The 71,791-nt window shown below is 46.7% G+C and overlaps 2 protein-coding genes across 2 annotated transcripts; one reads left to right on the forward strand and one right to left on the reverse strand.

Moving 5' to 3' along the window:
* Positions 1–5,102: 5,102 nt before the first annotated feature.
* Positions 5,103–47,612, reverse strand: LOC144138847 (cytochrome b-c1 complex subunit 2, mitochondrial-like). Its single transcript, XM_077671341.1, has 13 exons — positions 47,467–47,612; positions 44,978–45,055; positions 44,009–44,158; positions 41,710–41,774; positions 37,281–37,337; positions 35,220–35,344; positions 28,629–28,726; positions 26,099–26,249; positions 21,964–22,166; positions 14,090–14,170; positions 9,164–9,237; positions 6,437–6,590; positions 5,103–5,327 (listed from the first exon to the last, which is right to left on the reverse strand). The coding sequence occupies exons 1-13, from the start codon at positions 47,509–47,511 to the stop codon at positions 5,241–5,243; spliced, it is 1,368 nt and encodes a 455-aa protein (XP_077527467.1). The 5' UTR covers positions 47,512–47,612; the 3' UTR covers positions 5,103–5,240.
* Positions 47,613–65,277: 17,665 nt separating this feature from the next.
* Positions 65,278–65,793, forward strand: LOC144140026 (cytoglobin-1-like). Its single transcript, XM_077672238.1, has one exon. The coding sequence runs from the start codon at positions 65,278–65,280 to the stop codon at positions 65,791–65,793; it is 516 nt and encodes a 171-aa protein (XP_077528364.1).
* Positions 65,794–71,791: the final 5,998 nt, after the last annotated feature.

Raw genomic sequence — 71,791 nt, forward strand, 5'->3', positions numbered from 1 at the left:
CGGTTTCAGTCCCTGTAGGGATGCCTTAAGCTCTTCTATGGCTAATAATTGGTGCACTTTTGCTTTGAGAACGCCTTTATAGTCTCCATGCTACTCGCAGGGGTGTTCGGCCAGGAGAGTTTTTCACTGCTTCAGAATCATCACCGTGCCCTGATCCCACCGACTACGTGACCAAACTTCGAGATTCGTCTGGTTGTGCAGAAAGCGCCTCCTCAATGAAGGCTGGCTTGAGGCGATCAACAGAAATAGTGTCGTGTACTGCCACCAAAATCCACGGTGAAATGCTTATCAGCCGATGAATGACGCGGTAGGGTCCGTCATAAGGTCGCTGAAGTGATTTCCGCACCATCACGGCGAACGAAAACGTAGGGGGACGTCGCCAGCTCGATGGGCAAATGTATGGGATACGCACGTTGCTGGTAGCATGGTGCGGGTGCACTAACTCAGCGAAAAAAAATCTCGAAGTTTGGTCACGTAGTCGGTGGGATCGATCAGGGCACGGTGATGATTGAAAAACTCTCCTGGCAGGCATAGCGGCGCACCAAAGACCATCTCAGCGGTCTCAACAGAACCAACGGAAGGGAGGTGGACCAATGGGTAGCATCCGGCTGTGCCCTGAGTGCGGTGGAGCAGTGAAAACGCTCAACGAGCCCATTGGCGATATGTATACTACGCTGTGGTGCGGATGCGGGAAGTGCAGAAGGGTCAGCAGGTTATTGAAGAGTGCCGACTCAAACTGGCGACCTCGGTTGGTGGTGACAGTTGATGGGAAGAAAAAGCTATGAGCAGTGGGTTAGGCACGTGCTGCGGCTTCCATCCTAGCCAGAGAGATCAGAGCATCTTGCTCTTCGAGCTGGAAACTGCAACGCACACTCCCACAGCTCAAGAATGGGGGATCTGGATGATGGAGACTTAATAGGGCAGGCCTAGACGAGATGAGTGTAGTGTTATGTTCACACTTGCGATGAAAGCGAGCGAAAGCAACGGGAATTCAGTCGCGCAATGAAAATTGGTCCCAACCATTCGACAAAAACGATCGTCGCGCGACAAAGCGACGGAATTTCCGTCGCTTTCGCTCGCTTTCGTCGCAAGTGTGAACGGGCCTTTAGGGTTGGTAATTTTCATTAGTATGGAGACATGTAGTAAAGCGAAACCAACTTCAATGTACAAGCATCAGCTGTAAACGATGCGACAGTATAACTATAGTGCCTAGAATATACAGTATATTCTAGGCACTATAGTATAACTCATTTGTGCCTGATGTCGATGGTAACAGTGGTGACTTGCTGCGGCTGTCACCGACGCTCGTAAGGGCCGCCAGGAAGCTTGCACAACCGCGTCCCTGGATAGCTTTTCTTAGTGTTCGGCATCCTGGCAACACACAGAGCTTTTGCAGCAAAGCAGAATTCATGGCTAGGTAAAATCCAGGAGGTTGTCTGTGGCGACACACCCAGCGTCGCTTAACAACTGTCAGTGTAAGCGAGAAAGTTTAAAGAGATGAAGGTCCCGAGGCCTCGATATTTTGATATAACTGACATAAAGAAAGGTATTCCCACCAACGCATTTGCGTTCAGAGGTGAAGCCAACTTTAGGCAGCGTTTTAGCCGCCGGCTTCAGTCAGGGTGTTAAGCGCTTGTCCCATTGTTCTTCCTTGTGTTTTTCCACACTATGAACGACTCTATGGGAATCGGCAGTGCCGATTCCCATAGAGTCGGCATAGAGTCAGCAAAGCCCAAGCTCGTGCCGATTCGGCACGAGCTTGGGCTTTGTAAGCTGGCTTTCCCACATTGTGAGTTCTGCAGTGAAGTATGGCCATCTACGAAGGGAGTGTTGTTGCATCCGCAAGTTGTTTCCCTCCACCGCCAACGCACCTCCCCCTGCTTTTGTGCAATACCACACGCTTTTCGGCAGCCTCCTGAGCAGCGCACTAGAGTGCGTGGTGCGATTGGCGTAGCCGCGCTATAATAAATCGGCATTGTCTTCACCCACCAATCGAGTGTGTCCCTATAGGTGAGCATGACATGAATTGCACCACTGTCCTCACAATTTAGAGGTGTGCACGGGCTCGGGCTGACCCGAAAGCCCGGGCCCGGCCCGGCCCACGGGCCGGGCTCGGGCCACGCGGCTTACTTATCACCCGGGCCCGGGCCGGACTCGGGCCGAAATGTAAATACTTCGGACGGGCCGGGCCGTCCTGACGGCTCGGCCGGTCTGGCTCGGCACAGTGAAGCAATACTTAGGTTTTCTATGATATCACCGAAACTACATGTTGCTGACGCGGTAAAAGCACCGGTTTCTTTTTACATTCCACGGGACTTATCTTTAGGCCCTGAGGCACATGTGGGCGTATGGCAAGCCGGAAAGTGTGAGAGATCTGCAACTGCATGTCTTGGGATGAACTGAGCAGCGGCTCAGCGACACACCGCCTCGGGGTGTACAACGAATGACAATTCAGCGTGACTAGTTTCCATCTCTAAGTTCGGGCGAAAACAAATTTTCAAGATGGAACACTTTGAACTGCAAACACTGCCAGAGAAACCTGCGTCTCCATCTGTTTTCTGTAGAAGTGCCCTATTCAGAGTTGCGTTTCCTTCTCTGAGCCAACAAAAGGGAAGCTGTCAAAGACTGAGGTGACAATTGAACATTAGTTTTGCTCTTTGTTTCGGCAGGAAAACATCGTGGCGAGCGTAGCTGGTGGTAGGAGGTGGCCTGTGCCCTCGGGCGTCGTGGCGGGCAGACGAAGACGAAAGGAAAAGCGCAACAGGGGAGTAGGGTGGTTTATATGCGCCAACAGCCGCCTAAACAGTAACACCTAATATAATTGAAACTTTATAGATAAGCGATACGAGTCGGTATAGAACGTAGTGAAGCGGCAACGATAAAATGTGCATAAATGCAGGCGTGTACTTTGCGTCTCGATAAAAAGAAGGGACCGAGTCCGACAGCCCTATATATGCTTGAGAAAAGGAAACGTATACTGACAAAACAACAAAGCAAGTACACACCCTGTTTAAACAAACACGAACCAGCTGGTCCACTGGAATACAGGTTCCATTTCTGGATAGCAATGGCAAGAATCAGGTTCAAATGCCCAAGGTGCCATTCTATTTTTAATTGCTTGTTTTAATTCATTTATGAAATATTATGAAATTCTACACAAAATTCCGGGTGGTTTTGTTCCCGTCAGGTGAGCTCCAGCTCTTTTTTTTTTTTACTTTTCAGTGGTTTGGGCCATTTCGGTTTCGGCTACTTTTCTTGAATATTTTTCAATATTACCATGAATTTCGGGGGTTTCTGGTTCATCTTTTTTTAGGTTGGGCGGTTCGGTCATTTTTATGTCAGTTTCAATTCTTTCGTATGTAGCTGAGCGAAGGACAGCTGCGGTAGGGATATGTGCATGATTGTTATGTTTAATTGGGGTTGTTTTGCCCGTTTAATGTTGCTTTTGCCTGTTATCATTTCCCTTACAATGCATTTTACTGCCTTTAGGTAGTTTTTGCTTCCAAACGTGCCCCAATCAGGCGGGGGCCCCTACAATATTTGGGTTGGAAACACGCAGCCGGGCCGGCCCATCGGCCTTCTTCGTTGGGTCGGGCCGGGCCTACTGCGATAAGCACCGGGCCCGGGCCCAAATTTTCGGCCCATGCACAGCTCTATCACAATTGAACACAGGAAGCCCACAATATATCAAAACCCCACATTGCAAATCCCACAAGAGCTCCAGCTTGCGTCTTTCTATAGCTTCATGTAGGTCGGGTTACCACATGCAGACAGTAACTAGACACAAACTCAGAAATATGTGCAATAATCTTTATAAACCGAATTTTGAGCATGTGAACAGCATCACTGTTTTGATTTGAATAAAGGGTACGACTGTTGGCACCGCTTGCAGCCTGAGAAAAACTCTACTCTAGATTTTGTATCACCCTAGCGGACGACATTCTGCCTCCAGCAACAATGTGGTTTCAGAAATTTGACATTTCACAGATTTAAAAAGGATTGTGCTGATTCCGATAGTACGCAAAGTATACTAAGCAAAACTTTATGTGGATAAAACTGTTCTGAATGTTACAGTGAATGTTACCTTCAGGGCAATGACAAAAGACAAATAGAGTTAGGAATCACACTGGACAAGTGGTGGACCTGAAATGCAAGGATGCCTTTGCACTACTAAAACACTAACATGCAAATACCCTGAAAAAAATCCAACATACAGGAAATATATAACATCTTTCACAAAGCTTATTCTTCCCACACATACGTACCTAGTCCTAGTGTACTTTCAGTTCCATGCGATGGTTCATCTTATACCCCTGTCACATGACAAATCTAATGCCATTCAAAATGAATGCCATTAGCTGTTAATGATATTTGGCTTGGCCGTACGGGTCTACACGGCGAAACAAATGTCATTTGATAGTGATAGCAGGGACTATTAGCGCGATCACAAAACCGCAAAATTATATTTCAAGTGCATCTACAATGTTTTGATACACATTTTTAAAAAATATAACAAAGGATTATTTTTTAATTAAAAAAAACGTTTTAAGTGACATTAGTAAGCATCACAAGCCGAGACAAGTCCGAAAAAAATCCGTATTAGGGTAGCGCGCGCACTGGGGACGAGATTTTCTTTGTAGTAAGTACGTGTTTGTCTTTCTTTATTATGAAGATGAAAATATAAGTTCACTAACAGTTTTTAGAAACAGCACTCTTTGGTTTATTACTGAACTTTTTTCTCTAGTGATGCTCCACTGCTACCGAGGCTACTCATTTGGCTGTTGAATGAGCTCCTGAGCCTCAGTTAGTCGCTAAATGTCATTCACCTCTAATGTCATCCGGTATTCTTGTGTAGGGCCGAATTATTGACATTTAGAGCGAATGACATTTGCTCTAAATGTCATTAGACCTGGCATGTGACAGCGGTATTACCTTGATTACCAGTGGACCTATTGGTCCTAAAAATGGAGGCCACATCTCGGAACTTTGATCAGAAATAAGAGCTCGGTTTGAAGTAAGCTCGTGTCTCATATTATTATCTCCTTTGTTGCCCTGTTTCCCCATAGTCCGAAATGAATGATGAACACAACACATTGCCAAAATTTCCGTTTCAGCGGAAGCGAACTGTGGGCCACAAGATGGTTTATTCACACATCCTCGCTACAAGCACTCTCTTGGCTTGGCTTGGATAGCACAGGGACGCAGCCACTAACAATCCGAGACTACCAAAAGCCAGTGCTCTAGAGGAGTTCATCCAAGTGCGGGGTCTTGTGCAGGCGTCCAATGGCGGCCATCGCTGGCTTGGCCTTGGACACACGAGCAGCCACCTGGTGGGCGAAACGAAAGAACAGACGATAAGTCGGTAGTTACTGCCAAAAGTATCCAAGCAGATGATGTGCACATATACAGGACTTATATTCCGTGCCTGTACTTTGTGCACTTCTTTCATACAATGAAATAAAAGTAGAGTAGTCTTTCGTACAGTATAGACTCGTTAACTCGAACTACAAGGGGAAGTCACCTCAATTCAAATTAAAGTTTGCACAAATGAACACGAAGAATAACAACTTTACCCCGTGATGGAAGAAGCAGTAAGCTATTCCAACAATCTGATGCTCAAAAAAGTCTGTGATTGCAGTCTGCCCTATGTTCTTGAGTGCGACAGCCAGCGCTTTCTGCTCCAAGGAGCGAATGCAGTGGAAGCCCTTCTCTTTGCCTTCCTCAAAAGTAAACAAAAGAGAATCTGCACTCCATCCGGCCTTTGTGGACAACCACAGTGGCACTACGTCCTCTGCCTTCTCATCGTCACCAGCAGCAACAGGCTCTGTGCTTCCAACTTGAGAACTCTGCCAGCGCACCACACACACCAGGGCATTCCCGTTCATTGATGCAGTCCACAAAAAAACAAGTCGTCCATAAAGTATGCATGGGCCTTTAAGATCACATTTACCCGATTTTATCTCCTTTCTCCGTGTTCTAAGTGACACAGCCTCACGTGCAGGCGGCAGGTGGGTTTCCCTGGCCGTTTGTCAGGCGGCAAGCGGCCAGTGTGGTGGCATGTAGTACCAATTATCCGAGGTGGAATGTACACTCATTCGAACTAATGAACTTTTTTTATACATAGGTTTCTATGGAGGCTTGGTGGAATCATATTGTTTTTTCCGAATTATCCATAATTTCGAATTATTCAAGTTTGAATCACCAAGCTTTCACTGTAGTCTTTTTCTGGGCCTGTTTAAAAAAACTGGGCTTCATCCTATTCATTTTCTGCTCTTTCTTGTCATCTTCTTCCATGCTTTTTCTTTTTGCTACAAATTGAAACCAACTGCCTACACTTTCCATCGTGCAACTGCCTACACTTTCCATCGTGCAAAACTTTCCATTCTGCCACATTAATGGAGACGACGTGTGGCATGGGCATTCTTTTGGCACTGACCGTGGCGACATCTTGGGTGGTGACGGCGTCGATGGCTTGCACGAGGTCATCGTGGCGCCAGGGCTGGCCCGAGCGAGACTGGTGCACGCCCATCTCCACTGCCACGTCTGTCTGGTTCTCCCGACCGTACAGCAACGCCGCCTTCAGCCTCTGCCTGCAGGGACAATGAAGAAACGCGAGCGCAATGACACACTGACCCTGACATTCCCCTGCCTGGCTAGCTTTCTCACCCACTGAGTGAGAGCTTAGAGTACCTCGCAATACCAGCCAATCCAGGGCTATGCAGAAAGGTACTTCTTGTGACTGGAAAAACTATTCCAAGTACATGGGAATGGCTTTGGCCTGGCTACGTGGAGCCGTTGGTTTTGGTTCGCTGGTTCGCAAGAAACTTCTAACCCCACCAGCCAGCATTGATATGCAATGGGACGTGTTTTCTGTGATGTCTTCCCTTCATGAAGATCTGTGATTTTCACGTGCTAGCCAATTTGAAACCGGCGTTCCATGTTTTCTGGTCCGAGCCCGTAATTTTTATGAATGGTGTCCTAGATTTTGATATTTCTGCACATCTACAGCTTTTGGGTTCATGCATCGGTTGACTTTTATTGTTTTCGATAGAACTTTAGGTTTGAGGATTGTCAAATAAAGGTTTCCTACGTGCTGAATGTATCTGCCCTTCATTATTCAATGTTCAATTAGATATACAAACTCAAATATTCTCATTCAGTTCGTATTAAAAAAAGTGGACATTCACACACCTCAACTTCTAACAAATCAATAGGCCAGAGCTTCCAGTTGCAACCTACATTGGTAATTTAGCATAGGAAAAATTACCAATGTAGGTTGCAACTGGAAGCTACGCTACCTTGCCTACGCTAAATTACCGATGGTTCAAGCTCTGGAGCGCACCCAACGATATTTCCATGTCAATGGAAAAACAGCATTTTGAAGGGAAAAGTATCCCTGGGCATCTAAGTCAGCTTACGTGTTTTAAAGGTGAAAACCCAAAAATACTTATCAAAGACTTCTTATAGCTACACTGTATTTGAGTCTCTCTCCCTTCGCTTTTGCATCATAATGTTATGGTAAATAATTACTTCTGCAAGCATAGTAGCGACACGTTCTTTGTGGCTGGTGTGCACCTGTTATACTATGCATCGCTACATTCCCTTGCCACCAACATGGCGTCGGTGCTGCCATACCGATTCATTCTTGTTCCGCTAGCGCTAATGCTTGTTCCTAAGGCGAATTCCTGGTAAGGCTAACTAATGGCAAATTCCATTGGGCGAACAGGAGCAAGTGCAGCGAGCAGCCAGAGCAGCACACGGGAGTAACGGGGACGTGTGCTTTCGTTCCGCGAATGAAACATTCGCGCTGCTCCGGGAGCAGTGAAAAGAGGGGGAGGGCAGGATGTCAAGAGTCATGTGACCAAACGTTTCCCGCGCATGCTTCCCAGAGCATTTCGCGCGCTCGTGTTGTCTGCATGCAGTTATTCTGCGCCAGTTTTGCCAGATACGTGCCGGTGGTTTTGTGTCTGCCTTCCGCATGGCGATGAATGAAGAAGCCGAGCGGATGTTCATGTTCATAATAAAGGGGTCACCATCGTGTCTCCCAAAAATTAGCTGCGAACGATAACAGTGTCCACCGTCTTTTCCAGATACGACTCTACCTTCGGTCGCTGCTCCGGCGGGGTGAACAGGTGCTCGAACATAAACTCATGCAATGTCAAATCGTCGTCGTCGTTGCTGCTGCTGCTGCTGTCCGATGATGAGTTTGCGCTTGAATCTGTGGTGCTTTCATCATCTAAAAGTAGCAGCATCGTCCAGACGGCCGCGCTTAGCTTGGATTCCGCCATTTTTCCTCCGCCACCCGGGGATAAAACGAGAAATGACGTAAAAGAGGTCATGTGACTTCCTCGGTGTTCCCTGTTACTCCGCCACTGGCGACGGAGCACCAAGAACTGCTCTCGGCTGTTCTCGGCGCCAAAAAAGTGCTCCTCCTTAACCAATGAAACACGACGCCCCGGCTCCTGCTCGACCACTGGAAGACGCCAGACCTCGTAAGAGCACTTTGAGCGCAGTTAGAAGTGCTCCTGTTTGCCCAATGGAAAGCTATATAAGGCTAATTCCGAAAGGCTAATTCGTGTTCCTAAGGCTAATGCTTACTAAGGCTAACTAAGGCTAATTCCGAAAGGCTAAATCCTTGTTCCTAAGGCTAATGCTTGCTAAGACTAACTTAGGCTAATGCCGATAGGTTAATTCTCGTTCCGCGGCTGGAACAATCACTCGTTCAAAGTTCACTGCTACCAATATGCTGATGTAGCATGGTGGTAACACAGTCAGCTCCCGCTCTTGCAGAACCAGGTTAAATTACCATACCAACTAAAATGTCTGTCTGTACTCTGAACGGTGGCAGCCATTTTTTTCATGGCGGTGGAAAATGCAAACTAACGATGGGAACAAGACAAGAAAACGAAGACGACACAAAGCGTTTTCTTCTCTTGTTTCTGTGGTTAGTTCCCATTTTTTACCACCATGACGAATTACCAACTCGCCCAAGCTTACGCTCGTGCAAGCCATTTTCAGTACCGGACAAAAATAATAACAATGCCCGTTTTTTTCAGAATGAGGTGCTTTAGGTTTTCAACTTTAAAAAAAAAAAAAAAACACCGCTTGCGAGGGAAAAAAAAACCCAGAATTAAAAAGGGGAGGGGTTCCCAAGGAAACTCACTTGGCCTCCTGTACGTCCTTGTCAGCCACCTTCTGCGCCACCGACCGAACCTGGCCCATCACTGCCTTCGTCAGCTGCAAGAACGGACACAAGGACGGGTCAGAGTGTGACACAGTGTTGCCAAGTCGTGTGGGAAATGTCTCACACTGCGGGAGGCACGAAAATTTGTTTCTGCTCAATGTACAACACGGGGGGAAATTTTTCTTGCCAGGTGAAAAATTTCTTAGGGGCACTTTTAAGGAGGATCATGGCTCTTAAAACAATTTTTTTAGATGCGACTGCATTTCATTCACTCGCCTTGTCCCTCCATACAGCATTGCTGTCTGTCCACACCCCTCCCCCTACACCATAAAGAAAAAAAAATAATAGTTAGCAGCGTCCCGTTTCGATCCCACGACCCTGTGGGCGGAACGCGAGGTACATGGTGCTCTACCCACTGCACCACAAAACCGAGACAGAATCAAATGCTACGAACGCGCCTTATATCCTTGACTCATTCAAACTACGTCAAGAAGCTACTGATACAACGCATGATGGGGCAATGATTAACACTTGCAATAAAAGAAAAGAAGCTCCCACTTACAGCAACAATGATGGAGTAAAGGCCGTTGCAACAGCGAAGGCCCAAGCATACCACTTAGAGAGATTGACAAAGATTGGCCAATAAAACATAATAAACATATGCGTTCCCGACATGTTTCATGCGATTTCAGAATCAATCCAACGGAAACACCAAGTGAACCCCACGATGCGTCACATCTACACAGGGTTTCCCTCGCGGGGGAGGTGGGCACAATTTTTAATTTTTAAGTAAACTCTGTGAAACTTGTCAGTCTTGCTGCTTTTTTCACCACTGATTTCAAATGTGGCACCATTTTGTCAGTCAGTCAATTAGTTACCAAGATAGTTAGAGATAATTAGACAGTTCTGGGGGAACAACAGGCAAAACAGTGTTGGTCGCAAAACTCCAATCTTTATATTTTCCAATACTATGAACCCCGGTGAGTGCAGTAATTTAAAGAATCAGTTTTTTTATGAATCGCTTGGAACTTACCTTACAGCTATATAAACTTGAGTGTTTGAAATGGGCACTCAAAATGGTTCCTTGCCACTTGTGCCACCAAAGTTTAATGAACTGTAAAATTAGTTCCAAGCGATGCAAAAAAAAATTGCTTTGATTATTGCATTCACCAGGGTTCATAGTATTGGAAAATATAAAGATTACAGTTTAATAAACAAGACAGAATTTGTCTATTGCTTTACCAAAAATGGCTAATTATCTCTAATTATCTTAGCAACTAATTGACTGACTGACAAAATAATGCCATATTTGAAATCCATGGAAAAAAAGGCAGCAAGACTGACAAGTTACACAGAGTTTACTTCGCAATTAAAGGAAGCTGTTTTAAGAGCACCCCCCCTTAAGTCTGCTTGCGTGCTTTGAAGGTGCAAGCAAGCCTGGTGATATTTATTAACGACCACTATATCGCTACCTCGCACTTGCGTTTGTTTTCATCACTTTTGTCTCTCTTTCTTTTGGCATGAATGAGTTCACCTTCACCTGGCTTCTTTTCTGCTACATCAAGTTGGTGTCTGTCTGTCTGCTTTCATTTCTACGTCTTACTGCACGAAAAACGAAAGAAAGCAGGCTGCCAGAGGCCCAAGCACCGCTAGAATTAGGGTTCTGCCCAAATGGTGTGCCCCCGTCCCACTCATTATCATCGCGCTCGGGTGTCCCATGGCCCACGCTACTGTACAACTATTCCATTTCTGATTCATAGTTAAATTTGTGAAGCGGCCCATTAACCCCTCAAAGCTCTTGATTTCGGGCCAATACCGCAAGTAAGCAAGGTACAACCACAACTTACGTTTTATGAATCACACATGTTGGGATAGCACAGTTGGTAGAGTATTGGGTTGTCATTGTGCAGGGCTGCGTTCAAATCCCACCAGATCCCACATTTGTTTTCCAATTACCCTATTTGCACAATTGCAATGCGCCTCCAATTACAGTGCGCGATGCAAATTTTGTTTAACTAGAATAATAATGCGATGCGATGTTTAACTAGAATAATAAGAAAAAATTACCTTACGCTGATTCTTTTACGCAGATTTAAAATTTGATTTTGGGAGGAGTTAATGTTCATGGAAATACTGCTTGCTGGTTTAAAGCCAATTTCGGCTTTGAGCCCGATTGCAGCGCGCACACAGTTTTGAAAGCTAATTTTAGCAAAAAAAAAAAAAAAGCGCGTATTACGATTGTGCAGTTACAGTACTCTTTACAACGGCGACCATTTTCTTGGCCAGACAAAAACGGCGCCTTTTCGCAGAACGTAAAAAGAACTATTGCCTCAAAAAAAAAGCGCGTATTACGATTGTGCAGTTACAGTACTCTTTACAACGGCGACCATTTTCTTGGCCAGACAACAACGGCGCCTTTTCGCAGAACGTAAAAAGAACTATTGCCTCAAAAAAAAAAAAGCGCGTATTACGATTGTGCAGTTACAGTACTCTTTACAACGGCGACCATTTTCTTGGCCAGACAACGGCGCCTTTTCGCAGAACGTAAAAAGAACTATTGCCTCAAAAAAAAAGCGCGTATTACGATTGTGCAGTTACAGTACTCTTTACAACGGCGACCATTTTCTTGGCCAGACAACAACGGCGCCTTTTCGCAGAACGTAAAAAGAACTATTGCCTCAAAAAAAAAGCGCGTATTACGATTGTGCAGTTACAGTACTCTTTACAACGGCGACCATTTTCTTGGCCAGACAACAACGGCGCCTTTTCGCAGAACGTAAAAAGAACTATTGCCTCAAAAAAAGAAAAGCGCGTATTACGATTGTGCAGTTACAGTACTCTTTACAACGGCGACCATTTTCTTGGCCAGACAACAACGGCGCCTTTTCGCAGAACGTAAAAAGAACTATTGCCTCAAAAAAAAAAAAGCGCGTATTACGATTGTGCAGTTACAGTACTCTTTACAACGGCGACCATTTTCTTGGCCAGACAACAACGGCGCCTTTTCGCAGAACGTAAAAAGAACTATTGCCTCAAAAAAAAAAAAAAGCGCGTATTACGATTGTGCAGTTACAGTACTCTTTACAACGGCGACCATTTTCTTGGCCAGACAACAACGGCGCCTTTTCGCAGAACGTAAAAAGAACTATTGCCTCAAAAAAAAAAAAAAAAAGCGCGTATTACGATTGTGCAGTTACAGTACTCTTTACAACGGCGACCATTTTCTTGGCCAGACAACAACGGCGCCTTTTCGCAGAACGTAAAAAGAACTATTGCCTCAAAAAAAAAAGCGCGTATTACGATTGTGCAGTTACAGTACTCTTTACAACGGCGACCATTTTCTTGGCCAGACAACAACGGCGCCTTTTCGCAGAACGTAAAAAGAACTATTGCCTCAAAAAAAAAAAAAGCGCGTATTACGATTGTGCAGTTACAGTACTCTTTACAACGGCGACCATTTTCTTGGCCAGACAACAACGGCGCCTTTTCGCAGAACGTAAAAAGAACTATTGCCTAAAAAAAAAAGCGCGTATTACGATTGTGCAGTTACAGTACTCTTTACAACGGCGACCATTTTCTTGGCCAGACAACAACGGCGCCTTTTCGCAGAACGTAAAAAGAACTATTGCCTCAAAAAAAAAAAAGCGCGTATTACGATTGTGCAGTTACAGTACTCTTTACAACGGCGACCATTTTCTTGGCCAGACAACAACGGCGCCTTTTCGCAGAACGTAAAAAGAACTATTGCCTCAAAAAAAAAAAAGCGCGTATTACGATTGTGCAGTTACAGTACTCTTTACAACGGCGACCATTTTCTTGGCCAGACAACAACGGCGCCTTTTCGCAGAACGTAAAAAGAACTACTGCCTCAAAAAAAAAAAAAAAAAAGCGCGTATTACGATTGTGCAGTTACAGTACTCTTTACAACGGCGACCATTTTCTTGGCCAGACAACAACGGCGCCTTTTCGCAGAACGTAAAAAGAACTATTGCCTCAAAAAAAAAAAAAAAAAAAAAGCGCGTATTACGATTGTGCAGTTACAGTACTCTTTACAACGGCGACCATTTTCTTGGCCAGACAACAACGGCGCCTTTTCGCAGAACGTAAAAAGAACTATTGCCTCAAAAAAAAAGCGCGTATTACGATTGTGCAGTTACAGTACTCTTTACAACGGCGACCATTTTCTTGGCCAGACAACAACGGCGCCTTTTCGCAGAACGTAAAAAGAACTATTGCCTCAAAAAAAAAAAAAGCGCGTATTACGATTGTGCAGTTACAGTACTCTTTACAACGGCGACCATTTTCTTGGCCAGACAACAACGGCGCCTTTTCGCAGAACGTAAAAAGAACTATTGCCTCAAAAAAAAAAGCGCGTATTACGATTGTGCAGTTACAGTACTCTTTACAACGGCGACCATTTTCTTGGCCAGACAACAACGGCGCCTTTTCGCAGAACGTAAAAAGAACTATTGCCTCAAAAAAAAAAAAGCGCGTATTACGATTGTGCAGTTACAGTACTCTTTACAACGGCGACCATTTTCTTGGCCAGACAACAACGGCGCCTTTTCGCAGAACGTAAAAAGAACTATTGCCTCAAAAAAAAAAAAGCGCGTATTACGATTGTGCAGTTACAGTACTCTTTACAACGGCGACCATTTTCTTGGCCAGACAACAACGGCGCCTTTTCGCAGAACGTAAAAAGAACTACTGCCTCAAAAAAAAAAAAAAAAAAGCGCGTATTACGATTGTGCAGTTACAGTACTCTTTACAACGGCGACCATTTTCTTGGCCAGACAACAACGGCGCCTTTTCGCAGAACGTAAAAAGAACTATTGCCTCAAAAAAAAGAAAAAGCTGCACTGGAGCTGTCCAAAATTCCAAATAAGAGACGGGAAATCCACCCACCTTGTCCATGTCATCAGGGTGTCCAGCCAGGGCAACACCAAACAGGCCGGTGTCGCTGTAGTTGATGTTCAGCGCTGTCGCCTGTGCACAAGAGGGCACTGGATGTTGGTAACGGCATTTCACACTACAGCTACGAGCCAATGTGTTTTTTCGACTGCCCAACATCACAAGCCTTGGCCAGAGTTCTTCAATGCTTCACTGGTCACGAAACTTCGGCGCTAGTTTCATATAGGGACCGCGCGCGCCACTACAGGCGCCACCGCCGCACGAAGGTCATCCAGCCGCCGCTTTCGCGGCGTATTGGTATGTATTGGCCTGCTCTTGGCGTGCAAACGCTCGCTGCTTTTGGTGTCTGTGCGCTGATTAAGTGTTTTTTTCGTAGTAGTTAGCAATGAATTGTCAAGTCATCACCTGCCTTCAATGGGGTTTTATTTTTCGTAGTAAACTACCGTAGACTTCGGCCGCGAACGGCAACGGCTTCTGCGTGCTCTGGCACAAGCGCTGCGCCGTCGTGTTTTCGGATTTTTAAATCTCTATTTCTGCTTTTCTTAAAGCAAATGTTGTAAATACCACACATACGGTAGCTGCGTAGTCACGGACTGCTGCGGGCCTATCGATAATACAATAAAAAAAACTGAAAGAAACCAAGTACGCGTCGTTCAGACTACGCTTAATGAATCCGTTGATTGCTCTGGAATGCACAGAACACTAAAAGAGATAGCCCAATAGTATTGTCGTTTCAATGAGTGGGTACATACTTGAGAACATCTAAAACCCTGCAGAAACGCGAAGGATCAAAACACGAAGAGACATATGTTGCACCATGTGTCTTTCCGCTTCCACACTTTGCAATTTGCAAAAACAGGAAGCGAAAAAAGAACAATAAAACTGATTTTATCACGTGCAACAAAAATTCAATGTTACGAATGGAGACAAATGAGCGTGGTCCAGCGTACAAAAATTTACTTTTTCGCGGTGCAATTTGGAGCACACAGAGGAAACAGAATATTGCCACGTAGCCAAGAACGACGCAAGGCTTTTCTGAACGCAGCGAGCTAGCGAGCTCCTGTTCTACAGAAGAATAGAATGAAACACAAACGTCGAAGAAGCAGTCCGCAGTGTGACGTGCACAGATGAACGTCAATAAAATGAGTTGCGAGGCGTTTGCTATGCATGCATTATTCTCGGAACGTTATTAATTTCAGATCCATGGAAATGGGATAGAGAACATTGTCGAAGAAACAAAAAAACAAGTTGGCGACAAGGTGGCACCCTTTTCATATCAAACAATATTGCCCGACGGGACGTACGACAAAAAGAGCAAACGGGTGCTCCGGTTGAAACGCCAGATAAGAAACCGGAATCGGCCACGCGCGGTTACAAAACAAACAAGACGAACCCTATGGGATAATTCGCGGAAATATGAAAAGTAAAAGCACAAGGACGTCCCAAAGCTTTTTTACACGCGAGCTTGAGCGCAAGGTAATACAAGTTTGCAAACAGGTAATGAAGCACCGCTATAACCTGACTGATATGACAAAAATCCGGCTTTAAGTTAGCCTTCTACAATTCTAGGTCCACGATGCTCTCAAAAGGGTGCATTGCTTTTTCCATTCTCACACACAGTGCATTTCCACGCACTGTCACACACTTATAATCGAAGCTGAAATCTCCCGTTTTTTGCCTTGGGATGGCGCGCCTCAATTTCTCTCGCAGCTCCCCGTCGCTCGGTCAACAGAACAAGGAAACATTTTATGTGGTATCGTTATACAAGGAACGACATCCCGGGACGCAACACATGTTAGGCATCGTCGTTGCACTACTTAAGTCGCATCACAAGAGCGCGAGATGCACGTTACATTTGTTTTCCCGCACAAAACAAACTCAACTCGCCGCGGCTCCGCCGTTCGGGCCAGTGCAACGCCGCCCGAGGAGTGACCTCAGTGAGAGGGTGGCGCCACCGCGCGGCGGCCAAACGCAGCATATGAAGCTCTCCCATTGAGTTACGGAGCAGTTTCGTGACCAGTAAAGCATTGAAGGACTCTGCCTTGGCTTAGAGCGGGCGTCCACGACGAAACAGCAGCTGCGGCCGCAACTGGGGGCCACTGACTTCAAAACAAACTGATAGCAATCTCACTGGACAATGAAAAATTTGGAAAGAAAAAAATGTGCGCATGTACTTTGTACAGCAGGTCCGCCCTTACCACCGCCAACCGACCAAGCCCGCCGTTGTCCCTTGAGCTGTGCTTCACACAGTCACTTACAGCAAGCACGCTCTGCTGTGAGAGAGGCTCCTTTTCGCTCCCTTCAATGTGCCGTTCCTTCTATGTGCCGTTCCTACTTACCACTGTCAGTAGATGCGAGAGTGTAGCTATGTCATCTGTAAGTGCAGCCAATATCTCTCCCTGTACTTCTAACTCCTCTCCAACCTGGTTCTTTTACGTACTCGCATGGGGTTGCACCGGAGCAGCACCGGAGCCATTTTCTTTATACATGGGACGGCCCGATTTGCCGACGGATATCTTGGCACCCGTAGCAGGAACGACTAGGTAATTTTTTCGCTTCCGATACCTAAATGTGTGGAGAATACAACGTTGGAAACAAATTTTTCAAGTGGAGGTTTTAAAAACCTTGGGCCATCCAGCAGATCTTCACTGCGCTTGAAAGGCATGGGCTCCGAAAAGGAGCTAGTGCTCAGTAGGGCTGCGAAAGGAGATGCAACGTTAGGCCGCGTTGAGGCGGAGCCGTAAATCGGCCCCCGCCTACTGCAGGATCTTTGTCACTAAAGTCTTTTCCAATCCAATCCAAGGTTTTAAAAACTTATTATTGTGTTCAACTGACACCACCTGTGAGCCATTTCTGGTTGAGTGTGGGCGGAATGAAGTTCAGTGTGTTGTAAAACGACCAAAAAAATAGCTAAATCGACAAAGTTCTTCCAATGTTGTATTCTTTAGTCATTTGTCTGACTAGACACGTGATAATCACCATTCTTTATGGAGTGGTTATTTTGTAATTGTGACCCAAAATAATGACAATTAATCACTAATAATCTCGAGAAATAATCAAGTTACAAAAAATCTAATTGCAGATTTGAAACCAGCACAAAAAACTCCATAATGCTGGGCAGTTTCATTAAAATTGGTAGGTAAATAAAAGAATAGCTCTAAGACCAGTTTGTCCCTTTAAGAAAAAGGGAAGCAAGAGCACTAAGGAATTCTAAGCACATAAAATAACAATTAGTGAGAAAAATTCGAACTGAGAAGCAAGAAAAAGAGATGCAAAGCTTGTCAGAAAAAACTCATATCCTGAACAGCCCTTTTAATGGCAGCAAGACAAAGTGGAAGCAAAGTGACAGCACGAATTATTTAGGTGAATTTTTGTGCCGACAACTTTCGTTTTAAAGATATAAGAATGAAAGTTTCCGCTAAAATCTCAGCACAAAAACAAGAGAAGACGGAAAGACATAACACGAGCGATGACTTATCTCGAGCCAGTCACTCGCCTGGTTTCTACGTTACGATTTCAATAAAGGATCCCCGACAAGGCGAAATTCACTCTCTCAGGTGAAAGTTGCTTTCCCAAGCAGTACTCACCCACCCACCTCTCATTCTGGAGCGCTTTCGAGAAACGAAAACAAAGAAATTTAAAGGGACTGTGAAGACGAAACGCAAGTTTGGTTTATTGAAAAGACCGCTGCGTCCCAATAACAGTGACACCACTTTTTCTTGCAAACTTCAATGCTGTGGCTTGCGTTCCATCCAGACGGAACGATATACAAGTGCTAAAGTTCCGTCCATACAAAACGGAGCGCAGCGGGTTATCCTTCCGTCCAGACAGAATACAATTGAGAACTTCCGTCCAGACAGAGCCGGCGTGAAATTTGTACATGTACAGTTCCCTCCAGACGAAAGCAAAACCAGCTGATTAGACGCCATGCTCAGTTTTCATATTTGGTGTAGGGGTTGCGCCTCGGATAATGGCACTATCATACTGGGTTAGATTCCCCCCGGACATGCTTTAATTTTTTTTTTGCGTGGTTGTGCCAGCGTTTTGTAACAGCTAACTTTGCGCCCCCTTTAGCAGTCGGTCTAAATTTTTTACTCAACAGAGCCAAGGCCGACGTAGCCATCGCTAGTTACGCCCGATGTACTGTAATTATTACCAGTGGTTAATTAACGGCGACTCAGGCTAGTCAGTGAGCGGAAGCGGTTTGGCCGGTTGGGTAAAAATAAAAAAAGACTGCTCTCAACGCGAGTTGTGTTTCCACTGGACGGAACTTTAGTGACAGTTGCCATTCCGTCTGGACGGAACTCGACACTATTCTCTTCGCGTTCCGTCTGGACGGAACTTTACCACTGGATATCGTTCCGTTCGGACAGGACGCTAGACACGGCAAACATGTAAGGGAGATATTACAGAAAGCAGATGGAGCAGAGGCAACTGCCCAACCACTTTTCAACGATTTCTATTCGACGTTACACAACCCTGCTTGAGCGATTGGTGGCTGCCGCCAAGAAAAGAAACATAACTGGGCGATTGCTGTGGGGCTCCTACTTCCATTGTACCATACCACTCGAACACTAGCACGCAGTTAATCCGCTGATAACTGCGCCAGGGGTGAGATGACATAAACAGATTTGGGAGCAGTTCTTGGAGCAGCGAAATCTCGATTTTGGAGCAGAAGAACCTCAATTTGGAGCAGCTATAACAACATTTATTATGTCATCTTAGGAGCCTAAAAAATAAAATTTTTGGCAAGTTGGCGGAAAGTGCACTTTTAATTCGCTTTTGAAAATACATAACCCTGCCACAGCATTCAGAGAAAGTTTTCTTTCTACCAGAGTAACACAAGGCACGAAGTGCACTACCTCTTTACAAAGTTTTTAAATTCTGAGGCTCTAATCATAGATAGCATAGAATGCCTTTGAAAACGTAACTGAAAAACTGAGCAACCGTAAGGCATTTTTATTATCATTTGAATACTGAAATTGTTATTTTTGTAATCCCAAGCTGCGCTGTGCGCGCAAGTATAGAGCCACGGCAAAAGTTGTGAAAAGCGAGGTGACAGTCGTGCCACACAACAGCCCCCTCCCATTTCAATCCCCAAGGGGCACGTTCACCACGATTGTAATTCGAGTACGTCCGGCGGCCGCATTCCTGATAGAGGCGAAAAGCGAAAATGCCCGTGTGTTCGAGATTTCGGCGCACCTCACAGATTCCCGGGTGGTAAAAATTAATCTGGAGCCCTCCACTGCAGCGCGCCTCATAACCCTGGTGTATCTTCGGAGCACTAAACTTCATAATCAATAAATCAATTCGAGTAACGCTTGTATGTTTACCCACCTCGCTTTTGACAATAAATTTCACTTAACCCTTTGAGGGTCACGGCCGTACATGTAAGGCATCGGCAAACACTTTCAAAATGGTCAATGACGTGCATGTATGGCATCGCTTGTATCTTTAAAAAGCGCGCCTTTTTCGCCAACTTCTCTTGCTTGGCATGTGCTGCCACACTTCGGAAATACGTCAAATTTTTTCCTTGCACCCATGGATCTTCTTTGTATCTTTTTATGATTTACTTCAGCGGCGCACCGGCTATCGCTTGCGCATCTGCTAACCAGGAGGCGCGCTGGGTATGGCCCTCCGGGCCATAGAGTTTCATACTAATATATACTAGAGGGAAATGTGTCGCTGCAGTCGCGGGCCGCCGTGGGCGGCGCCATTGCTGCTAGCGACGTTCCTCGACTACCTGGCTTAGCTAGCCATACGGCTTTTTTCTCTCGAAGCCAAAATTAACGAAAAAAAAGTAACATTTTTTTCTTGTTCATCGTACATTAAGCTTCTAAAAAACTACTGAGATTTCGGAGGTTCAATTTTATAATAACAAAACAAATTTCATGAAACATCTACGGTAATATTGTGGCTTTTTTGCAGCCACAGCCAACGTTTCAGCCTGTTCATGAGCCATGCCAAGGACAAGTAGAACGTACCTACCGGGTACATGATGGCACGCTCGCTGAAGCGCGGCTCCCCTAAACAGTGGCGCCAGATTTCCCTCTAGTATATATTAGTATGAAACTCTATACTCCGGGTGCCCGGAGGCCTCTCACTTCTTGCTCCTGCCACAGACTAAAGTCGCATGCGAAACTGATGAGGCTCATTTCTCCTTTTTTTTGTATTTTATGGGCGGTGCGCTGGCTATCGCTCCCGCATTAGGCCGCGCGCGTGCACCGGCTCGTTTCGGTATCGTCCTCCAGGCGCTTCCCGCTTTTTGCGCCCGCGAAACTGATGTCTATCTGATTTTGATTCCCTCAAAAGGCGCCGGCTTGTTACTCTCTTGTTTTTATTCAGAATTTTTCTTGTGTCACTCATGAATAAACCACATGTACGTAACAACACAAACGATTTTTTTGTCACTTTATGGTCACCCTAAAAAAATTACGATAATTTTTTCTCGTAATCGATTCATCAAAAGAATTTCAATCAGCAATAAAAAAAATCAACCGTGGGGGGTCGCATTTGGCAAAAAAATTCGACCCTCAAAGGGCTAAAAAGTCCCGTTATCGGACGCTGCTTGGACATTTCGCGGCGATATAGCCTGTGCCGCAACTTCTGTCGTGTCGGTCGTACCATTCTCACCGCTTGCAAGCTCGCTGTCAAACGCCGCAATAACTCGGTGTTATATAACACCGCAATGAGTCCAGAATTTTACTCCGTGCACCTCAACCAAGGACGAACTACGGCGAAGTCGTGGGTGCCACGTTGTTTTCGTTGCACTCAGTCTTTCTAGCCACGCAACTCTCTGAAACGGATCATCCGACTAAATAAAAACCCACCCACCCGCTTAATCTAAGCCATGGTAGAGATAAGTGAAACGCACCGAGTGCCTGAACTACGAGCAGCCGCTTCACCCGGCGCCATGTTTTACATTCTCCATACCAAGATGGTGGCGCCCATAGGTGCCGCTCCGGTGCACAGTGTAAAGAACTACTTCTTACACCGAATTTCAGAGATGCGTGGCTCAAAAATTGCCGTTTTTTTCGTCAACTTGCATAATTAGTTTGTCGCCTCAGCTGACATAAATGTTTCTACGGCACTTTGCAATAGTTTTCGATTAGAAAACTTCAGTAAAGCACAGAATGTAACGTGCAACTCGCCATTGCGAGTTCAGAGAAAAAGTATCTATCGTTAGGACTTTTTTTTTTAACTAATTGATCAATTAATCAAACCGCTAAAAACAGTGTCATGTTGGGCGCGCTCGAGAATTACGCCATTGGCATCCCCCCCCCCCCCCCCCCCCTCTAACAGATGTGCACGTCAAAATCATTTTTCTGACTGTTTTGGGGCAGTTTGGTCCAATTTTTGCAATTTTCGAGATTCTGGATCAGCTTGGCACAGACATACTGATTTGTATCAGAACTGCGCAATATGTGCAGCTGTCTCGCCCCTGCCACGCTTTCAGCGCTGGCCAAAATTACGTCACTCCTGGTCGTACTACGCCACGACAGTGCTAAATCTAAAATTTTGTCAATACTTCTTGCATTTCTTGGTTTAGAAAAGGTTTTCCGTGGTTGGAATGCAGCTGAGTGAGTTACCGAGGGAAGGCTAGTTCTTTCGAGTAGAGCAAAGCTGTCTTTTGTCCTCACGGCCCATTTAAAGTAGCTTGTCAGCGGTGGATAAACAAGGACAAAAATGATGTGCTCAAAGAATCGACAAAGAATTAATTGCCTACATTCCTCCCCAATACCCCTTCCAATGCCCGCTTCCCTACCACGAGAAAAAAAAAACAGCTTCCAAGACGTTGTGGAAGCAAGCAATCCCCTTGTCGAATCAGCGATTTCTGACATCCCCGGACTTTTCCTCCCGGCACTCACGGCAAAGGGGTTCTGGGTGGCCTTGGAGGCGGCCTCTCCCAGCTTGGTGGCCTGGCTCTCGCTGTAGGGCAGCCGGGGTCCCGTGCCAAGAATGTGCGCAAACACACCCAGGGCCACGCACTCCTTGGTGTTCTGGACACCCGCCCCTTCCACCACCACCGCCGCGTCCACGAACTCACTGGGAGACTCGATGCGCACCTCTCCTACGAGAAGCCCACGATCGTTTCCGTTATAGCTTCAAGAGGATTACGAAGGCAAAATACAGATTTGGTTCATTAGAAACACTCCCCGTCCCAATCACAATGTTACCTATTTTGTTGCACACTTTTAACAAACAGCTCAATGAATGAATGAATTAATGAGTGAATGAATGAATGAATGATTGTGGGGTTTAAAGCACCAAAGCTACATGAGGCGTGTCATAGTGGAGGGCACTTGGTTAATCAAAACAATGGAGACATTAACTCTTTCCCGACCGCGCCGAAGGCCACCGTTCAAGGGTGAACGATAATTTTCAAACCACCCGCAAAAACTAAAAATGGCGCTATTCGGACAATGACGCCATCTGGCGTGTTCATTAAAAACCCTTTTTCACTTTCGTTGCCATTTGTTTACCTTTCACGTCAGTAGACGGCGTCATGAGCGAAAATTTGAACCTAAGGTAGCGGAGAGTTCGGCGAAAATGGCGTCCTGTTTTACTGCGCACTCTGCAAAAGTGGTCAGCAGTTGCAGGGACTTCGACCACTGCTGCTGCTGATTTGTTTTACCTCAGCCGCAGTGATGACTCCAGCAACGATGTGGATTCTTCAGATTTTAGTTCTGATAAAGACTCTCCCATTCAACAGCCTCAGGCTTTGACAGGTGCTGCCAGGGAAGTTCCTTTTTGACTTCGCGCTGTATTTATAAACAAAACGTGCCTAATATCTGACGACTGCGGCAAGGTCTGCACAACGTGCGGCGGGGATATTTTGCCAAATGCACCACGCCATATCGCGTTATCTCCTCCAAGATAGCCTGGCGCTCGCGTAAAATTAGCACTCCAGAGCAGCGTGCGCTGCTTCTCAAGAGGACTAACTTTTTTTCTTGTTTTTTTACCTCTGCAGTGCTAAGGATTTTGTGTGAGAACACAAGCAAGCATGCTCGTATGCATGTTTTAGAGAGACCAACTGACTCTCAAGTGGCTTCTCGCAGTGGCACAGCCGTCAGGCCCGTTACCGTACTTATTCGAATCTAAACCGATAGTTTTTTTGAAATACTGATATATCGAACTCCAGGGTCGGCTTGGATTCGAGGATTTTGAAATACGCGCCAATTTCCAAGTGAAGTGGTGCACAGCTAGCGCCACCCAGAAAAGAAAGTATTGTAGCCGTTACTAGACGAGCCAGTAGCCATTAAGGGCCATAGGCCGCCATTTTGAATTGTGCAGATAGTGGCCTGCGTGCGGTGTGGCGTTTGGTTTTGACAGCGCAAAAAGAAGCGGTGCCATTATAGTGCCGCTTTTAAAAGAAAGGTTGTTTTAGCTGCGGAGTTGTCGTCGAACGTTCAAGCCGGGCGGGACTTCGGCGTGGATGAAAAAAATGTCAGTCGTTGGAGGACGCAACGGGAGAGGATATTTGCGTGCGCCGCAACGAGGTTGGCAATCACCGGACCACGAGAATGCCGTCACCATGAAATGGAGATGGCATTGGCTGACTCCGTTCAGACGCAGCGAGCAGCTGCCCTTCCAGTAACGACGGAAGTGCTCCAGGCAAAAGCAAGGGAGCTTTTAAGGGAACGAGGCTTATCGCGGGCACACCTCAAAGCCAGTCGGAGCTGGCTACAGAAATTCATGAAGCACTTCGGCTTTAGCCTCCATCGTCGAACCTCAATCGCCCAGAAGTTGCCCGGTGATCTTGAAGAGAAACTGATTGAGTTCCAGCACCGCATCTTCATGTTCAATAAACGTGTTTTCTTTTTGTGAACGCTGACCTCGCCTTTTTGTTCGGCCTACATTCGAGGTAAGTTTTTTTTTTTTTTTTTTCGCGCCTTCGGACTTTCGGGGGTCGGCTTAGAATCGGGGCCGGCCTAGATTCGAATAAATACGGTAAGTTGGTGGGCTCGCAAAAATCTAGAACTTGGTGTACAGCAGTGATATATACCGTATACTGAATATAGCTTAGGAACGTAGAAACAGAGTTCCTAAAATAATTTTTAGGCTCAGCAAAATTGCCTATTTGTGTTTTGTGTATACATTTTTTGCGATTTTTTTTTTGTTTCATTGGCCAATAAACTCTCAATAATTACACCTTTCACGAAACTGCTGTTATGTGTTTCAAAGATAAGTCTATAAGCTACAATTTCGTGCACAGCAATGCCAAATGTCTCCAGTAGCTCAAGAGCAAAAAAAACGTTTTCTAGAAGCACTCAAAATCGGTCATTTTTCCGCCGTTGCAAAAGAGTTAAACAGATCTGCCGTTAAAACATTTGAACACCCGTGTGTCTGAGATTTCGGTGCGTGGTAAAGATTCCCAGATGGTCAAAATTAATCTGGAGCCCTCCACTACAGTGCGCCTCACAGCCTGTGAAGCGCTGGAGCGTTAAACCCTACAATCAAAACATTTTGGTCACTTTTGGTCATTTTTCATTGATTGTGGTGCAGCGGCCGGCACCCAAAAACAAAACCACACGCAAATGCGACACAAATAAATCCAAAGAGCCTGCGGCCTTACAGCAAAGCAAAAACCATAAGCCATAGCCACTCATAACCTCGATGAAACTGAAACCATAACTACATTGATGCCAAAAACACGACGTTTCAGCCAAGTTTTTGTTTGGCACAGGGCATCATGGCTATCGTACCTTGCGGCACAATTTGGGCACTGCGGCGTAGCACGGCGCTGATAAAAGAGTTTGGCGCCACACGGGCGTTATGGCGCAGGATGGGACAGGTGAACAAGTTTGGCACTCAATAACACAAATGGCGCGGCTGTTCCACCCCTGAAGTATTAAATCCTTTCGCACAAAACTAAACCTCTTCTGACAACTACATTTCCACACTACACTTAAGTTGAACCTCCAACATAACACTGTTCCCTCCCATCAGACCCTTTTTTATTCACAACAGTTGCATTTAAATTCTCCACCGTGGCTTTTGCCTTGTTGGACTTTTTCTTGCGGGTGTATATACAGCGCACCTTTCCTGAGCAGAAGTACCTCCCTCCTCCTAAAGTTACGTCGCAAGGTATTCTAGCTGGAACTAAATGAACTAAAACATTTCACTGCAAGATGGGTGACATATAAAAGGTGGCAAGGTTCACGGTGCTGAAGCCTAAACATGCCTAGCCCTTGAAGAGGCCACGAAGACAAAATATGACCATGGTTTGTTAAAATGATTGCTTTGCCTGACAACAATAATTTTGTTTGAAACTTCAAACGGAGAAGCAGGAGATCAAGGAAGAAAGATAAAATAGTGTCAACCCCCCAGTCACTTCCAGTGACATCTCCATGATGTCAGCGAACCTTGTTTGGGCAATTGGCGGCCACCGAACAAAGCGACCACGAAGAAACATGACCGGGCGATTGTAGTGCTGCCCCCAGCTCCGTTAGATCTTATCTAATGAATGCTAGCGTGCAATTAACACAATGATAACAACGTCTTTAGTGCTGGCGCATCTAACATCACTCCTGCCCACAGTACATCAGTATAGCATGAAATTTTTTAACAGTTTTTCAATATCTCTTCCGCTATTTCAGTTAAAAAAAGCATCTTTTTTTAGCTGCAATGAAGCTGAATGCATCACCAATGGCTGATTCTTTTACACTGCAGAAAATTTCATTTCATATTCATGGCCCATTCAATGAAAGCTGCTTTAGGCATTGTTTGTGTGTGGGTGAGTATACATACTCAAGTCCTTCCTGCCCATGCCATGTCCCAGAAGAATTTCAGGTCAAGATAAACCGAAACATTCGCTGGCAAGCTCATCTACGTACACCCGGCAACAGCACGGGTTACTGTGCTTCGGTCCCTTCAGGCTCCCACTGCTTAGGCCTAAACTCGCCCAGCTCCCAATGACATACGCGTGGCTTTTGAATGCCCTCCCTGCCTGGGGAGGGGGGCAGGGCACTCGAGTGAGCTCTGCTGTGATAGCACACTCACCGGTGCCGAACTTGCAGGGCAGGAACTCGGCCCCCGGGTCCGTGGGCAGGTCCAAGTTCTTGAGGGCATCCACTACCCGCCTGTTCTCAGCACCCACCAGGGAAAGGACGGCACGCGGCGCCGACACTTGCTTCTTCACAAACTGCGACAGCTGCGGACACACGAGGTTGAGTGTGCGTTGGCAACAGGGGTGAGAAGAGAGAGAGAGAGAGAGAGAGAGAGAGAGAGAGAGAGAGAGAGAGAGAGATGCAGAGAGAGAGAGATGCAGAGAGGGAGAGAGTGAAGGGGAGATAGAGCAAGGGAGGGTGGAAAGGAGGAGGTAGGGAATAGCCAGGGCAACCAACAAAGAGCCAAGGCAGACAGAAACAAACAAATGGAGAAAAAAAAATGGAAGCTAGAACGTCATTAGAGATGTACAGGGCAGGCAGAGAAATTGTACATAAGAAAGGAAAATTTCTGCGGCTAATTCCCACGGCAGTGCTTTGCTCCTTCAGGCTAGAGCAGGTTGCTTGCCAACTAAGAGCTTTGTGGGGAAGTATTCACAAAATCACATGGTATGCGTGGTCTGCGAAAAAGAAACAAACTATGCAGCACAGAGTGTTGGAATGTGAGGGTATCCATCCAAATCTACATGACGGAAATATTCCGCTTCCAGAAGCCCTAGGATTTAAGGGTAGCACAGAGGAAGTTAATTGTTCACTCCAACAAATCACGAACCAACTGGCCATACTCTGCTGCAAAATTTCGCATTTTAATAGCCAACTCTGAAGACCAGAAAGACCACCGAGACTCATGTGCCACATTTGCGCATACAACCAGCACCGACAGTTGAAAAATCTGAAGAGTCAAGTTGAAGGGTGGGTAATACGCAAGTATAATTGCACCCTAAAATGCAGCCTCCCCACGTTAAGGGCCGCTCCATGGTGCACGCGTCGCCAAAGCCTGCTTCCTGCTCTATTCCACCTGGCTTATTCTTAAATAAAGAAATAAAGTGGCATTTCACCCTTTGCAAAGACTTCAACGCACCTCATTCTATCTTTGCCCCGAGCAAGCTTGCCATTGCAAGGTCAGCTGTTGCCGTGTGACGTCAAAGATTCGCGAGAGCTAGAGGGTTGTTTTTGACGACCCAGACGCTATGCGCATGTAATCAGCTTAGCAGATGCACCTTGCCATACAGCAATGTGGTCTCTTGGCTGCATTTGTTCCCTGGTTGTGTGCCCTCCAACCTCAGATAGGAAAAAGAAAAAGGCAGTTCGATAAACACTGGTGCACTTGTTAATTGAATAACCCTGACATAATTGATTTGATTGATTATGAGGTTTCGCGTGCCGACGCTTCACAGGCATTGAGGCGCGCCATAATGGAGGGCTCCGGATTAATTTTGACCAGCCGGGGATCTTTAATGTGCGCCGAAATCTCGAACACAGGGGCATTTTGCTTTTCGCCTCTATCAGAAAAGTGACCTATGCGGTCGGGAATCAAACCACCCGGGGATCTTTAATGTGCACCGAAATCCCGAACACAGGGGCATTTTGCTTTTCGCCTCCATCAGAAAAGTGGCCGATGCGGCCGGGAATCGAAACCCCCGTTCTTGGAATAATCGTGACATAAATGTGCAGTACTCCTTCTTCTTCAAGATCATTAAACGGCCACATTACACACTCAAAAGTGTGGGCGATTTGCAAGCATACTTTTCTCCCAGAAATACAAGACAGGGGTGCGGGTTGCAGCAGCAGCAGGTTATACACACAAAAATACAGAACATCAGACCAGAATATGTATCGTATTGTTGTGTGTACTGGCGCATACTGCTACATATTGTAAGTAACCATCCCCTTTCTTTTTCCAGTTTACTGTGGGCTGTCAACCAAGCCAAAACTACATAGTGCAAAACTATTCTACTGGTAATGCCAATCTGTGGTGGGTGTGCGTGCAGCCAATGAGCAAAGGGCACAATATCCATCATCACCATCACCTGGCTCAGATCTTCAGCCGCATTTATCTTTGGCCTTTTTGTTGGCCCTAGCACTCATCCTCATCTTCCTGCACTATGATCATAAAAACTACGCTTCGATAAGAAATTTCGGGCCTCCAATATCAACGCAAGTAACCGGGAACCCACTTAAGCTTCCAGGCTTGCAGGGTATGATGCATAGGTGGTGGTTATTATTATAATTATTGTTAATATTCAGTGACCAAGATCCAAAGTGGCGTTTATTGAAGGACTCCAGCCTCTAGAGTGGCGAACAAACCTCAATGATGAGTATGCACAAGAATGAAGACAATGCAGTCCAGGTAGGTGTAAGAGCTAGTGCTGACGGATAAGTACAGATGAAGCCAAAGCGCTAGTACTGTCCAGAGCTCACTCAGAGCCCTTATGCTGATTGATCACTGCTTTCAGAACGGTAAACAAATTATTATTATTATGGTGAGAGAGAGAGAGTAAACTTTATGCAGGATCTGTTGGTGGTGATTCGGACAGCCCTAGCTATCTTCTTCTGAAGTGCACAGTATGGTTAAGACGAATCACCTTGTTGTGGCAGTAGCGGCCGACGAGGAAGTCCTCGATGTACAGGGAGTTGGCCAGGCCACCGCGGAAGGCAGCCTTGTGCAGGGCCTCCGCCAACACTGCACAAACACAGCGCCCCCAGAAAGTAGGGGTGGCCGATTGATCTGTTAACCCGCTGATTAATCAAGAAATGAATTATTTGTGATTAAAATTTCTAACCACTTATGTGAGCCCAGTAAACCAAATATCAAGCATCTAAAAAACTATCAGTGAGCTTATCTGACCGTGCTCAAATCTGAGGGTGCACGAGCGTTCGGCATTGCACTGCGACACTCCGGTCATATCATGGTGAGACCCACAAGCTTCTAAAGAAATGCATTCCAGCCACATCCCTGCCACGTGAGGGTTTGTTTAGCCTGGTTGAAAAGACTGAAGAACCCCTTCCGGCTGATATTGCTTCAAAATGTGAAGAAACTTGCTTGGCTCAAAAACAGGAGTAATTTCTTACGAATGAACAATACGATTTCGACTGATCATGCTAATGAACAAATAGCAAGAAAGACAAAACAAAACGAAGAGAGGTATGTCAAACACGAAATGGGGTTTTATTCTTTTTTTATGCGCTATAAACCACGCCAACCAATTATTCGATCAATGCCTGCCAATTAACTAGGCTCAAATATTTCATCAGCAGCCAGTCCTAACACAAAGTCAAATCCCATTCAGAACAATGCAAGTTTCAGGTAACCCCCCTTTTTTTGTGTGTGGACCTTAAACACACAAAAGGTTTCACGTCTCACCTGGTACCCCCAGACCGCGTAGCTCCCCGATTGGCCTCAGTCAACACTAGGTATTGAAACTCATGCCACTATAGAATTTCGCGCCACTACAGATGAGTTGCTGAGAAATGGGTACATGACATGGCATGCCCTCGAAGACACTAAAGCTCGAAGGATAGTTATACCCCTGTCACACGGGCACTTTCAATTGCGATTGAAGTGAATCGCGATCGCGTTTTCGAGCTCGCCCGACGCACTGCCGCTGCTATACACGGCCCGTTTCAAACGCGATCGAAAAGTTGCACCGGTTGCACTCGTGTACGCCAGATGGCACTAACATTGTACTTGTGGCCAGCGTCTGGTAACTTCTCGTGGTCGTAGGTATATGTAACTATGTAAATGTTAACTCACGCTTATTTGGGTCAAGTTATTTGACACAGTTTGTAGCGTTAGTTGAAGTTTTCACCTTCTGTGCCATTACTGAGCGGGGACGAGAGTATCGCCGCTTTCGTTCGATCGCGCTTGGAAGCCTCGATCGCGCTTGAGAAACCAGGATTGAGTTCGAGCGGGATCGAGCTCAATCGTGATTGAAGCTGCCGTGTAGCATGCGCTCGATCCGGATTGAGCTCGATCCGGATTGACTTAATCGCGACTGAAAGTGCCCGTGTGACAGGGGTATAACTACAGCTTCAGCAGCTGTGGTCATCATTTTTCCTTGCATCCTTGTTTGCATTCCTCCCTATAGTGTAAAGCTTTCAGGCACCAAGTTCATTTTAAACAGAAACCGAAAAAAAAATTATCTACATCTAAAGACACCCAGATGAGCATTGTGAGGCAGTCCCAACTTCCCCCCTCTTCCCTGCTTTTTAGGACTAAGCCCACATTTCCATAGATGCAGTACCTCAGATAAGTTAGAGCTTTCAAATCAGTTGTCCTTCCCACACTCACCACCAAATCCTGGCACTGCTAATTTTTTTTTTTTATTTAGTACATACTGCAGTCCTCTAAGGACCAAGCAGGAGGGCAGAAGGGAAAGTTACATGTATCGCATTGTAGCGGTGAATACGTATCAATTACCATGCTTTGGTCACACGCACAAAAAGTATAAATGTATAAACAAATACACACACATACATACATTTATACACACATTTTCAGGTAGGAAGTAACGGCAAAATCGTTTTAAACAAAAACCGCTGCACAGTGCAAAACTCATTGTAAACTAAAAAGTTCCAATGATCACACTATGTCTCTAGGTCAAGCAAAACAAAACCATTGTACAATAGAGCTCGTACATTAAGAGACCACCCTAAATGTTTCAACTTCAAAGAAACAAAACGATCAAACAAATACGCAGTGTTCCCAACAAACAATGAAACCCACTAATAAAACATCCCCAACCATTCAAGAGCTACACAGAAACTAGAAAAGCACCAGAAATCAGTGGACAAACCTCTGACACAAAGATGATAATTATTCTAGGGCAGCAAACACCTTCGCTGAAAAATCGGCCACAGTTCGCGCAGAGAAAACCGAACTCGGTAATACATTCCACTCCGCAATTGTCCGCGGGAAGAAAGAGTATTTGAATAGATTTGTGCGAGCTTTGTAAGGAAGAAAATTGTGTGAGTGGCGATGTCTCGACGCTCGAGGTAAGAACGGCTTGACGTAAGGGTTTGCATTGAGCTTGAGGTGGCCATGAAAAAGCAAAAACAAAAATTTTAGGCGGGCTAGTTTACGTCGCTGCTCTAAAGTTGAAATTCCATTTTGCACCATTAACGAAGATGGGGAATCAGTGGATCTGTACTTGTTGAAAATAAAACGCACTGCCCGGCGCTGCACCATTTCTAGCTTTTGCTGTCTTTCTTAACTCTTTCGGGACCGCCGGAAAAAGTGATGAAAAAGGGAGGTCTCCGTACAAATTTTTTATTACATAAAGCAAAGGCACCATCCTGCCTTAGCATACACCAAAATGCAGCTAATTATATGTTCTTTGACATAGAATACCAAGTTTCACTTCAACACTGACGACAGAACCATGAAAAAATCTGAAAGTAAGAACTTCGTAAAGAAACTAAAGAAAAAGATAGAAAAAAGAGCAAATATAAAAACATTAAAAAAGAATAAAATTATTTCAGGATATACAAAATCCAACACAGTGCTTTGTTTCTTTATCGCGAAAGTTTGATGCGGCTAGGTGTAACTGGTTTTTTGTAGGGATGGGCGAATATAGATTTCGAGGTTCGAAGCGAATTCGAAGCGAATAGTGATTTGGTCGAATAATTTCGAATCGAATAGTTCGAATAGTACACATTGCAAATCACAAAGACAAATGAGCAACTTGTGACCTGACTAATGTACACATTTTTTTCTAATAATTAGAACTCGCGTAGGCACAGCATTGTGTAAAACTATTACCAGTTGAACATTTATTGCAAAATCTTACACACAGCTTTCCTTTGCTGTATTCACAAGTTTTCATGAAGAAACGCCTGTTGCGCCACATGCTCTAGGTGCAGCAGTTTCCGCCGGCTGCTCATTCACAAGTTTAAGCGCCGCCTAGAAACTCGCAGAGTTAAGCGCCGCCTAGAAGCTCCGCTAAAAAAAGAAGTATTGTAGCCACTAGTATCCTCGGCCGTAGCCAAGCAAAGCGCAAGTGGCTGGCCGCCATTTTGAATAGGCTCGCTTAGTGCGGCGTACTGCCGCGCTGTGCGAGCCTATTCAAAATGGCGGCCTGTACAAGTCTGCTGGCTTGGTGCCGCTATGTTCGGAGCGGTGTCGTTTCAGTTGCGCCTTTTTTTTTTTAACTTAAGTGTGCTGGCGGCCGAGAGCTTCGTCGAACCTCTAGGCAAGGCAGCAACTCGGCAGTGCCGGCACTGATAATAGAAATGTCCGCGTCAGTGGGTCTTGAGCCAAGCCTGGGGTAACTCTCGGAAAGCTTGACCAAAAAGCTTGGCTTTTAGCTGCCTATTCGGGAGCATCGAATAATTCGAAAATATCGAATACCCGCATTCGGATCGAAGCGAATAACGAATAGAGAGCTATTCGATCGAATATTCGACAATACCGAATATTCGCCCATCCCTAGTTTTTTGTTTTGTGTGTGATCTCTTTGGCACTAAGGCCTTGGCTACGTCATCGCCCAGGTACACACCTGGCTTTCGTCTCGGCGAAAACTTGATCTGTTTCTGCGCTGGTGGAAGGAGATCACCACCATATGTGGTTAACACCCTAGCGAACAAATATAAACCAGCCAGAACATATTTCGAGCGCACAAACCTACTCCAGAGCCAATTGGAACTGAAACCAACACCCACCTTTGAGCGCGATTTGATGTTCCAGGCTGATCGACACCCAAAACCTCACTCGAGCTGAAATCCGATCTCTAAAGCCGCATTCCGACTCTTCACTGCCACTCTCATCGTTAAAATCAACAGTAGAAGGCGAAGATATACGAGACGAGGCGGATTTCTTATCGCGCTCGCGCGAGTATGACGCCATGTTTGTTTACATTCGAAACCACTGCCCGTCAGAATAAAGTATCTGATGCGTTGCTGCCTGGCGATAAAAAAAGAAACTTCACAGAACAGAAAACTCCAGTTTTCAAACTATCCTAGATGTCGCTAGGTGTTCCATCGAGAGAAAATTTGTATTCTACAGGCTTGCGAAACCATCGATCATATGTGATCGATGGCCTATGGAGCGGTCCTGAAAGAGTTAAAAAAGGGGTCCTAAACAATGTTGGCGTATTCAAGCTTAGGTAACACTAAGGTTTTATAAGCCAACAGTTTTGCTTCTGTAGGGGCAGCTTTAAGTTTATGCCTTATGAACCCAAGCTTGCGCATGGCAATAAGGATAGCAATAAGGGAGACTGACATCATATCAGTTTCATGCACCAAAGCTACCTACCTATGCTTGAGCTACGAGGTGCGCGGTAGTGCAGGATCTACAGATTAGCATAGGCTACCTGGGACCTTTCAAAATGCACCAAAAACATCCAAAAAGAGCATTTTAAGGGGTCTTTGGGGCTGAAAAACGGTCAGAAAATCGTTTCTATAAACATAGCAATTTCGGCATCCACAACCATCTTTGCACCAAAATGCACCATATTTTATTGAAAATAGCATTTTAAAGTGCACTAGTTTGAGCAGACTTCCATGGTAAAACGGCACTTTTCTTTGAAGCTAGCATTTTGCCAACGGATATTCCGGTGCCCAGAGCAGGCACGACTAATTTTTTTTTGCTTCTGATACATATATGTGCGCAGAATACAATGTTGGAAGCAAATTTTTCAAGTGGAGGAGGCATTGTAAAATTATTATTGTGTTCAATTGACACCATCTGTGAGCCGTTTCTGGCAGAGTGCGGGAGGAGTGAAGTTCAGTGTGTTGTATGTAAAACGACCAAAAAAAAATATAGCTAAAGCAAGAAAGTTCTCCCAAGGTTGCATTCTTTAGCCATTTGTCTGACTAACCACGTGGTAATCACTATTCTGTACGGAGTGGTTCTTTCGTAACTGCGACCCAAAGTGATAGCAATTAATCATTAATTATCTCGAAAAATAATCAACTTGCAAAGAATATCATTGCAGATTTGAAATCACCACAAAAAAACTCCATATTGCTAAGACGTTTTATTAAAATTGCTTAGTTAATAAATAAAATAGCTCTAAGACCAGTCTGCCCCCTTGCAAGGTCAAAAGCTGCCTCGCACAGACTGCTCTAAGAATATATATAAAAAAAAAAAACACGCGAATAACTGCTCTGAGTGATGCCGAACTTCTCTAACAAAGTAATTGGGTTCTTCTGAAAAGAAAAATGTGCAAACTCGTGTTTTGGTGGGATTAAAACCAAGAGCCTCTGAAATGCGAGACAAGCACCACCACCACAGCATGGTCACAATCTGACCAGAGGAGGACCCAGTGTGACGGACTTGGCAAAATGTTAGAAGCCTGTAATTTGTAAGTTGAGCACATTAATTACAGAAGTAATTACATTATCAGCAAAGCACGATACATACGCTCCCACTAAATGTCCCCTTCACTTGGCAGTGCGAATAGGGGTATGTGCCCGCTCATAGTAATGCAGCACAGCTGAGAAAGATGCGGAGTGATGAGAGGACACATTCACTTTTGGCAATTGGGCACTCATGCTTTTAGCCACTGGGTGTCCAAGCACCGTATTCTCCCACGTATAACCTGCCCCCTGCACATAACCTGCACCTTTACTTTCCGTCAATGAATAAAAAAATATATTCCCGCGTATTGCCCGCACATTTTATACACAAGAGGATGGACGAAAACTACTACTCAAGCAACACTACGGAGTTCATGGAAAAGAACTTACCTAGCTGATTACGTAACTAGCTGACTTGGCGCACACATTTCTTCAGGTTGGTATATTGTTGAGCGGTGTGAGCAAAATAAGCACTGTTGACGGGATAACAGTGACTCAGTTGCTATTACTGCTTTAGGGGCCTCACGGTCCACCACACATTGCCGTGAAGTTGCACCAAAGGAAATACCACGCATATAATCTGCAACTCTACGGCACCTGTGAAATTTTCGCATTTTTGGTGCGGGTTACACACGCGAAAATACGATCATTCTTGTTCTCCATCTCTGTCGGCAAAATGAATGCTGCGGCGAGAATCAATCCTTGGTCCCTCTGCTCAGCAGCCCAGAGCCTTAGCCAATCAGCCGCCAAGACTACTCCAAGAAGCTCCAATTACTGGCCTGGCGCGTACATTCCTGCAGCCACACATTTTGTTGTCCCCTTGAAACTTGGTGGACAAAGCTACATCTGGGCAGTGTAGAAGCGAAAAACAGACTCACCAGCCTCGCGGTTCTGTCGGAAGACGGCCAGTTCACGGCGCATGTGGGGTGCCACGTCTCCCACCTCCCAGTGCTTGAAGGCCGGCAGGAAGGCCACCTCCGTGGCAAACTTGAGCGCCGTGTGCCTGCAACACCCACCCAGTGCCGCCCCAGCGTCACCCCAGTGTCACACATTCAACAGAGAAAAGCGTCCGTTCCACACACATCGACAAAGCATGTACAGCCCATTAAAGATAAACCCGTTTGCTCTCTTCAAAAACAAGACCACCACAGTTAGGCTTGGCAACAATCTGCTCTGTTGCACTGCAGCCTTCGTTCATACTTTTTTAAAGGGAACATGCAGACAAAATACAAGTTTGTTTTATTCAAAAAATTTCGTGGTTTGTAGTGCCCCCAACGCTTGTCTGGAAGCAAACGATGCTGTATTTATTGAGAAACGACTCGTATTAAGATAAAATTTTGATTCTCCCGCCAAATCGTGTGTTTGAACGACGTCTGCAATGACATCATAAGAACAGGTTTTTCAAGCTAAACTTGGTGTGCTGTGGAGCGTTGTTTACTGTTAATCAGCCTAGATGGCGCTACCATACCCTGCAGGGCTGTTTTGTGCATTTGCTTTATTTTTGACCGTATTTGTAGCTGGCTTGTTTTTGTTAAGGTAGAAAAAAATCGTTTCGTGAAACATGATGTTCCCTCGGCAAGTATGGTCACATAAGACACCGTCGCTTGCGTCAATCGGCCAGTGTCGTCTGAGACAGCCCCAAAGCACCGCAGAGCTGTGCAGCAAAACCAAGCATAATGCGCGCCGTACCAACAGCAGTACGCATCGGTACTTCCATGTTTACGTGTACTTTTGTAACTTCCACTGTGAATGCCACCATTCTTAATGCTACAAAAAGAATGTGCCCTGAATGTAAGCGCAAATAGCTCGTTTGGCAAGCTTATAAGCCCTGTTAATTTGCACTTGCCGGCCTCAGCCAATTGCAGAGCTGGCACATATGACATCACAGGTTCTGTTGCAGGAAATGAGCTAGTGGGTCACATGGCCATTCCCCGTTTTCCTAATTATGTAGCATATTCGAGCGAAGTGTGCGCTAAAAGTGGGGTCAGTATGATTATAACGAGGTAATCTTTCGAATGAACCAAACTTGTGTTCAGTCTGCACGGTCCCTTTAAACTCAACTGAAAATGACTCTTCAGGGAGTTAAAATGGAGGGAATGAGCAACCTACTTGTACCGTTCCTTACCCACTCGAAAAGGTGCGCATTAAAGGATCAGAAATGTTTCCCGCTAATTTCTCTAACACCCTTTTGTGAGACAGCAAATGCAATGCCAGCCAAGGCGAATGACATCGGCTGTTGACGACATTTAGTTTGGCCGTGCCTGGCTACAAAGCGAGAGAAATGTTATTGTACAGTGATAGCGAGATAATGAAGTGCACCCACGACTTTTGATACCTTCCAATCTGTTTTTGAAGGAGACAAATCAACTTTTCGTAATAAAGAAGTCCATCATTTTTCCCCAGCTGACATTAGTAAACGTCGCAAGCCAAAACAAGTAAGGAACAAATCCGTATGCGGGAAGGAGTGAATATGGCAGAGCTTTGGGAAGGTGCTGTTTGCCTTCTTTCTACATAAAAACAACAAACGGAGAAAAGCTGACTTAGTCACACTGTCTAGGTCTGCTATCACTAAACTTGTTTGTTCAGCAACCAGGCAGTGCTGTCAAGGCTACGCATTCAGTAAAGAGACCGATGCGAATGCTTTCCTCGAGCTCATTCAGTCACTGAATGCTGTTCCAGTCTAATGTGATTTCATACTATCATGCAGTTCTGAACACACAATTTATTTATTCAACCTAATTATTAAATATTAAAGTTAATTTGCACTACTAACATCTAATGTGGTTCCATCAAAACAGCATTAGTTGTGCCCTGTTACAATGCGTAGGCCCAGCGCAATAGAAAACCAGGGATGAATTTTTGTGTAACCATGGCCACCAACAAGGCGTTTGCAACTGAGGCAGGATGCAGAATCAGTTCCACAAGCACACAGGACTTACACGTCGTCACGGTTGCACTCGAGCAGGTAGATGAGGTGTTCCCGCGTAGTGCACGCCCTGCGGAAAGAAAAAAGGGCGTGATGTGTGGGGCCATCGAAAAACATTTTTTTTTTTCATGACACAAACACTTAAATGGCGAATTCCCGATCTCCTGAACAGTCATCCAGTACTGCTTGACATAACCGAACACACTTCCTCGGTAGCCCTGTTAACATGAAAAATAAAAATGTATTTTCTACCTGAAGTGTAAGATTTTTTTGTACGTTTGTGTTATTTCGTGTAGTATATGTTTATGCTATTTTTGTTTCCTTTGGGGAGTGATTGCACAGTAGTTTTATTTTATTTTTATCTTATGTAAGTATTTATTATTTTGTTGTGCAAAAAGATGTGTATCCACATTCAGTTATATATCTGTAGCATGTAGTCAAATCTCGTTACTACGAATCCTAAACCAACGAATTTCTCAAATTTAAGAATATTTTAAGAATCCCCGACAGACTGCCTATATTTTCAATGTAAAAATATTTCAGAAGTACGAATTTCAAAACAGCGCATATGTGAGTATAACACACGTAAGTTATTTTCCCCGTCATACTCGAAGAACATCAGTGTAACAAATTCGGCTAAAAGTAACTGTGCCGCAACTCTTGTGTGAAACAAACCGCCGTTTCTCCGTGCGTTCTGGAAGTGCAGTAGCTATCATCATCACCATGTCGAGTGCCGATTGCTAGTGCCACCACAGAGCTGTGGTGGCGCTAGCTAGGGCTACTGCACAAAGCTGTGTGCAGTAGCCTAGCAGGCCTAGCCGCGTTTGCCTCTTTTCTCTCTCGTTTTGTCGGGTGTTGGTGGTTGGCCGGTCGTTCTTCATGCTAATCACATCTACGGGCCGGTATTTCTTTGTTGCGGGAGATTTTGCTAAAGAGCTAGCAAAGAAGCGAGAACAGTCATCGTCTTCAGTGACGATGATGGCGCGAAGGAAGACGACTGACTGTGGTTCGCCAAACACAGAAGAAGATAAGACCGTGTCGAACAATGACGTTTTAGTGCACATAAACAAATTCCACACTTTCATTGCTCGGTGCAACGACGTACCCGATGAGGTGTTGTGCAAGGTGCAATATGCAGAGGCATTCCTAATAGGCTGTGCGTGCTGCACGCGCCAGAAGAAAATAACTGATTTCTTCAAATAAAGCAGCTTTGAAGCGAGCGCATCATTTTTATTGGAGAGTTTGCCCATCTGCATACGTGTCTACTGCTAATGTATGTCATTTTCATACCAAGGTTTGAGCACTGGCTTACAACCGCCAGTTTTTCATTATAACATTTTAAAATAACAAACCATTTTTGGCAGCCCCGCGTGACTACTAGTTATACAGTCGAACCCCGCTACAACGAACGCCGCTTCAACGAAATTTCCGCTTCAACGAAATATTTCCAATTCCCCGTCAGCTAGCCATAGAAGTCAATGCAACAAAGTCCTCGCCACAACGAACCATTTGTCAGGCTTGCTTTCGCTTCAACGAAATTTTCGATGATTTGGGCTGGGTTTGAACAATTATTTTACAATAAAATAAGCATAGCGCCAGCTATCTGTAACTTTTTATACATTCAGGACGCTTAGTTTCACCAAAAATGTGCGTTGCGACCACACCGCCACCCAAAACAAAACAAAAAATAACTCATAGGCGCACGCCATTGCTTGATGGTGATAACGATGTGGCTGGCCGTCTTTACACGAGGCGCAGGCCCGCTTCGCCAAGGCGGAGCCCCAGAGCTGCCAGAGCTACAGCCAATCCGTATCCAGTTGAAATTGCATGAATGTGCTCCGCTGCTGGCGCGGTGCCGTCATGTATGCGTTGTGAGCAGCTGTCCTTGCCGTTTTCCTTCTACCATTCTTCATAGCCAAGAGCGAAAATCATGTTTGCGCGTTTGGTCTTGAAGCCTAGTCATCCTATCTTAGTCGCGGGCGCGCGGTCATGTTAAAGGCAAGCGCGCGCGTCTTGCCAGCCAAGGTCAGTAGCTGCCGTGCCCTGTCAGAGGATAAGATAACGGCACTGCTCCTGCCACAAGCGAGAGGGGGGCTTCCCACGGCCTAGCAGCTATCTGCAAGTAATCAGCTCGGTGGACACGTCTTGTTGTACAGCGATACGTTTTGCATATCTTCACCCCCTTCCGTAACGCGTTCTTTGGGTGGTGAAAAATCAGATAACCATTGGTATGTTTGTTATCCCAATAAACATGAGTTATTGCGCGTCACTCCTTTTTCTAAACATTGTATTATGCTGCCAATGTTGCGGAAACGCACGGGGCTATTTTTCTGGCCTTTCCGTGGTGTGTTGGGGCAGATTTCGCCTCAACAAATTTTCACTTCAACGAAATTTTTCGCACGTCCCGTCAATTTCGTTGTAGCGGGATTCGACTGTATCGAGACCCGACTGTACTATGTATTATTTTTGCTGTTTTCGTTACGGTAAAATAGCGTAAGTACATTTGTATTTAGAGTATGTGTTGAGGCACGTATAGTTGTTCCTTTTCCTGTTGCTTGATGCTGCGTGGTGCTAGGGGCCTACCTAGTCAAGTGACTGTTAGAGCTGCCTTTTGCCTCAGCACCACGGCAACTTCTGATCGCCAATAAAAGTTCAATAAAATAAATAATAGCACAAAATTCAGACAGGAACTGACTACAACAACAACTCTTCTTTCCCCAGCAAGGTTCCAGAATGGCAGCATGCCAATCAAACTGCAAATCGTTATGGCAGTAGCTGGAGACACTCGCCCGACAACTCGATCCAGCAAGCAAGAAACTGCCACCCACAAATGACACTTCTTCCCAACTGGTGACAGACAGGCTTTGGGGTATTGGAGAATAGAGATCACGAAACAATCACCATTCACTTTAGTCGACCTGTTTGAGTCTACTGCAGGACAGAGGCCTCCAAAAGGATCCACTTCTACCGTGCAGACTTCATTCTTTGCCCCGAAAATCTCTTTGGTCCCCCTTGCATCCAGTTTTTAAGTACGAATGTACTTTATAAGCGACCCCGAACCTTCCGCCGTCCGCAGTGCGCCTCCTCCTCTCCCCTAGCAACGGCGCGAGGAGCAGAGGGGAGCGTCTGTAGCAACGGCGCAGCGACGTCACACCCCACGTGACTGCGCGCGCTCCGCCCTCCCGCGCCGTGGCTGCGCGCGCCCCGCACCGGCTCCGCACCGCTCCTCGCGCCGTGACGTCACACTCCACGTGACCGCGCGCTGGCGCCTTTGCCGTCTGCTCCCCCCTACCCCTCGCGCCGTGACATCACGTGCTCTGCAGCTGGCGCGCCTCTCCCCCCGCTAGGTTTGCACTCATCCTCGGCGCGTGCCTCTCCCCCTCGCGTGACATCTCCCCCTCGCCGGTACTGCGCCTTCGCGCGCGTCTCTCCCGCCGTCCGCGCTCCCCCTCTCCCCTAGCAACGGCGCGGAGGAGGAGAGAGAGCGTGCGTAGCAACGGTCTCCTGCTCGGCTTAGCTGCGGGCAGCGCGCCGCTGTGCCAGTTCGCTTCGCGTTCCGTCCGCGTGAGGGCGCTCGCTCGTCGGCTCCGCATTCCGACGCTCGAGGGCGCTTTCCCAAGCATTTCCCAAGTGAGAGGTACGTAACGTGCGAATGCCAAAGACTTTAACATAGCGCCCCTCCTGATCAAATAGGGTAACTTCGGGCAAACTCGGGCATTCGCACTTTGCCATCTTCCCTCTCACTTGGGAAATGCTTGTCTTTTTCGTGTTTCCGTATTTGATTTACCCTCCCTCCCGCTAAACCCTTTTCTTCCACTTAATTTCAACTAGAATGTCTTCCACGCAATAAGTTGAACACAAATGCCAAACAAGTCAAATCTGTTAAACAAACAAACCCTGCTAGTTGTTGTAGGAAAGAGAAGCATCCGGACTGTTCCTTCTCATTTCTCTACTCCAGTGAAAACTGAGTATCCTCGCGCTGGATAAAGAAACTCACACAGGCTTTGCTAGTCAACAGTTCGCAAATTTATCCAGTGTAGAAGAATATATTGTTGGACCAGTTGGTACTCATCTGAGGGGAATATTACATCGCAAAAATTGATGAAGACTAAAAGAGGACACAAGAAAAGCACCGGCTATTCATTCGACAGGTAACACACTGACATTATTTGGTTACATGGCACCGGTCACGCCGTTCCCTTGTGCACCTGCATGTATTTGTAGAACATATGTATGTGTGTTACTTGTAAAATGAAACAGTTTATAGCACTTGTCCCATGTTCCCTCTCAGACTGCCAACCTTCGCGATGTAATGTGCTCCACAGCTATTAGGTGCCATGCAACAAAACCAAAGCAAGCTCTATTCAGCAGGAAAACATGCCCCACTAATTGCACAGATAGAGTGATAGCACATGTGTGACATCCCTGTGGTCAGTACTCACGTCAGATTTCCTCCGAGGTACTCAATGTTCTTGGTGATGGCGAACTTGGAGTGGCTCTTGGTGGCCTGTGGACAAAGAGAGAGAGAAGAGAGACAAAAGCAGATGAAGTCACTCAACCGTATGCTCAGTGTAGCTGTTTGTAAAATACGCATACTAGATGTCATGAACTGAATTTCACAGACGGACTAAATTCAGAGTTTGGGCGTTTTAACCTTTCATTGCCACGCCATAGGCCATCGGACAAGGAGTTACAATGATTTCAAATGTCTCGCGAAAGCTAAAAACGGCGTCTTGCGAACAACTAACGCCATCTGGCGTATTTCTCCTTTTTCCATTTGATTATTGTTTGTTAGCATTTCGCATGCGTACATGGCGTCGGGAGCAAAATTTGAACCCAAGGTAGCGGTGAGTTGGGCGAAAATGGTGACCTGTTTCACTGCGCGCTCCGCAAAGGCAGAGGCAGCTCTTTCAAGGACTTTGGCCGCTGCTACTGCTGATTTTTTTTGCCCCAGAAGCAGTGATAACACCCCTGTCACACGGATGTTTTAAATCCGGATTGAAGCGAAGCACGACTGACTTTTCGAGTGCGCTCGACGCATTACAGCCGTTACATGACACGTTTAAATCCTGATTGACAAGTTGAACCGGTTGCACTCATGTACACCAGGTGGTGCCAAAAATGCATTTTGCAGCCGGCGCCTGGTAACTTTGCGCGGTCGTACGTACACGCAACTATATAAATGCTATTGCCCATTTATTTGAGCCAGGTTATTTGATACAATTTGTGGCATTAGTTGAAGCTGTCACCTTCCATGCCATTACTCAGCGGGGACGAGAGTATCACCGCTTTCGTCCAATCACGCTTGGGAGCCTCAATCGTGCCTGGGGAACCGGGATTGAGTTGGAGTTGGATCGGGCTCAATCGCGATTGAAACTGGCCGTGTAGCAGCCAAGTAGCAGAATGGAGCTCGATCCGGATCGACTCAATCGCAATTGAAAGTGCCCGTGAGACAGGGGTATTGCCTACATAAGCTGTGTGTATATTTTTTGTGCATTTTTTTCTGTTAATGTTACCAATAAACTGGAAATAATTGCACCCTTCACGAAACTGCTGCTATGTGTTTGAAAGAGCAATTTATAGGTTACAATTTCATGCATAGCAATGCTAAATGTATCGAGTAGCTCAAGAGAAAAAAATTTTTTGTGGAAGCATTCAAAATCAGCCATTTTTCCGCGGTAACGAAAGAGTAAGAAGGGTACTCGCCCGATCACATTCCTATGGAATGTACTAATTCATGAACCATGGGATTAAAAACCCTTCTGCACAAATAGGAAACATTTACAGGTCCATGAAAACAATCCTTATGGCCTAGTTTGTTTATTTTATAGATGTACCACTTCTGTACTACAATAAAAACAAACAAACAATGCACTCATCTTAGTTCAGCTAACTTGCACTAGGTGGTGCTTAGTGGCAATGGCTGTCTAGCAAGCGAGTTTTATTTTTTTATTTCACTGATATATTTCTCAAGTAAGTGAACCAGGCCATTTGGAACATCTTCAAGAATCTGTAAAGCCTTTCATATCTGAGCACGACGATCTTCAAGCCCGTGGGTCACGCATTGGTTAGTACCATAGGCATGTGTTTCGGTGTGAACCCCTAACACGGAGATGGCAAAATTACCTCTGAAAAGTAATTAAATTACATTACTCACTACTTTCCTAGAATTTTCTAAAATGTAATTAAATTACACTAGAAATTACAGGTGACCGAACGTAATGACATTACATTACTATTACTTTTCAAAAGTAATGAAATTACTTTGAAGTTACTCAAACAAAAATTCATCACTCATACACTACCGACTCATATACATATAAACTGCAATCTCAAAAATATGTGTTCATACACCAACTTATGTACAGTTTATTTACAGCGCCATACATTGATATGTTAGATATCTTTCTCAGAAGCAGTCGAGATTCAAAGTTGGCATCGGAAAGGCGTCCCCGTTTGTACAACAGAGTGTCTTTTGCCTTGCTTGCTGTAGTTGTGGGCTCCGAATTGATTCGGATCTCCTGAGGGGTATCTCTACCATATGCCGAAATCTCGAACACACGGGCGTTTTCGCTTTTTGCCTCCACTGCAAAAACGGCCACTTTGGCCGAGACTGAAGCCGCGTCCTCGAGCTAAGCAGAACGACGCCTTAGCCATTGAGCCAGCGCAGTGGTTAACATACAACTCACCACGCTAGACACATAGCCCAGAAGTTGAGCCACCCCGCCCTCCTCTACTCACCAGGCCGGCCGCGTTGCGGAGTGTGTGGGTGATGCCGAGGGTGTGGCCGTCCTCGTACCGTGCGCCAGCCTTCACCACTATGGCCAGCCGGGTGATGGGGGAGTAGTTTTCCAGGGTGGTCACTGTCAGCCCGTTGGGAAGGGTCGACGTCTGCGCAACCAAGAAGGGAGCACAAAGTCAATGTCACTGCAGTCTCAGCCCAAAGGCAGGCAGGAAATTGGCATGGCAACCTGAAGGAAAAATCGGTTTCTGAGAGACAAAAGTAAAGTGCGTGTAAACAATGAAGGAATCAAGGCTATTCAAAATAGCACCAACGTTGTCATGCCACGTGGTACTAAAAATAACACGCACACTCACCTATTTACTTCACATCTTCATTTTGCTTTTAAGGGTTTTTTTTTTAAAGGGGCGAAGCCCCTTAGTGGCTTGGGCTGTTGGCGTCTCCTGTCATCGTCGTAATCGTCATCTCATGTAGTCACGGTGCTAAAACACTGGGACACTCCTTTACGCCTCACACTACAACATAACGCATACTAAAAAAACACTGGCACACTCGTTTATGCCTCGTGCCAGAGAGCTTCGTGCTTCAAACACACGTACCAGACTTACAGCAAAGCTGTACACCTCACCCCCAGCGGTTTCATCTCAAAATGCCAAGGCGCCAAGAATACACTTATACACTGCATGCTCTGCCCTCCCCAGGTTTCACGTTAGCAAAGATGGCCCGGGATTTTGTGCTCCTTATTCCCTCCCTAGTGCAACTTGTGTGTGGTACCCGCACAGTATGGTTATTCTATGTACAAATTACTTGCATTGCCCTGCAATAAGCTAATTTGTTAGTCAGCACCTTTTCCTCTGACTCATTCACCTTGTTTTGTCATTTTAGTGCTTTTTCTAGTATGATGTCTAACCACAAAGCCTACCTGCTGCCCAGTAGCTTATCACAAAGGGCGTACCAATCCAACTCACCTCGACATCCTGCTTGGGCAGAGCCTGGAACGCCTGGCTCTGTGGCTTGGCAGCAGCCTGTGCCGCAAAGGCACGCGCCTGCACGCACAAGATGGACACCAAGCTTTACGTGCAGTCCACTGACTACTTACCACGACATTGTCAGTCATTACCGCCTCTCCCGCCGCAATTACCCCCCTGCCCATTCCCAGCTCACCCACGCGCAGGAACGCACATGGCGACTCCTCCAGACTCACACTCTCCCTTGCCGAGCAGTACTTCACCACATCCACCCGTCCCTTTACCCCTCCCCCAATTGTCCTGCCTGTGGCACACGCTCCACTGTACCCCACTCCATGTGGGGCTGCCCTAAAGACCCTTTCCCTCTAATTTCCTCCGACGAGCAGTGGGAGGGGGCGCTGGGTAGCTCCGACCTAGGGACACAACTCTCCCTCGTAGACAGGGCTACGCTAGTCGCCACCAGCGGCCACCTCGACCCCTTAAACCTACTGCAAATAATAAAGTTTTCTCTCTCTCTCTCTACTTTACCTTCAATTACAGCGGAGGACACCACGTTCTTGTCCACTACTAACAGGGGCAGCACAAGGTTAGGCTCTTAAACCTTTCTCTACCATGTACGAGTTTTTATCATCCACTCAAAACAGACCCCTTGGTTATTGCTGAAAATGTGAAATCTGAGCTGGTCTATGCTGCAGGGCCCCTTTAAACTTGTCACTCCCATAGAAGCTCGAAGCCAAATGAGCCTGTGCTAGATTTTACTGAGCAAACCTATGCATGAGATTAAAAGTACCAGTGCCTTTAGAATCTAACACCTTTCCAAAAATCAGCTGTTCAGGCTGCAAGCTAAGAATTGGAAATCTTTCACGAAATAGAATATCTTTATTATGACAATGAATTCTAACGAGCTCTCACAGGCGTGCACTGGCATCGGATGTGACGGATTGCGCGGACTTGCATAAATGGAGCAACGGTCCAGCCTCCTCTAATACCCGAAATAGCATCACGCAGGGACGTGGCCAAGGGGGGGGTCCCAAAAAACTTTTTTCTGGCCAGCACGTAAGCAAGTGTTTTGGAAAAACTTTCCCTTCCCTTAACCCTCCTCCCTTTCCCCACTCTCCCCAAAATAAATGTCTGGATACGGACTTGGAGTCATGTACAATTTCGGCTGTCACGGTGGCGCCACTGTAGGCAAGGTTTGCGCCTACTCCTGTCTTCATACTCCCTCAGCAAGGCTCCTTGCTCAGGGAATGACTGAAGCTAGAAAACAACAGGCTGAGAAAGTGCGTGACTGTTTTCGATATTTTTGAGATGCAACGAGGTTAATCCAACTGACTACGAGCTTGAGGTGCCCATGAAAACTGGCAATTAGCAAAAATGGGGCGGGGGGGACTTTGAACAGTTTGATTGTCCAACACCTCCTTTTTTAGGAGGCGTTGGATTGTCTTAAGTTGACTCTTTCTACCAGCACCTGAAACACGGATTGCTAAATCACACAGGGGACAATGTTTTTCATGGAAAGTGCTCACTTTATCTTTCACCAATATCTATAAGCTATGCTATAGGCAGTGTGTAAGAATAATTTATAGTTTTATACAGCTATCTTGCGGTGAGACTTCGTAGGAAGGAGCAGACGACTAATTCACAGCGTCCCATGACAGACTGGTGAACACGGCGAAATGAACACACGGAGTTTTTATAAAATACGATCGACTTAGTAGCACAGGCTCGAAAAACGCGTTCAAGAAACCCGTAAACTATAAAGTACTCCACTGTCGGACTGAAGCTGGTTTTTCGAACACCGCGACCACATCAACACTGCTCCGACAGGACTGCTAGCGCTTCGAAACAGCGGCTAAACACGAGCAAATAACCTGGCAAACATAGTGACGTACGGTACCGCAGGATTAGAGCTTTAGAGCAATAGATCTGAACCAAACACCGGTTACCGAAATGGTGCAGTGAAATCAGGCCGGCCACGAATCGCTTCAAAACTAATAGAACTGCGGCGAACACGGCTACGACTGCTGCAAGCCGGTGTATTCTCCATCTTCTAGCGTGGCGTAACCGAAAGAAACGAGATTACGTCCGACCTCTCGGTTGAAGCTGCTAACAAGAGCGATTTTAGACGCCGCGAGACTGAATGGGAACTTCATGAACATTGCGAGTGCTCCAGCCGGAAGGTGGTATCCTGCACGCCCTCGCAAAGTACGATCGCGTGAAAATGACATCGCGAAGCCCCTCATCATCAACAGCCCCACACCGATGTGCGCAGGAGTGAAAATAAGGTATGCCTGCTGAGTAAACAGCTCCACGAATGTTCACTCAGTAGTGACCCCCGCCGTTAACCTTCACAGGCGGCCGCCGGTCACGTTGGGCATGAAACCGCCCGGCGAAGCAGCCCTGGATCGGAACGTGCCCATGGTAGCAGCTTGTGCGTAATGTAGGTAGTAACAAAATGTTTCAAGACGAACGCGCAGTAGTATTCTCACCGCGTGCAGATTTAGACCAGGGATTCGGGTGATCTTCGCTGCCATGGTTGCACCACAGACGAGACGAAAGGTGAAAAAAAAAAAACGCAAAAAGAAAACTGTTAACACGAGGCAGTGGAGAAGAGTAATGTGTGTCTAGAAGCAGTTATGTAGGCAGCGTCGCGTTGTGGACAAAAAATCACTGGCAATACGTTTTATTTAGTTTTTTTTTAATTCCAGTTTTGCGAAGAAATAACTATTCTTTTTAACAGATAATTTTTGCACATTTACTCTATTTGCTGCTAGGGCGCAATACCTACCAGCTTACTCTATTTACGTTATCCTTATTCGCACGCTCTGTGCGATCAATACTCATTTTTGATTTCGCACGCGGCGTACGAACACAAATATGCGGACGACCTTGCAACATTGGCTGCTCTACCGCACAGACCTTCGTCAGAAGCAACGTTCATAAACGTTTGTGAGAAGGTTCTGAGAAGCATGTAAGATTGTACATCGTTACCATGGGGTTTCTTACAATAATATGTTACGGTAATACGTCTACCTACAGCGTGAACTCATTTATTATGAATATCTTTATTAACTGCGGATTAACTTTGACCACCTGGGGACCTTTAACAAGCGCCGAAACGTCGAACACACGAGAGGCTTTGCTTTTCGCCTCCACCAGAAAAGCGGCCGCCGCGGCCGAATATCGAAGCGGCGTTCTTGGGCTCAGCAGCACAACGCGTTAGCCACTGAGCCACCGTGGCGTGCCAAACGACCGAGCACCCAAACATGCTCGGTCGTTTTGGGGGTGTGTGCACGGGCGTGCGTGTGTGTGAAGGTAACGATTTCAAGCGCGCAATCTCTAAGGACAACGTATACCTACCAAATATTACACCTCACAGCCTTGAGGCACGGGCGGCACAAACATGCGAAAAAATCTTCCTTTCTCTCCTTGTTTACCTGTTAATCCTCGTCGCCATTCTGACCCACTCTGACGCAGGCTCTATGACGAAGCTCGCGCTGAAGACTACGCCGCCGCTATTGGCTGGTTCTCTTAAATGCTGCAGCCAATCAGCGTTCCCGGTTCTGGGGGAAGCCGCCGTGCCAATGTTGCCAACTGGAGGGTTTTCGCCCTACATGTAGCGCGTTTCAGCAATTTTCCCCCGAATTAGTTCCGCGGGACTGCCTTCACCATGTCCGCGCCTCCTCGCCCTTCCTCCTCGCCCTTCCGCGCGCGCAGGCGCAGGCGCTTCCCAGTCAACCCGGTAACAACGTAACCAACGGAACAGACGGACTGCTAAAACTCTCTATTTCAATCTGTACACAGAGAGCGTGGTGTAAATATATTCTGACACCGTGGCATAGAGCGTTCTGACACCGTGGCATAAAAAAAGAGAGCTATCGCAACAAACCCGCGGAGGACGCGGGTTCGATTCCCGGCCGCGGCGGCCGCTTTCCTGATGGAGGCGAAAAGCAAAAACTACCGTGTGTTTGAGATTTCGGCGCACGTTAATGATCCCCAGGTGGCCAAAATTAATCCGGAGCCCTCCACTACAGCGGGCCTTATCGCCTGCGTTGCGTCGGCGCGTTAAAACCCACAATCAATCAATCGGATCCGCAACAAAGCTGCCCTCCATGATCAGCATAAAGGACTATCGGCGGCACTACGTATACAGTGCCGCCGATAGTTGCAGAGCTTATAAGCTCTGCAACTGTCACTTGTATAGCGGTTCCGATGACGTCACGCAATTCGTATCTGACCAATAGTTAACGTAGGAGAGAACTAGTCCGAGATTCGGAAGCCGACGGTGAATGAATAAAAAATCTACTCTGTGCCGAAGGATTACCAACGACCGTGGGAACAGTCCAAGGAGTAAACCAAACAAGCCTACGCTTATTTGTAATTTGCGATTGAGCATACTTCCAAGTAAATCAGCAGAATGAGATTTGTAAGGGCTCTAATTTCGTTGCAGCGGAAAACACGGGGATGTCGATTTTTCTCCCGTAGGAGCACATGTATATTGACAGCAGATGGCAATTTCCCAACTGCGCAGTTCCCAACGGTGAACTACGTGATCCCGAAAATTATATGGAACTCGGGGTACGGTTTGAGTCAACTTAGCAGCTAATTGCCACATACAGTCGAACCTCGTTATAACGAAGTATTATCGGGGTAGTCAATTGATTTTTATATCCGATATTCGTTGAAACAGCAGCGGTAAAAATAGGCTTAACAAATCAGCTCTCTGGTTTGTGCAAAAATTCTAGATTCAAAACCGCATTATTCTAGGCTTCAAATCCACTACAAACGTGGTGATCCTTAGTTGGCTCCTTCGGGCTTTTCAAATTAAATGGACCGAACATGTCAACGTGAAATTGCAACCGAACAAAGCTGGTTTGACATAACAGGCCTGCATTATTTTTTATTTGATGAAGTATGGGATCATCATCTGGTGGCTTTGCATAGTACAAAGTTTTCACAGAGTTCACACGTAAGGGCCTTTTCTTCCGCAGTTTTGGACGTAGGGAGTTTTCACAAGTAAGTACTGAGCCTCCGCGAACCAAATATTTCTTCGTTACGACCAATAACGCGCTTTTATCGCGGTTTCGGTTTCGTTTTAGAAACAATAAGTGTCACTGAAATGAAGCGTGACCAACCAAAGTTTGGATTTAGTTTAGTTATAGCCCTAAATCAGCGTTCATTATAACGAGGTTCAACTATAACGAGATATTGTGTTTTATGATTGTCTCGATGAAACAAGAGTTACAGCTGTCTTCTCGTAATTATTCGATCAGGCTGGTTCTGAAACGGTGCGAGCGTGAAGTCTGGCTGCGCGTTGGCACTCCCGCACCCCCTGTCCTTCTTCTCGTTCCTGGTACACGCATGAAAGGGCGACCGGTAATGTGCGCGTGCTTGGCGGTAAATAAAATGAGCCCATTCAGTAGGGAGCGTGTTGAGACGGATTCAAAAGATGACCCCGCGCCGGCGCCGGTGCCCGCGGAGGCCGCAGACGCGGCCGCGGAGACGCCAGCGCCATCTCTCGCCCCCGCCGCGGATCCTCCCGCGGCGAAGTGCGAGGAGGTGGTGCCGCTCGTCGGCACCCCAGCAAAGAAAGAACTGAAACTAAAGCGTGGCAAACTGTTCGCATGGCGACGCAGTGAAACATCCCCCTCGCGAGGGGCACGATCAAATGCAGATCATTTCCGGGGGCGCACGACGTTAAGTAGTTTGCGTTACGTTAATGTTGTTGCACTTGTGGCAACTGCTGACGAGAGAGCGCTTGTCGGCAGTAATTTGAATGAGTCAACGCTATAAGGCGCGTTCGTAGCGTCCCATTCTGTGTCGGCTTTGTGGCGCAGTGGGTAGAGCACCATGTACATTGCGTTCCGCCCGCAGGGTCGAGGGATCGAAACCAGGCGCCGGGTAGTATTTTTTTTATATAGTGTCGGGGGAGGGGTGCGGACAACGACGGTGCGGACTACGACGGGACAACGCGGGTGACATCGTGAGTTACTGAAATGCTCTGCATTTAAAACACCAGCCAAACACAAGTTTGGGAAGCCCTTCAAGGAGGACACGTCTCTAGGGCAAAAACACAGGCCAAAACGTAGCTCCAGGAACCCTTCATGAAGACAACACAAAAACCTAGCTCTGTAGAGGAAAAATTTCCGTTCTACGCCGATCTATCCACGCACGCTTTATTCTAAAACCGAAACATACACAGCTTCGAGGTAAAAGCACGAAAGCAAACAAATAAAAATTACGCTTAAATTGGCATATGGATCGCCAAATAGTCATTTTTTAGCGTAGGTCGGCACGTAGGGCCAATAACAAAAGGGTGTAAGGCTATGGCTTCTTGAGGCGCCGTGTTGGGCGCTGCGGTTGGCGACACTACGGGGGACGCAAAACCACTTGTGCTGCCGCAGGCTGATGCCGCCTTTGCTCGCTTACCTACTTGGATAACGCGTGCCGCGAAACTTTCTGAGTGGGGCATCCACCTCTATCCCCTCCGCATTTCAGCCTTGTTTTGTCCACGCTGCTCGCACTCCGCACCGGTACGCAGTTCTAATATTGAGACCTGTACCGTAGAAGCGACCAGACAGCGTCGCTGGACCCTCAGCTGCTCATCCTTTTGTTTTCTATATTCTCCTGAAATTTACGAGCACGTGATATTTTTTGAAAGTAATGATGGAAGTGAGCGCTTGGACAAAATTTGTGCTCGTAATTTTTTCCTCGCCAAATCGTCCAGAGAGAAACATATCAGTAAAATAATGGCTGTACCATCCGAAAATAGTTTTTCTGTTTGCTGTTTACCTACCCGACATTATTGATATGTTCTTACACGATTTCACTTCAGCCTCTGTCAGTCATCTTTCAAAAACGCCCACCTCCCCTCGCGGGAACCCTGGTGTGATGCGACGCTGAGGGGGGTTCAAGCGCAAGCAATAAGCAACTGTCGACCGAAAGGCCGCCGGAGAGCGGCACACCGGTTATATGCGCAGCGCGCCCGAAGGAGAGGATACCGCAGAGAGAGGGAGTGCCGCGGCTATGACGCAACACAATCCAACACAATCCACTTTAATCCAATCCAAATCCAATCCCATCCAAGTCAAGCCAAGCCAATCGAATCCAATCCAATGCCCCTCGCGAGAGAGTGTTCAGTATCGGAGAGGAGAGGGGGAGAGTGGCTGCGGACAACGGACGCACGCGGGCAACAACAGACGCACGCAGGAAGGACAGGGCCGCCGACAAGAGATGCTCTGAGCGCCGCATCTAAAAATGCAGCAGGTATCAAGCGAGCGACACGTTAAACGAGATCCCCCGTGCGCCCCGAACTGGCGCCCCGTCGCGGCTAGGATACCCTACAGGCAAGCTGACAGACACACGTCGTAGAAGTGGGTGCGGCCAGGCTATGGTGCGGCGTTCGCCACTCGCGACTCGCGAGCAGTGACGTAAGGAGTGATGTAAGCAGTGATGCCGGCGCGCGCCACATAGCGGATGAATCCCTGAGCTAAGCGTCCCTATCGTTGCCATGGTTCCCATCGAAAAGCGGGCGACGCGTGATCGCTGCGCCGCCTGCCGCCGCTTCTCCGCGGTGCTTACGGGATGTACGCAGCGCAGCTGATAACAGCTCATGCAGTGTTTTGGTTCTCTTTCGCTTCTTTTAAATGCAGAGCATTTCAGTAACTCACGATGTCACCCGCGTTGTCCCGTCGTAGTCCGCACCGTCGTTGTCCGCACCCCTCCCCCTACACTATATAAAAGAAAATACTATCCGGCGCCTGGTTTCGATCCCTCGACCCTGCGGGCGGAACGCAATGTACATGGTGCTCTACCCACTGCGCCACAAAGCCGACACAGAATGGGACGCTACGAACGCGCCTTATATCGTTGACTCATTCAAATTACTGCTAACGAGCGCTCTCTCGTCAGCAGTTGCCACAAGTGCAACAACATTAACTAACGCAAACTACTTAACGTCGTGCGCCCCCGGAAATGCTCTGCATTTGATCGTGCCCCTCGCGAGGGGGTTGTTTCACTGCGTCGCCATGTGAACAGTTTGCCACGCTTTAGTTTCAGTTCTTTCTTTGCTGGGGTGCCGACGAGCGGCGCCACCTCCTCGCACTTCGCCGCGGGAGGATCCGCGGCGAGGGCGAGAGATGGCGCTGGCGTCTCCGCGGGCACCGGCGCCGGCGCGGGGTCATCGCCCTTCTTTAAAAGTTTAGTTCGCACGCCACGCAGGAACAATTTTTTTGCCTTTCGCGCCTTAAACATCGTGCTATTCTGATGTCTATAAGCAAATAGTACGTTGAGGGCCCTTTAAAAAAATTACACCATCTTCCCACGTTGGAATCCTGAGGGGATGCAAAGCCGTGGAGTAGTAGCGTGTTAATTGGTTGTTGGAGTAAAGACACCTGTAGTAGCGTATTAAATGTCTTCTTTATTTATCGAGTAGTGGGGAACGTTTTGCGGCTTCTCGTTCTCGAAGCGAGGAATCCGCTGTTCGACGCTGGCGTTTCGAAGCGTTGTCACGTTGCCGAACGCCATCTGGATCAGCTACTCGCCGCTGGCGTTTCAAAGCGGCTTCTCGTTCTCAAAGCGAAGAATCCGCTGCTCGACGCTGCCGTTTACGTTCGGCGTCGCGAGCTCTCCTGTGTGCAGCCTTGTCTTCGGAGGTGCTCGCCGTTCTGACAGTGTGCTGGCTGGCGCTAGTTGAAGGTGTGCCAGCCAGTTCACTGACGGAATCGTTGGGGTTCATTTGCAGTCATCGGACGGCGCATTACCGAAGAAGCCACTGAGCGGAGCGCGGACGGGTTTGTTTGCAGAGCAGAGGGAGTGGAAATGAGGAGCAGCGCGCATGCGCGTGATTGGACAGCTGGTGTGCAGAAGGGAGAGGAGGAGCAGCGCGCGCTAGCGCACGGGTGGTGTGGAGAGGAGGAGAGGTGCGGACGCCGGACGACGGTGGGTCGACTAAGAGATGCTTTGCATCTAAAAACAGCTGCGTTCTGGGGCGGTATTCTCGTGACTGTCCCTTTGAAAACGACCCTTTTCAGTCCCTTTCATCGTGACGTACTTCCGGTTAAACAGTAGGCGTTGGCAGTAGGTTTGCTGCGCTTGCGTTACGTCACTTCCGGTTCTTTGCTTTTAGCCAATCAGGGCTCGCCAAAAGGGACAAGTTTGAAAGGGACGCAAAAAAGGGACAAAAGTCGAGAAAACTGCCCCTGATTAGAGTTGTTAGAGTGCTCGAACGCTCCGAATATCTCACGCGCAAGTGAATTCTATTGACGCCTATTCTATTCTATTGAGCAGGACTAAGTACTTGCCTGTCTTGCATGTAAAAAGCCATCCGTTTATGAAATATTGGCTCTATTAATTTTATCATGTTGGAGGTCAGAGCAATCGGCCTTAAGTTGTCTAAATCGAAACCCTGACGTGGCTTTTTTTGGAGCAAAATTATCTTGGACACTGTTTAGTTGAGCAGACTGCAACAAAGCCTGAGTGATGAATTTATTACATTCAATACAAATAGTTCAAATTCCTCAGCCAAAAATTTAATAGCACCAACAGTCACGCCGCCAAACCCTGGTGCTACAGATTGTGTGATGGACAAGGCCTCCGTCAGATCACAAAATGAGAGTGGCATAAAATCATACGTTTCTGGAGGACTGATACGATGCGAGTTACTACAACGAGAAGAAAACCGAACCGCAAGTCCTTTAGCAGAGCGCTCAAGAATCCGGGCCTCTTCAGCAGAAGTCAAGACCTCTGATGAGGCCTGCTTGATAGAAACCGCCCGATTGCTTGCCATGAACTTATAGAGCGCTGCTTTATTTTTAGAATTCGAAAGAAAGTCATTGAGATTTGTAATGTAATCCATTTTAGCTTCATCAACTGTACGTTTGAACACTGATGCCATGTACTTATAGCTAATCCAATTCACCGGACAGTGAATGTGCAGAAGAGACACCAGAGCTGCTTTTCTACGGCGATAATCTCGACTGCAATCAGAGTTCCACCAGTTCAAGACCTTTGTCTGTGCGATCAAATAACTGTGAACTCAGCGCTTGTTTCTGCTGCTTGCAGACTCCATCGTCCGCTCAACATCTACAATGGAGTCAGTTGTCTGCATTGATGTAAAGCAATCCTGCAATGCCCCCTGATAAACTCGAGCGTTAATAAATTTTTGCTTTCTAACCTCAATTCTAATTAGGGGGTACCTACTGTAAACCGAAGTTGAAAATGATCACTGCTTGAACCGCAGGGTAATGTACCCCAAGACGCGACTTGTACATTGCCTGAGGTGAAGGTCAAGTCCAAGGGCGATCGAGATGTAGCACGCAAAAATGTAATTGCCCGTGAATTATGACCGGAAAGACGATTCTCTTCCAGCCAGTGCCAGAGCTCTAAACCACGAGAATCAGTTCTGAAGCCCCAAGAAACGTGGTGAGCATTGAAGTCAGCGGCAACAATAACTCTCGATTTACTGGATATAAAACTGTCCAGTTTCTCAACCCTACGGAAGCCTACCGGAAAATACACATTGACGAGGGAGATCGGAGGACTCTCATTGAGAACCAATCTAGCGCGAGAACTTCGCCTCCTGGGGACATCAGTTCCAACGACGTAAATTCTGTGACAAAGTTTTGAAGAAACCAAGGTTAGTAACCCACCTCCTCTGCTATTGCGGTTTAAACTAAAGGCCCAAAATTTCCCAAAGCAAAAAAATTGTTTTAGTAAGCCATAATTCTTGAAGGAGGGCAACATCAGGACTGTAATTTGCAACTAGACACTTGAGATCAACAAAAGAAGAATTAACGGAGCGGCAGTTTCACTGAACAACCTTCAGAGATGCTATACTGACTCGTGTGCTGTGGACGCAACAATGTTCCCCAGTATATCAGTGCCATTAGTTGCAGTCGTAGGGACGCGTTTTTGCTTGCTGGTTGGCCACGTGCAGCCTTAGGTTCATCTATAGGGGAGATACGCTTCTTCTGTTTTGTGGGGAGAGTCTTAGTTGTAGAAACGTCATTCACTTCCATGTCGTAGGAGTCGTCGATATCTACAGCCGGGGAAGCTTTTCCAACCTCGTCATTACTAGAGAGAGGGAGATAGAAAAAAAACTTTAATGAAAGCTGAAGAGGTCAGCCCCACTAACGGTAGGGCTTGCTACTCCAGATGGGCTGATTACAGTGAGGTGACAGCGGACAATAAAGAGAAAAAGAAAAGGAAAGAAAGAAAGGGGAGGGGAGGGGAAATGCACACATATATAAAATGTATATTCTCAGAGGGTTCACAGAACCTCTTCTAGCCCTGTTTGGCCAAATGTGTGGCCAAATCTCCACCACTTCCGGCACTGCAGTGGCATAGGCTCCAAAGGGTCAACCCTATGCACCAGCGGCCATGCCATCACCTCAGAGAGGCATTATAGTCCTGTAAAAGTCATGGTAATGGACGGGGTAGGGATCCGCCGTCCATTCTCCACTCTGCTACAGCGCTAGAATGGCGTCACACCTGTCATTTTGAACTGCTCTAGTACTTCTTCAGGGGACTGTGTGGCATCAACGTCCCGAACAATGCCCTTCACACAAGCGAGGTTCGGCGGAATGAAGGCGTTCACGGTAACCGAGAGAAACGATGTGCACTGCAGCAGGTCCGCGACACAATCTAGGTCTATCGATCGGCACAACAGGCCTGCCCTGCCATAATGCTTTACTTCCGAGATGGCCATGTAATGCTGGCTCACTAGTTTCAGCTGCTTTTGAAGGAGCTTTGAATTTTTCGCTCGAATCACCCCGTCACTAGCGGGGACAAATGCTACCGGAATAAGGTCTACGCCATGCCGCTTGAATGCTTCTAAGAGTAAGCTGCTTGAAGCCGATCTGGCCGACCAAGACGCCATGCTGGTCCCCGGGGAACCAAGGGCCATAGCCCTAATATCCCCCACCGCTACAGGTTTGAAACAATTTCGCCCAACTTTAAGATGATGGAATCAGAAGATGATGCGATAGCAGTGAGTGTAATCAGAGAGATTGGCGGACTCAGTGCGCACAGAAACGTTTTTAGCGTGAGCTGTTCCGCTCTGCCCTTACAGCGCGTGAATACTGCCTTACGCGAGCTCAGCATCATTGGGAAATAAACATCTTTGCTCATCTTTTATACCTCGGAAGAGTGCCTTTCGAAGCAGTTTCCGTAACATCACGCACCTTAGTGGCTGTTAAAATGTAACTTAAACTAGCCTGACCAAACCTAAACCTCACCTTATTTTACCGAAACTCGTCCTAAAACAAAACTAAACCCAAATATACGAAGGCTGATTAGGGGAAGTTTCAGGGGAAATGAAGAGAAAGCAATGGGGGGACGCGGAAAGGGGAGCCAACAGTGTTGTGTGTGTTACTGCACCAAAGCAGTTCCCAATAAAATGGTTTCGGTTTCAGTTTCGGCGTCAGAGGTGCGCATTTTACTAAGTTTATTTATTCGCATAAGCTCCCTGGTTCAGTGCGCTGAACCCCAAACACCGAGCATGGAGGCATATTGGTGTCTCCTTTCCCACGCTTCGTTTGTTTGTAAACACAAGCCAGCGCTTTGACTGGAGAGACCGACCGTGGCCCATACCGCCCAACTATGTATCGTTCAGAGGGTCATTTTAGATGCCACGCATCTCATTCACCCGCCTTGTCCCTCCATCCGGCGTCGGCGTCGTTGTTGTCGGCGTCCGCCCCTCCCCCATTCTCCTCGCCGCGCCAGCTTCGCTCTCCGCCGCTCACCCCCTCTCCCCTCTGATAGCGAACACTGTGGTGGTGGTGGTGGTAAACTTTATTCACAAAGGTAGAAGAGGAGGGGGTGGAGTCAAGGGTGGAATCCTATTTCCAGGACTCCAGTGGCGAAAGCCCCTAGCTTGGCTCTTTCCAGCAGTTCTCGCTGACTGGAGAGGTCCGAGCTGGACAGTGCCGCTTCCCAGGACTCTATTGATGTCTTGTAGTTCTGTTGCCATATGGTCGGGCAGTTCCATATAGTGTGGAAGAGGTCTGCCTTCTGATGGCATTTCTGGCATTCTTCGTTATACTTATCCAGAAACATGAGTGCTAATCTAGACTTGTGTGGGTAGGTATTTGTCTAAATTTTCCTAAGATTTCTGGCCTCCTCTGCGTCTAGTAGAAGATGAGGTGTCGGCATTGTTTTTCTGGTTAGTCGGCATAACCGGAGTCGGTCGGTAGCCGCACTGTATGGAGGAAGGGCGTATGAATGCTCAGACTCCCCGCGGTCCATGATTTGCCTCGCGAGGGAGTCCGCTTTTTCATTTCCTTCCAGTCCCTGATGGGCCGGGGTCCATATTATTTTGTGTTTGCCTTTCGGTGTCAGAGGCATTATATTCTTTGCTGTTTTAGGAATTATTCCGCAAATTAGGAATTCTAATTTCTCTCGTGGAGTCAGTAATTATGGTGAGATTTTTTTTTGTGCTCGCCCCACCTTATGGCCATTAGGATGGCGGTGGTTTCGGCTTCTTGTATGTTCTGTTTGTTGCTCATTAGGAAGTCTAGAGCTTTCCCGTCGCAGTTGACTACCACCGCTGAGGCGTTGCCACGGCTGTTAGTTGCCGCGTCGGTGTAGAAGGCGTCCGGGTCTTTACCGTATGTCTTCCTTATGTATCTTGTTCGTGCTAGTCTTCTTCCTTCGTTGTATGATTCATTTTTCGGGGAATCGGTGCAATTTTGAGGCTTGTTCTTTGTTGAGGAAACAGTTCTGTCGTTCTCTGTATGTACTCTGAGTGAACTGAGTACCCGGCTATTCTCAGTATTTCTCTTCCATTCTTGGTATTCAGTAGTCGTTCTTTCTGGGCTTCTAGGAGAGTCTCTGTGACCTCCCGAAAGGTGTTGCACACTCCCAACTTGTAGAATTTCTCATTTGAGGTGTATATGGGAAGACCGAGAGCTGCCTTGTAGGCAGTTCTGATGAGTGCGTCGACCCTCTCATGTTGATTTGCGTCGATGTGGTGGTACGGTAAGCTGTAAGTAGTTAAGGCTGAAAGTTGGGCTAGTTGGTGTTGACTTAGATGCATATTACCAGCGAAAAAACAGACAGGGACGAGGAAAGAAGCAGACGGGACACTCGCTAGTAGACGGGCGAGTGTCCCGGGACGAGGAAAGAAGCAGACGGGACACTCGCTAGTAGACGGGCGAGTGTCCCGTCTGCTTCTTTCCTCGTCCCTGTCTGTTTTTTCGCTGGTAATATGCATCTAAGCTGTAAGTAATTCTACTCAAGATTAATGCTTGCACCAGCTTTAGAGTGTCTTCTTCTCTCATGCCTTTTCTTGTTCTTGTGATTCTTCGGATGGCTCTAGCCAGTTGTTGTGTTGTTTTCTTTAGCTTGTCCAAGGTAGTGGTGGCCTTGTTGTCGTTTTGTATGTGCATGCCTAATATTCTTATCGTCGGTTTGAAGAAAATGTTTCGGTTGTCAATTACTATGCTTCCAGAGGGAATTTCCTCTTTGGAGGGTCTTATTCTAATGAGTTCAGTTTTTTCCGGGGCACATTTTAGGCCATTTCTTCGTATTGGCTCTTGTAGCTCCTTGATTGTTTCTTGTAGGATCAGTAGTTTTTCTGAGAGGGTTCCACTTTTGGTCCAGATGGTGATGTCATCTGCGTAGATTGATTTGCCGATGTGTTCTTTCTCTTCTAATTTCTTGGCTATTTCAATCATTGTCAGGTTGAACAGCAGTGGGGAGGAGATGATGGCCCCTTGTGGAGTTCCCCTGTTAGGCATTTCGAAAGGTTCGGATCTAGTGTTTCCAATGCCAATCGTGGCTGTCCTGTTTGACAGGAAGTTTCTGATGTAATCATAAACTTTCTTGCCGCATCCTGCCTTTTCAGCTGCCTTCAATATTGCCTCATGCGATACGTAGTCAAATGCCCCTTTCAGATCCAGGGCTAATACAATTTGATCGTAGTCGTCATTGCGATTGAGGATGTCGTGTCTCAGCTGTAGAAAGGCATCTTGAGTGGATAGTCCACTGCGGAAACCAATCATACAGTGTGGAAACATATTGTTTTCCTCCAAGTGCTTCTGAAGCCTTGTCGTGATAATTCTTTCGTATACCTTTCCTACGCACGAGGTTAGTGATATGGGTCGTAGATTTTCAATAGCCGGTGGCTTCCCTGGTTTGGGTATTGTCGTAATTCTCGAGTGTTTCCATTGCATAGGTAATCGGTTCGGCTTCCATAGCTTTTCATTTATATATGCAGCTAATGCTTCCAGTTGTGAGTCATTTAGGTTCCTGAGTATGTTATTGTCAATTCCATCTTCTCCTGGCGCACTCTTTCGTTTGCTGGCAAGGATGGCTTGATATACTTCTTCTTTTGTGATGTCACTGTCGAGCTTTGCATTTTGGGAACCTCGGTATTCTCTTGTAGAGGGGGGAATTTTCGCGTTCAGTTCAAATCTGTCTTTTAGGGCTCTAATTAGTTCCTCGTTGGTGCCTTCTAAACCTTTGGCTACTCTGTTGATGTTGTTGTGTCCGGTCTCCCTTCTTGTTGTCTCCGGATTGAGCATACCATTAATTATTGCCCATGTCTTCCAGGTATTTAGGGTATTCTTGAGTGTGTCACAGAAGTCTTGCCAATTCTGATTCGCGAGTTGTATCGCGTACTTCCTAGCTAGATTCGTGATCTTTTTAATTCTTGCTTTTAGTTTCTTGTTGTGTCTTTTCTTTTTCCATCGCTTAGGTAGCTTTTGTTTCTTGTTCCATAGACTGATCAGATGGTTGTCGACACACAGGTATTCGCTCTCTTGTCCAAATTCCTTGGTGGACTCTTTGAGAGCTTCTCTTATGTTATGACACCAGATGTATATGTCTTCTATTTCTTCTTTTTCTCTTAGCTTTTCTCGGAAAACGTCCCAATTAGTGATCTTTTGTTTTCTTGCCTTGCTTCTAAAGTTGTCTGATTTCGTCCTGATCTCTACAATATCGTGATCGCTGCCGAGATTCTCACCCGTATTTGTCCAGGCCGTGAGTCTGTCCTTGGTGGGCACAATGGTCAAGTCAGGGCATGTATCTTTGCATCTGTGGTTACCCGTTATGGTGGGGTATGCCGTATCATTGATCGTTTGGGGATTTAGATATTCCATAGTATCAATTAAATTTCTTCCTTTTACGGAGTTGTAGTTGTAGTTCCATTCATTATGTGGAGCGTTCATGTCTCCCAAGATTATGATGTTATTGTTCCGGGTTAGGCGCATCGTCTCTTGAAAAAGAGGGGTAAAATTCTCTTTTGGGTTGGAAGGAGAGCTGTATATGTTCAATATGAAGAAACTCTTCCGGCCTCTCTGGGTGGGGTATATTTCAACCAAGTTCGCTGACGGTTCTCTAGTGAATAAGTAGTGCTTACGGCAAGTTATGTCTTTTTTTACATATACAGCTGCTCTGAAGTCTTTTGAAAGGTCCATCCTATTGTATCCTCTGAGACTAGTTTGCACCTTTACTTCTTGCAGGCATATGACGTCCGGTTTCAGTTCTATGGTGCTTATGTAGGTTTCTAACGAGTATTTCTTATTACGTAGGCTTCTACAATTCCATTGCCATATTATTAATTGTTCTTGAATTTGCTGCCGTCTATAGGTCCTCTTCTGAGTCTGTGTCATCGGATTCCGCGTCCATTTGGCTTGGGTCATTTTCAATGATTATTTGTTTTGGATTTTTGCTCGCTCGTGTGTCATCGAGCTTCCGCTTATTAGCCTGTTCTAATTGCTTCTTCGCCTGGTCCATTGGGATTTGTGCATTCTCTTCCCCTATGGCTTTGCTCCAATCCATAAGGATTTTTTAAAACTGTACTTCTATTTCTATTTTAAATTCTTGAATTTTCCTGTTCATTCGACTAATTAGATTGTCGTCCAGTACTGCTGTGGTTCGAGCGCCCGATGTGGAGGGTTCAGTTTCTGTTTGGGTTGGGTTTCTTCCTTCTGATTTCTCGTAGTTCTTCAATTTGTTCCTTAACATTACATTTTCGGCCTTAATGTCTAATATAAGTTCCTTGAGAGCTGCAATTTCATCCTTATATTTGTTTTGCTTGGACATTTTGCGTTTATGACAAATATAGTCCTGGGAAGCTGCATCTGCCCAGCTCACCTTAGTTCTGTCGTCTTCTCTGCTTCTCTTCTTCTTGAGGGCCTGGGTCCCAGAACCCTTGGGTTTCCTTTGGGCTGGTTAGTCCTCTCGGTCTTCTGGCTCCGGGTGGCGTTCCAGCTCTGGCCACTCGTCGTCGAACCATCCTGGTCTGCTTTGCTTCGTTGAAATTTTGCTTCTGTTGCCTGGTGGGATTCTGGGGCTACGGAATTTCAGCTCGCACTCCTTGGAGCCCGTGTGGTGTTCCTTTTTGCACAGCGCACATTTGGGAGTGCACTTGTGGTCTTTCGCAGGGTTTTCTTCTCCGCATGACGAGCAGATGTTGGCGTTCGGTTCTGGGCATACGTCGGCTCTGTGCCCCGTTTGTCTGCATATTTGGCATACCAGCCTTGTAGCCTTGTATAGGTAGCACGTCATTTCCCCTCCGTAAAAGTAGACGGCGCGGGGAACCGTGTTGCCCTCGAAGGTGACAAGAGCGGTGGTCGATTTGCCCAGCATGCGAGCGAACACGATCCTGGTGTCGATGGTCCGCACGCGCAGGCCGTCCAGAAGTTCTTCTGAGGTAGTGCCAGGAGCAAAGCCGTGAACGACGCCTTTAACTTCTTGTTCGGAGTAAGCCACGTACGATTTTACATCATACTTTTTTTCTCCGATGGTCAGGGTTTCTATGGTTCTAAATTCGTTAGCGGCTTCTTGGTTCGGTGTGCTAACCAAGATGATGTTGGAACTTCGGTCTTACTATGGCCTCTTGAAGGTTCTTCACCCCACTGGGGCATGCTCTCGCTATAGCTTCGGTGATATGGGGCACCGTGAACGAACGTATTGGCATTCCCTTAGGTCTAATGACGATTTTGAAGTCCTGCTTGGGAAGGTTTGGAATCCTTCTCTTATGTGCTACGTTGAACTTCGGAGCGCTCTTCGCCGATTTCTCCGGCGCCTGCGTGTCCTTTGTTGCAGCTGCTTGTATATTCACTTCTTTCTTAATCTTCTGCTTGGTCCTCCTACTGAGCGCCTGTTCCCAGTACGCGTCGTAGGTGCTGTTGTTGCAAGTCTCCATAGCGCGGTTGGCTTCCATGTCTTTATCGTCGGTTCTCTGTATTGGGGTTCTTGTCGTGTCGTTCGTCTTGTCCAAATCTTTGGCTCCAATTTCTTCCACTTCCATCGCTTCCGTAGCCGAGGCGGGATGTGCTGAATTCTTGTCCTTGTAGGCAGGCTTCATCGGAGCACCGAGCCCGCCAGCGTTGCGCGGCGGTGTGCCTGCGCACGTGGGCGGCGGCCGGGCTGAGGCGTTCGGTCTGGAAGCAGGTTGTGGCGTGTTTTTCTTTCTTCCGAAAACCGCCGAAAAAGCTTCTATGGTTTCAAAATACTTCGTTGGACGTGGTCCTGAGGTCCTATTGAGGTCGCCAACCCATATATTTCGGTTGGAAGAGTGAGATTTCGCACGATTCCAGCGGGTTCGTCGGGAACACACGAGCAACACGTCCGCTCTCCCAGCAAGCACGTGCTGGATCTCCAGCGAACACTCTCTCGAGAGGGGCATTGGATTGGATTCGATTGGATTGGCTTGGCTTGGCTTGGATTGGATTTGGATTGGATTGGATTGGATTGGATTGGATTGGATTGGATTGGATTTGGATTGGATTGGATTAAAGTGGATTGTGTTGGATTGTGTTGCGTCATAGCCGCGGCAGACGCACTGGCGCCGGCGCGTCCCCTCACCGCGGTGCCTGCGCCGCTCCGCTCCATCGTTCCAGCGCCGTTCCTCCGCTGTCCAACGCTGCAACGTGAACCCCATATGCGTCGCATCTACGCAGGGGTTCCCGCGAAAGGAGGTGGTAGTTTTTTGTTAGAGCTACAGTTCTGACGGCATGTGATGATTAGTAACTTCTTTTGGGGCGGATATCTGGGCAGTACCACCGACCTGTGTAGTGTATTTAGATAGCGCGGGCGCAGTATATCGAAAGAGCAGCACGAACACAAGCTTACGCACCTGCTCGCTTACGCAGTCAATCTGGCTAACAAAATGGATGGCGGAAACGACGGAGACTCCCGTTTGCATCAGTCTCACTTGAGAGTATACTTTGTAAACCAGTTGCTCGTTTATTTTGACAGCTTTTGGTTCTCAACCTTCCTAAAACAGTATGCAGAGAATGAATGAATGAATGAAACTTTATTAACGATACGGGGGGCTTGGTAGCCTAGTTGGGGAAGAGGGGAGAAGGGAAAGGGAGTGGGGCGGCCGTCAGAGTCGTCCGGTCAGGTCTGCCGCTCGCACGAACTCCCACAAAGAAAGGATCGTGCTCGCGGCGTCCAAGTGAGGGGGCGGGGTTGTCCATTCTTCCAATGATGTAACGCCGGCGCCCTTGTGCCTGTTCCTCAGCGGCGAAAGGCCGGGGCAGTCCCACAGTAGGTGCCTTAACGTTGGAGAGGCACCGGTACTGCACGTGCAGCACGTCGCAGTGGCTGCCTGGTCGCCCTCCTCGTTCTGATCGGTGATGTCCACTTGTGGGTCACCGCCACGAGCTCTTTTGGATGCAGTGTGTGCTCGCCACTTGACCAGAACATCTTCCGTAAGGGCATGCAGAGAATAAAGTCGCGAGCTGACGCTGGCTGCCGAAGTCCGTTGACGAAAACGTCATCTTTTTTTCGGAAGCGAACCGTTGCGACACCAGTGGTTTCAGTGGCAACTAAAAAAAATCCGAACATATAAAAATAGTTCTCTCTGTTTTATATTTTTGGCTAGGAAGGCTACTAATTTAGTGGCATTACCAACCCAAGGCTTAACGATACGGACCATATATTTTTGAATTTCTTAGGTTACAGCCAACAATTGTGTTTGTTCAACTACATCCAGGTGCGCAGCGAAACGGGGTGGCTCTGCTCTGTAGCCTTGACTGTCTTTCCCCATGACGACTCTCCTCGAGCACAGTTTTCAGTCCAATCCCTTCATTACAAAGGGCATTCGGCGGTGGTGCACCCGTAAAAACACTCTCCCTGTATTTGTGTGTTTAATTTTCACTCCCTGCAGTATTTGATGTATAATTTCCGCTTGGTTTAATTATGATCATAACGAATGCATATACGTTTTTAATACCAGGTACTGCTGCGAAGGGCACCAATGAAGATAGGGGGTCTGTCCTCGTGGCACCATGATAGCAAGCCGAAGAAGACGACGAAGAACACGAGCGCACCTCGAGGAATCCGCGATGGGGAACGTCTTGCACAAGGACGTGGCCGACCCACGGACAGGGATGACCCCGCGAGAGGAGAGGCTTGTCCGGGACAGCTGGCGAAACTTCACCCGGAAGAACCCGGACTTCGGAGTGATTGTCTTCCAGCGGATGTTTCGCAAGTACCCCGAGTACCAGAAGCTCTTTGAGCGTTTTAAGAATGCGGATGTTCAGACGCTTCCCAGCAATCCCAAGTTCAGGGCGCATGCCTGCGTGGTGGGCTTCCAGCTGTCGGCCATCGTTGAGAGCCTGGACGATCCCGATGCGGTTGCTGAGCTAATCCACAGGAACGCCGTCAATCATACGAAGCACGCCGGAGTCCGACCCCCCAACTTCGAGGGTTTCTTCTCCGCAGTCCTGGAAGAGATGGAGGCCAAGAACAAAAGCTTCATGACCCCACCCGTCGTAGCGGCCTGGGTGAAGTTTTTTGAGGTGAGGAACGGCGTTGTTGTAATATGTCCAGTGAAGATTTCTGGGGACAATTTCATTTGACTGACTTTATACGCACGACGTCGTGGGGTCTGCCGGAAGCCATTATACGCACGACGTGACTGAGGCGCCAATGCGGCAGTTGCGTCATTCGCGTCGTGCGTATAGTGGCTTCCGGGAGACTTCACGACGTCGTGCGTATAAAGTCAGTCATTTTATTTTCACAAGCTGCGTTTGAGGAAAACGTAAAAAATTTTGAATAGAGCATTTAGGGGGCTTTCGCTTAAAAAGAAACGCACTCTTGATCAGCATGTGCTAACAAGAGTAAGCAAGAGGGACATAATTTTTCCGGCTTAAGCTGATGTTAACTCTGTGTTTTAAATGAAGGAAAAGGTGTTAAGAAAATGTTGGTATGAGGAACTGCATTTATACCAATTTATGTCAGAAGAGCTGTTCCTTGGCGTGGTAAGAAACTATTACGGAACCAGTGCAGCCCTATAGAAAGCGGGAGAGTTCCAGGCGTCCGGTTTTATGCGAGTTATTGCGCTTCCCATTGGCACTTCCTTTCACAAAGGTGCGTTGGTTTATATTGACCTATTGTTGCAAACATCACTGTTTTTTATTATAAAGAACCCAGTTACGCTCGCCAATATGCCTGTGCTTTAGCAGAAATTTGGGTTAGGTTTTCGTGTGTTGTAATGCGCCACGATTCCTGGTAATTTGTGAAGCTATAAACTGTTAGAAAAGTTTTGTTCAGACAAAGTCATCGCGGAAGTGGCTCTTGCGAAGTTTTGATCTTTGTGAGCTTAAAGTTGTCTTCACAGAGTGACGCCAAACAAACTGCTTCGTATGGCAGATGTTCTCAGGCTAGAATTGAACTTCTTCCTTACATTCACATGCAGTTCATGAACACCATCACAAGAAAAGTTTACGACCAGGCGGATGCGACGACTTCGAGTTCAACGACGAAAACAGCCTATAAGCCTCCTTTTCTCCAGCAGTACCAGGACGTGGGACACCCGAAGTCTTCTGCTCACTCCAAGGACTTCAAAGGCGACAAGCCAGCCGCCGATGGGAAGAGCCAAGGCAGCGCAAAATCTGAGTCGGCTTCCAGGTCAGGGGGCCAATCACACAGTCTGGCGACACCGCTGGGGATACGAAGCAGTATACCAACTCCGGTGCCAAGCAAAGCCAAAATAACGCCGCTCCGGGGTTCCTGGACCCCAAGTGACAAAAAGCTTTGAGTTGCGCAAGAATGTCCTGGAACTGTCAGCAATCGTGCAAGGCCTTTTTGATCGTTTATGTGCTTGAAATTAAAAATTTAGAGCGATGTTTTGTCACCTTTACGTGGTTAGTTTCATGGAGTATGAATAAACAATTTCTGTATTCTAACCTATTGTTGCTTTTGGCGCCCACCTACATACACATAATTGGTCTTTTGGCTGGGTACGAAGGGCTTGCCAGGGTGGGACAGTGAACACTCTGCCTCAAAAAAAGGTTTCTCTGGAGGAACACAACGACCGACGTTTAACAATTAATGAACCTAGTTTCATGAGCGACAGGAAAGGCTTTGCACGGGGTTTTGTGAAAGCTCGGTTTTGCTCACGATTTCGCAGTCTCCCGTCTCACTATAACTTTTGGGTGATGGTATTGTGCATTTCGCATGAGCTTGCAGCTGGTAATCCTCCATCCACTAGAAGCGCCTTTTAGGGGCGAAGCTCCTCTTGCTCGGGCCCTGTCCCGTCCCTCGTTGCTGCTGTATCTGGCACATTAATGATGATTGTGGCAGGATCCCCTTAGCGATTGGCCAACCAAAGATTGGCCGTAGAGGTCAAAACGTTCAGCGCGGTCGTTGCTACCCAACGAGGAGGAGAGGAAGAAGAAGAGGTTGTGGTGGTGGTGGTGGTAAATAACTTTATTCATCCAAATCTGTTAAGAAAGAGGCACCGGCTGGTATGACTGGCACTCTACAGTCACCTAGTCGACGGCCAGGAACCCGTGGGCCCTAGCGGCGAGTTCGGCCAGCTGGATTACACACTCTTACACTTCTGGGTCGGAGCTGAGCAGTGAAGCCTCCCATTGCTCTATAGTGCCCAGCAAACCACTAACATCTCTGCGACGTCCCAAAAAGATCCGAACGTCTATGTCCCAGCAGTATCTCTATTAGACATCCGTGCAACGTGCAATATTTTATGAAAATTTTTTGGATGTTGAGATAACGTTGCTGGTACCTTAATGTCGGACGTTCTTTCAACTTTGCTAAAGACGTACTCTCGATGTTGCTGCTGCTTCATTTGGGGACGGTATTTAGACATAATTTGCTGACGTTGTTCAGATGTTGCTGGTATGTCCGTTTTTTACTTCGAACATGTCTATCGCAGTTATATTTATTTTAGCTATATCTGCTATACTTTATTTTCAAACTCTCCGCAGGCGTACTGTACTGAAGTTACCGAGGGGTTTTGTGCAAGTATTGTAATCCACCACTATTGCTTTGAACCTTTGACCTTCAAAACAGTTGCCCAATACCGAACCTCACGGAGAGAGGCAGGGACTTAGTGCAGAATTCGTTTACAAGCGACGTTGCCAACGAGCCTTGTAAGGTTTTTTTTGGTAGAAGGGGGGGGGATTATTGCCGTGAAATCTGAACAAAATAAGATAGGATGATGATCGAAGACGCAATTAGCACAACTTTACTTGTTACTTGATTTAACCTTGATGTTACGTACCGACTGCAGTTTCATGAATTCAAAGTGTGAGCAAAGCAAAGTTCGGGGATGCCGTGATACTGAGGTTACCGTCAAACGTCACTTGTAGGTTAAACGGCAAGGTACTCTGCCTTTTTTTTGCCTTGAAAAAAAAAAAGTCGATGACATCCTCATTGCAAAAAAAAAAAAAAAAACTAAAAAAATCCGTGAGGTTCTGCCAAGATTCGAACTATAGACTTTCAAAACACAACACCAGCACCCAAGCTCCAATCTACTTGACCAGCCGGAAAACAATGCGTGGACCGAAGAATTTGGTACCCTAACAGAGGCTGCCAACGAATATTGTCGGGTGATTAGTTTTGGTCGTATTTGACAAATTTCGGCAGTTATAGCGCTTGTTTCTTCCGCACCGATCTTGAAGGCGAGGTCAATTATGCTAATACTGCAAGTGATGTAACCAAAGCTCCCGCATACCTGCCAAGAAAAGCTATCGCGCTTTATCGTTCCCCAGCCATGAATGAAATTGAATGCACCGCTAGATTTCTGACGTTGACAAACTTTGTTCGTTACGCACCGATCTTGCAGACAAACCCATCATGCTAACACTACAAGCGATGTAGCTAGAGCTGCCGTATTTAACTCGCAAAAAGCTCTCCCAATCCCCCGATCTCCACGATGAAAGCCAAGCTAGCCACGGAGGAATGCGCACTTTCGAACAAAAATAGCTTGTAATTTGCCTCAAGGCACCAAATTACCGCACGTTAAAAAAATGATTGTTTTCTGCGAACGTAATGACCCCAAACCAGGAGATGGACATGGAAACCGGACGATGTCGCCTGCTTTCGGATGCTTTCTGGCGCTGCGTCGACGCTGATATCTGGCGAGCAGCATAGACATCGGCGTAGCTACATAGGAGCAGTGGGAGAGTGAACTTGCCAGCTCGGACCTAAATAAGCATATTGGGCTCGCTGAAAGGGCGAAGACGGCAGGCCGCACCAACGGAGTCCTGGACTGAGGACCCCGCCCACTTCTAAGCTCGATCTACCTGTTCAATAAAGTTTTCTCCTCCTCAAGCTCACGGCGCCGTGCATTTTGCCGACGCCGCCAACGCGGGGCGATGTCGACGCGCGAAAGCGCGGAAAATACGCTGCATGTGGTTACGGCCTCAGAACAAACCGTAAAATTACGGCACCCACAACCCCGCGGCAGCTTTATTTCCACCGCAGACCCTGAAATTGCCTTAAATGCCGTAATCTAGATTGTCGGTACAATTACTGTTTTCTTTAAAAAATACCCACGCTCAAGCTTTTTTAAGTGCGAATGCACTTTATAAGCGACCCCAAACCATCCACCGCCGGCGGCGTTGGCGTCCGCAGTGCTCCTCTATATTTGAAAAAGAAACAGCATCCGGCGCCAGGTTTCGATCCGAGGACTTTGCGGCCGCAGCGCGACGCTCTACCGACCAAGCCACGGACGCTTTTTTTTTTTCTTTAATACATAAATTCACAACACTAATTACAAAATCAACCTTTCAGGTTGAGAACAACAAGAACGTTAACCAAACTTTTAGTTGGCATGTACATGTTTATGCACTTTCAATGCACTCAACTCATTTAACAAATTCAAAAACTCGTCGTCACAATCATCGTTGTTCAGCACTTCACGAAGACTGCAAACATGTTCAACAAAATAACTATTTACAGAACGAGCGTCAGCATCATTGTGACGGACGTCCATTCTGCTACGCCAGATTGAGTGTAAACCGTAAAGAAAAAGCAGGTCATATGGAATACCCTCAGATAGCACAGAAAGATATCGAATTCCTTCAGCTGTCAACGGCAAGTCTTTTTTGATAGTCCTTTGAAGTACATCCCAAAAAAAGACAGCGTCCCAGCAATCGAGGAAAACGTGCTCCACAGTTTCTGGCTTCTTGCACAAAAAACAGTCTGACCCCCATGGCAGAAAAAAGCCCCTTTGCTCTTCCCATGTCCTTACTGGCAGGGTGTCCGTGTGGAGCTTAAAGAAAAACGTTTTTACTGCTCCTTGTACAGACATTTTCTTCACACGTTTTAAAACATCGCGTCCCACACTGCCACGATATCTTAAACGGTACATTGGTTCCGGAAAACAAGATTCTATTAAGTCTGTAGTTAAGCGCTTTCGTGTAACATTGGATAGGTATTCCATTGAAAAACGTGCTCTTAGAAAATGTAAAGACGAGACTACTTCTCGCAGAAAACCGCTGCCACTGGGCCTTAAGTAATCAACGGAGGAAACAATGAAATTGGGCAGTACCGTCGCTAGAGTCAACTGCAAGCAGGTACGCACAAATGGGTCTATCTGGTCCCTCAAAAAGAAAAATCTTGAGACAACCTGCTTTAAAAAAAGATGCGGTAACGCCAGACCCCCATCCTTTAGTCTCCGAAACAAATTGCTACGGCTTGTTCGTTCGAAGGACGACTGCCAAACAAAAACAGCAAACAACCGGTGAAACTTTTGCACATGCATCCTGGAACACGCCAGCACCTGCATGACGTACCACACTTTGGCCACAAGGAACACGTTGCATACAGTTGCTCTCGCAAAGATTGACAATTTTTTACCTCCCCATGTTTCTGTCTGCGCACGCATTTCTTGCACTCTTTCGCTCCAGTACGCCGTGTTTTCACGATACCTATCCAACGGAATCCCCAAATACTTTGACGGAGTTGTCAACCACTTCACCCTTTCAAAAACGGCAGGCGCCTCTTCCCACTCCCCATGCCACAACCCGACAGATTTATTGACGTTTAATTTGCTACCTGTGACATCACAGTACCGTTCCGTGAGGGCAAGTGCGTTACTCACGCTTATTTTGTCCGCACAGAAAATAGCCACATCGTTTGCGTAGGCCAAAACCTTCAGTTCACACGACTGGAGGCAAAAACCACGCACGCTGCTACTACCAATTATCTTTGCACACAAGGGTTCTAGATACAGGGCGAAAAGTAACGGGCTCAGAGGGCACCCCTGCCGTACTGACGTTTTAACGCATATCCTATCCGTTAGCTCTTTATTAACAATGATTCTAGTATTGCAGTTTCCGTAGGCCATTTTAACTCCATCTGTAATTACAGAGCCTAATTTGACATACTCAAGTATTTTGAACAGTATTTCATGGCACACACGGTCGAAAGCCTTTTCCAAGTCTATTTGTATCATGGCTACTTTTCTAAAGTCAGCGTCGCAGTACTCCAGTACGCACCGTGCAGCATGAATGTTCGTAAAAATGGTTCTGCCTTTGATACCACAAGTTTGGTGAGGCCCGATTAATGATTTGATGACATTTTGCATTCTTTTCGCAAGCACTTTCA

Source organism: Haemaphysalis longicornis, unplaced genomic scaffold, assembly GCF_048455015.1.
Source record: "Haemaphysalis longicornis isolate Haplotype H1 unplaced genomic scaffold, Haemaphysalis longicornis Haplotype H1 scaffold_5, whole genome shotgun sequence".
NCBI lineage: Eukaryota > Metazoa > Arthropoda > Arachnida > Ixodida > Ixodidae > Haemaphysalis > Haemaphysalis longicornis.

Coding starts and splice junctions, on each gene's coding strand:
- LOC144140026 (XM_077672238.1), top strand. CDS start 65,278: ATGGGGAACGTCTTGCACAAGGACGTGGCCGACCCACGGACAGGGATG.
- LOC144138847 (XM_077671341.1), bottom strand. CDS start 47,511: ATGGCAGCGAAGATCACCCGAATCCCTGGTCTAAATCTGCACGCG. Junction 41,775..44,008: donor TCCGCAACGCGGCCGGCCTG/GTGAGTAGAGGA, acceptor CTTTGTCCACAG/GCCACCAAGAGCCACTCCAA. Junction 5,328..6,436: donor CCACCCAAGATGTCGCCACG/GTCAGTGCCAAA, acceptor TTCGCCCACCAG/GTGGCTGCTCGTGTGTCCAA.